This window comes from Rhodamnia argentea, chromosome 1 (genome assembly GCF_020921035.1).
Source record: "Rhodamnia argentea isolate NSW1041297 chromosome 1, ASM2092103v1, whole genome shotgun sequence".
NCBI lineage: Eukaryota > Viridiplantae > Streptophyta > Magnoliopsida > Myrtales > Myrtaceae > Rhodamnia > Rhodamnia argentea.
This window is the reverse complement of record NC_063150.1, coordinates 24,723,114-24,795,047: the sequence shown is the minus strand read 5'-3', so window position 1 is coordinate 24,795,047 and position 71,934 is coordinate 24,723,114. Positions and strand designations below refer to the sequence as shown.

General features: G+C 39.5%; 4 protein-coding genes and 1 pseudogene across 5 annotated transcripts; 2 read left to right on the top strand and 3 right to left on the bottom strand.

Moving 5' to 3' along the window:
• Positions 1 to 38,063: 38,063 nt before the first annotated feature.
• On the bottom strand, positions 38,064 to 40,442 carry LOC115753631 (transcription factor MUTE). The gene is made up of 3 exons (XM_030692332.2): positions 40,167 to 40,442; positions 39,225 to 39,629; positions 38,064 to 38,348 (listed from the first exon to the last, which is right to left on the bottom strand). Exons 1-3 carry the CDS (start codon positions 40,260 to 40,262, stop codon positions 38,256 to 38,258), a joined length of 594 nt encoding a protein of 197 aa, XP_030548192.1. The 5' UTR covers positions 40,263 to 40,442; the 3' UTR covers positions 38,064 to 38,255.
• A 774-nt stretch (positions 40,443 to 41,216) lies between these two features.
• Positions 41,217 to 52,086, bottom strand: LOC115753645 (dual specificity protein phosphatase 1). Of its 2 annotated transcripts, XM_048281784.1 has the most exons (7): positions 44,261 to 44,395; positions 43,280 to 43,382; positions 42,978 to 43,110; positions 42,446 to 42,566; positions 41,554 to 41,704; positions 41,382 to 41,452; positions 41,217 to 41,349 (listed from the first exon to the last, which is right to left on the bottom strand). In XM_048281784.1, the coding sequence occupies exons 2-7, from the start codon at positions 43,319 to 43,321 to the stop codon at positions 41,289 to 41,291; spliced, it is 579 nt and encodes a 192-aa protein (XP_048137741.1). In that variant the 5' UTR covers positions 43,322 to 43,382; positions 44,261 to 44,395; the 3' UTR covers positions 41,217 to 41,288. The 2 variants fall into 2 exon arrangements, with proteins under 2 accessions (XP_048137741.1, XP_048137750.1); XM_048281793.1 differs by lacking the exons at positions 43,280 to 43,382; positions 44,261 to 44,395 and adding exons at positions 50,723 to 50,803; positions 51,947 to 52,086 and having other exon boundaries at positions 41,328 to 41,704.
• Positions 52,087 to 54,599: 2,513 nt separating this feature from the next.
• LOC115753639 (probable aspartic proteinase GIP2) lies at positions 54,600 to 56,244 on the top strand. The gene is made up of 2 exons (XM_030692340.2): positions 54,600 to 55,093; positions 55,230 to 56,244. The coding sequence occupies exons 1-2, from the start codon at positions 54,650 to 54,652 to the stop codon at positions 56,064 to 56,066; spliced, it is 1,281 nt and encodes a 426-aa protein (XP_030548200.2). The 5' UTR covers positions 54,600 to 54,649; the 3' UTR covers positions 56,067 to 56,244.
• A 3,040-nt stretch (positions 56,245 to 59,284) lies between these two features.
• On the top strand, positions 59,285 to 60,826 carry LOC115753637 (annotated as a pseudogene).
• Positions 60,827 to 60,871: 45 nt separating this feature from the next.
• Positions 60,872 to 62,606, bottom strand: LOC115753636 (probable aquaporin NIP7-1). The gene is made up of 6 exons (XM_030692336.2): positions 62,452 to 62,606; positions 62,233 to 62,415; positions 61,808 to 62,032; positions 61,529 to 61,723; positions 61,360 to 61,421; positions 60,872 to 61,255 (listed from the first exon to the last, which is right to left on the bottom strand). Exons 2-6 carry the CDS (start codon positions 62,413 to 62,415, stop codon positions 61,036 to 61,038), a joined length of 885 nt encoding a protein of 294 aa, XP_030548196.1. The 5' UTR covers positions 62,452 to 62,606; the 3' UTR covers positions 60,872 to 61,035.
• Between the last annotated feature and the right edge of the window lie 9,328 nt (positions 62,607 to 71,934).

Below are 71,934 nucleotides of genomic sequence, written 5' to 3'. Positions count from 1 at the left end.
TTTCGACATGAAATCGAGTTCACTATTTGACAATGGGTTTTTGACAGGAACCTAATTAAGTCCACTAAAGTTCGTGACATAGCAAGAAATAGTTGGAAAGGATTTTCGGCATTTGGGGTTCTACAAGAACCGATGTATCGATTGCTCTCATTTCAATGAGAGCTATTCGAGTCCGATTGCCCAATCGTTTATTCGTCTGTGAAACCATTTTCTGCCTGATATCGGTTTTCTCATGAGAGCAAGTGTTGGGCATATACAACATGCACCATACTTTCATAGTTTGAGGTTTTAGAGTGAGTAAATACATACCTTAACGCAAGGATCAAATAATTGTTTCGCCTGCGAGTTGTAGGTACGGGGTTTTTGTATGCTTTAGACTTTAATTGTGATACTAATCTTTGTGTGAGCGGGCACATGTAATATGAACCATGCTTTAGCACACTAAAGTTTTAGGACGAACGGTTATGCACTCGATTTCAACAAAGATAAAAAGACTTGTCGGCTTCAAGGCGTTTCGTCGATAAGGAACATATTCTAAAAGGGAAAAATCGAACACGACAATACGACTCCACTCGATACATTATGTTACCATCATAGAAGGTTCCGCGCTTTGATTGAGCTTATGAATGGAACGAGAAAAAAGCATACACACCTATTAATTACTTGATTGGCATGCTTCTATTAGGGTTTTTCCAAAGCAAGTAACTTCTCCCCTTCTTGGAAGGGATTGTGATGCTTGTTTACCTTCTTAATTGGGCTCCCTCTTTTCCAAGTGGAAGACCCTTTCTCCAGAAGGTCAATATCTTCAAAGACGGTTTGTCCAAAGATGAAATGTGGGTTCAACCTTAGCAACGAACCATTTACTTCGCAAAGCTTGGTTTATGCAGTCCAAAGTCAAAACTAGCTTAATGGCAAGAAAACAAATTTCGGGGTGTTTTTGTTTCGTGCAGAATGAAGAATTCGGATTGCATTTTTCTAAAAGTCATCGCTTGTACCGCTTACGAAAATGAGTGGACGATAAATATGCTCGTTATCCCTGAAAATATTCATATATAAATTATTGTCTAGAATAAAGTCATTTTTTATGGACCAATCATTTCAAATGTTCATTTTTAAGAATTTTTTTTTAAAAGTACTTATTTTTCGCCAAATAAACGAAGCCTTGACCATGCTTTCCATTCTATGCACTGTCCGCAATCTCTCATTCATCTGTCCCACCATTTTAAGTTAGAATTGTCCATCAAACCACGCATGGTTTAAGTCTGTAGTAGGGTCAACAAACGAAAGCGGAAACTCGTGAACTACACCAAGTCTAGTCCAACAATGAGTATCATCGGCCCCCACAAGCAAGCACTATGGATTGTCCTCCCTATCCAACTATCATGACCCAACTCGACTAACCATTTCGTAACATTATAACGATTTTAGGCTCCACTTATTTTACGAAAAATTAAAAATTTGAATAAAATCCGAAAAATGATTAGTTGTATCGCCTTAAATAATTAGTTAATGAAAAGTGTTTCTCTCTAAACATTTTCATGAACAATTAAAATATTTTTCACTCGTTCATTTTTATATACAATACAAACAATTATTTTTAGGGAATTATTCATTTTTGGTGAAACAAATAAAGCCTTTTAAGCTACGTTTGATCATCAGAATATAAGCCGGAATATGATATGATAAATCAAATTCCGTGTTCGATAGTTGTCCAGGATGGGACAAATGGGGGATATAACCAGGATAAAAAAAATCCTAGGAGAGGGGTTAGAATTTTTCAAGAAAGCAGACACGAGGAGAACAGACTTTTTCCCACAGCCACTATCTCTCCTCCATGTTGGACTGTCTCTCCCCCATGTCGGGTCGCCTCTCCTATAGCTGCAACCATCAAATGTGAGCGCTTCTTTGGTGGCACCAGTCTGGGGTCTGCGATCGTAAAGCCGAGTATCTCCTTAATATTGTTTTTCAATCGATTGTTTGGCGTGATATGAGATTGTGCCCCTTGTTCTTTAACCGTTTGAAACTTTTCAACATATGAGAAGGGTCTTGACATGTTATGAAGAACTCGAGATTGATCTTCAATTTTCAAAGTAGCTCAATTGGATGAACTGCATTAGTACATCTTCAAATTGTCGAAAGATGTAGAATAATTATATTGTTCAGCACTTGTGTATTCACTCGACAAGACAGTGAGCAAGGCTTGCGGGTCATTCTCAAAAGATTCGACTCCAAATCAACACTCTCGATTCTACAGGTTTGCTTTGTCGATATTGTGCGCGAATTTAGATGGCACAAATATCCGTTCAATAATAACTCACTTATCAAAACTTATCACCGAATAATTTCTAAAGCATCCTAATGTTTCAAAGAAATAGAGTCGATCTTAGTGGCGCCTTGCCTCTGTTTATTCGACTTTAAATCCGTAGTTCACCGAACCGTAGATAAGATATGACAAAATCTTTGGATTTCTTATCTTCTCCTATCCAGTCCTATCATGATTGGAAATCCAGGCGACCAAACACCATCTTAGTTTTAATTGAATTGCAAGCCGGTAGCATGATTTCTTCTTTTCTTTTTTTTTTTTTTGGTCCCTTTCGTGCCTGTCGGAACACAAGTTTGGAATTCGCAAAAGATTTTACTGTCATTTATTTAGTTAAGCTGTCTTTGTTTGAACGGCTATCTCTCCTCTGCCTAAGGTTGACTAAATAATATTACATGAGAGAGAGAGAGAAATATGGAATTTTCAATATGTTTCGATGTATTTATAAATAGTACAAGAGTCTAGTTAAAGCTTCATTGAATGAATATTAAGATAGACATAATACCAAATATAATCAATTAGAAAAATGCATGATTAAAGGAGACATGTGTATATTCCCGACAGATATGGAGAATCAAGTAAATATCCTAATATCGCTAATATCCTCTCAAAATTAAGGTGACTTCAAAGAAGTCAACTAAAGTCTGAAATCAATGTCAAATAATGTCAAGGAAAACTAGTTTCACTATTTTTCGGAAATACGCAGTAGAAGACGTTAAAATCACTTGGTGAGCTTGTAGCCGTGTGGCGCGTGGCGATGTGTGAGGCAGCGTCCTACGGCTGTTCAACACGAAATTTTGGGCCACAAGTTGTCTGAGGACGATGAGTCTGCTGGTGGTGTGGACTTTTCGAAATAAGCTACAAAAATGTTGAGAATCGGTGGGGACAACAAGCATCCGATGCGGCTATCGTGCATTCGGTTCACATGCCTTACACTTTCGTCATGGTATCGGCTTTCACGTGAGAGCAAGTGTTGGGCATATGCAGCATGCACTGTGGTTTAATAGATAGAGATTTTAGGGTGAATAATTACGCACTTAACGCAAAGATCAAACAGTTGCTTCGCCCACGAGCTGTGGGTGTAGGGTTTTGTATGCTTTAGACTTTCATCGCGATACTAAATTTTGTTGGGGAGACACGAGCAGCAATTCACCACAAACTAAGCCAATTTATCATCAATATCTCCCCCAAAACTAAATCGACTTAACCCAGCAACAAGCAACAATGTATCCAGCAATACAATCTCACAACGAGTGAATATAATACCAGAATGATAGGGAGACAAAGGCAACAACACCACCAAGATTGTACTTTGAAAACCCAAAGTGGAAAAAGCCTTTGTGTGAGAAGGTGTGTCGAGAACATCTAATACGAACCACGCTTTAGCATACTAAAGTTTTAGGATGAGCAGTCATGCACTCGATTTCAATAAAGATAAGCAAACTCGTAGGTGTCAAAGAGTTTTCTTGATAAGTGAAGGGGACTATTGCAGAAAACGTCAAGAGATGCGCAAATTCAAGCGCGAAATAGCGAAGGACGAGAGTAAATAAGAACGCACGAGACACAATATACGTGAAAAATCCAAAATGGGAAAAATCATTAAGAGAGAGATGTTTCACTATCTTCAATAACGAGTACAAACGAACAATCAAAAATCTAACAATAAGAAGTGAAAAATAAAGGGTTTCGGGGCAGAAGAGAAAAGATCAAGATAGAAATAAAAGCATGCGTTACAATATAATATGCAACATATCTTTTTTATAGCCCCATCCTAAAAATCATAAGATAAAGTGTATGGTCTAAAATAACCTTATCTCTAATTTGAACCTTATCTCTAACTTGAACTTTATCTTTAATTTGAAAGTCAAACTTAACAAATCTCTACCTTGACTTCAAATTTCCAGAAGAGTGTTTTACCAAATGCCACAAGACCTCTCTCCCTCACCACCAAGAGTGACCACACTAGGCTACCCACCAAACGACGGAATCGATAACGCAAACCCCTAAGCCTACACGAGTGTACTCGATGTAGAAAACAAGGGATAAACCGCCATCAACACCGCCTTAGTAACTCGGATGGCGAAAATGCTAACCAAGTCCAAACAATGCTTGAACTTGGTCAAAGGAACTGGTTTGGTCAACATATCTACTGGATTATCCGCCATAGGTACTTTCTTCACTGTTCTTGTACCTTTAGCAACCTCATCACGTACAAAGTGATAACAAATATCGATATGTTTCATTTTCTTGTGATACATCGTGTTCTTAGTCAACTAGATCGTACTTTGGCTACCCGTAAAAGATAGCAGAGGCTCCCTCCTGTTTCTCTCCAAATTACGTAACGAAACGCTTCAACCAAAGAGCTTCCTTTGCTACTTCCATTGCTGCCATGTACTTTGCTTCGATGGTAGATAAAGCAACCGTGTCCCGCAAAGTTGCTCTCCAACTAACCGCGAAACCACCAAGCATAAAAACATAACCTGTCAAAGATCTCCTTTTGTCAAGATCACCCGCATAGTCCGAATCAACAAAGTGAACAACTGAATGCCCTATATCACAACATCTATCAAAGACCAAACCAACGTCCGAGGTGCCTCGGATATATCAAAGAATCCATTTCACTGCTTGCCAATGAGCTTTACTCGGATATGCCATATACTTGCACACAACACTAACTGCTAGGGAAATATCTAGAGGAGTGCATACCAAAGCATATATAAGACTAACCACGACACTAGAATATGGAACTTGAGACATCTCATCTTCTTTTTCTTTGGTTTTAGGAGACAAAAAAGCAGAAAGTCTAAAGTGAGACGCCAAAGAAGTGTTTACCGCTTTAGCATTCTTTATGTTGAAACGTTTAAGCACTTTCTTAATATACCCCTTTTGCGAAAGATATAACTTCCTAGCCTATGTATCTTTGCGAATCTCCATACCTAGAATTTTCTTGATAGCTCGAAGATCCTTCATCTCAAATTCCCCGCCAAGTTGCATATTTAACAACCGTATCTCCGACATGTTCTTCTTCGTTGCAATAAACATGTCATCTACATACAATAACAAATAAATAAAAGAACCATCACACAATCTCTTATAGTACACACAACTGTCATGCGCATTTCACGAGTAGCCATAACTTAACATAAAATTATCAAATCTCCGGTACTATTGCCGTGGAGATTGATTGAGACCATACAATCAGCATTTCAACCTGCAAACATAATCTTCTTTACCTTCAAAAAAGAATCCCTCGGGTTGAGACATATAGATTGTCTCTTTAAGCTCGCCATGCAGAAAAGTGATCTTCACATCAAGTTGCTCAAGTTCTAAATCATCATAAAGGGCCACTAATGCGAGTAACACATGTATAGAACTATATTTTACAATTGGAGAGAACAATTCATTGAAGTCTATCCCTTCTTTCTGACTAAAGCCCTTCGCTACCAAACGTGCTTTGAATTTTTCATCTTTAACCCCAGGAATTCTCTTCTTTCTTTTAAAGATCCAATTGCATCCAATAGCTTTTTTTCCCTTAGGCAATTTCACAAGATCCCAAGTTTGGTTCTTACGAAGAGACTCCATCTCTTCATTCTTTGCAACAAGCCGCTTCTTAGATTTAGAATAAATAGTAGCTTAACCGAATATAGAAGGTTCTTCAATACCAAGCTCTTCATCAATCGTAAGAGCATATGCTACCAAATCAATAAAATCATACCTTTGGGAAAGCTTCATTTCCATTTTAGCTCTCCCTGGAGCCAAAGTATGAGGTTATTAAACTTTTTCTCAACCCAAGTCCGAGGTTATTCAACTTTTTCTACTTCATTTTTAATCGAATCTAAGTCTTGTTGCTTACTGTTACTTTCTGATTGAATAAGGACATCTTCAGAGGTTCTCCGTAGACGCTCTACGCTAAACTCCACCTCTTTTGCTACATTCTCTTCCCGAATATCTGTAGACTCAACAACTTTTCTCTAACTAAGCATAGAATTTTCATCAAAAGTAACATCTCTACTGATTATAAACTTTGATGACCGAGGGTCAGAACACCACAATCTATATACCTTAACTCCATCTGCAAAACCAACAAAAATAGCTTTCTTCTCTCTAGGTTCAAACTTACCATCTTTTACATGATAATAAGTAGGATATCCAAATACTTTCAAAACAGAATAATTAGAAGGTTTACCAGACCATACCTTATTTAGAGTCTTACATTCAATTATGATAGAAGGAGAACGATTCACCAAATAACATGCCATGTTCACGGTTTCGGCCAAAAAATCTTTATCAAGTATAACATTAGAAAGCAGGCACCTAGCTCTCTCTAAAAGTATTCGATTCATGCTCTCCGCCACCTTATTTTGTTGAGGTGTATACCTGACTGTTCGATGTCGAACAATCCCCGAATCTTCACATTACTTTTTAAAATCACCTCCGCAAAACTCAAGACCATTGTTTGTTTTGAGACGTTTTATCTTCTTGCTAGTTTGATTTTCAATCAACATCTTTCACTTCTTGAATGTATAAATAATGTCACTTTTACGCTTCAAGAAATAAACCCAGACTTTCCCGGAAAAGTCATCAATAAATGTCAGAAGATAAATTGCACCACCTTTAGATGTAACCTATGCAGGCTCCTACAAATTAGAGTGAATGTAGTCAATTGCGCCCTTCGTCGATTGTGCCCCAAGATTGAAACTAACTCTGCGATATTTCCCGTAAATACAATGCTCACAAAATTCAAGTGAAACTGTGTTCTCCCCAGAGAGTAAACTATGCTTACTCAAGATGGTCATTCTTTTTTTTCGCTCTTGTGGCCTAACGACATATACCACAACCTTAATTTATCAAAATCTGAAGAGAATGATACAATTAAAGAACCCACAACGATACTTCCCTGCAGAACGTAGAGACCATTCTTCTTATTACCTCTCATCACAATCAAGGAGCCCTTTGAAATTTTCAAAACTCCACCTCCACAGGTATACATATATCCAGTGGAATCCCAACTGCTCAAAGAAATAAGGTTCTTCTTCATATCTAAGATATGCCTAATATCGGTCAAAGTTCTTACTACCTTGTTATGACGTTTAATCCGCACCGTACCAATATATACAATATTGCAAACTGCATTGTTGCTTATCAAAACCGAACCACTACCGACTTTCCCATATGTGTGGAACCAATCTCTATCTGGGCACATATGGTATGAACATATTGAATCCAAAATCCATTCATCGTCTACATGATAATCCGAAGAAAAAAAGTAAGAACATTGTCCATATTAGCAGACTCATTATCCTTCACCGGACTAGCTGAATCAGAACTCTCCATTGATTTTTTTCCCTTAGCCTTGAGCAAAGTACACTCGTTTTTATAGTGCCCGAACTTTTGACAATAGTAACACTCAACTTTTCTCTTACCCTGGCTTGATCTAGACTTCGAATGTCCTTTACTATTACCGCATCTATATTGATGATTCGATCTTTACCTAATAACTAAGCCATCGGCTTTATCCGAATACTACTCGCATTCAACTTTGTACACATCTCCGTGGAATTTAGTGAGGTCTTCTCATCGTTAAGAGTTATGGATTCTCTTCCATACAACTTAGAATTTATAAAATTCTCATACGAACTCGATAGCGAGCATAACACAATTAGGATTTGGTCCTCATCATCTAATTTCAAATCTGGATTTTTCATATCCATAACAATTTTGCTAAATTCACCTAGATGTTCTTGGATAGGAGTACCTTCTTGCATCTTTAGCATGTAAAGATACTGCTTCAAGAATAATCTTGTCGTAAGAGATTTCTTCATGTAGATACTTTCTAGTTTTTGCTACAATCTTGAAGCCGTTTCTTCATCGACGACCTCACGAAGTACTTTGTCAGATAATGATAATTGGATGGTGCTATGTGCCTTCTCTTCCATCTCCTCGATCTTTGCAATAGTCATGTCCTCGGGTAATTCTCATCCAAGGCTCTAACCAAACCTTCTCGATGCAACAAAGTCTTTATCTTGATACTCCATAGCCCAAAATTGTTTTGGCCATCGAAGGGTGCCACGTCGAACTTGACATATTCCATCTCGAGCAAAAGATCGAAATTTCTTCGCTATGATACGAATTTGTTGTGGAAAATGCCAAGAGATGTGCAAATTCAACGTACAAGACATGATATACGTGGAAAACCCGAAACGGAAAAAATCACGGAGAGAGAGAGGGGTTTCATTATCTTCAATAACGAGTACAAGCGTATAATCAAAGATATAAAGATCTAACAAGAAGAAGTGAAAAATAAAGGTTTTCGGGGCAGAAGCGAAAAGCTCGGAGCAGAAGTAAAAGCAAGTGTTACAATATAATATGCAACATATCTTTTTATAGCCCCATCCAAAAAACCCCGAAATAAAGTGCATGGTCTAAAATAACCTTATCTCTAATTTGAACCTTATCTCTAACTTGAACATTATCTTTAATTTGAAAGTCAAATTTAACAAGGATGTATTTTCATTACATATGCAGCGGATTACGTGGAAAAATGTGCCCAGGAACATCCTTGAATCACAGATCGTAGAAATATATCACATAACAAACATATATCATTTTCCACGAATGCAGCCTCGAGACATCGTTTATCCGTTTGACGTTTTGGAGAGTAGAAGGGAGAAGCAATGTTTTTGTTTTCTTCCTCGCTGTTCTTCACTGTAGAATGAGCATGTCCAAGAAGAAGAAACCGACGTCTCAAGAAACGAGATTATATCACGTTAGAAACTAGTAACTACCTTTGGCGCTTATCTCCCTTTTTGAAACACAAGTAACCTTATAGAGGTTGTGGATAGAGTTAGCCCACTCTTGGGCGGTTACCCATATCCTATTAACGAGAACCATCAATAAGGAACAGATTTGAAAGTGGCAAAAACAAACACATATATTCGACTCCGGTTGACACATTGCGGTACCATCGCAAAAGGTTCCGCGCTTTGGTTGAGCTTATGAAGCGAACGCCAGAAAACAAACTCGCCAATTAGTTATTCGATCACACTATCAAGAACAAGATTGGCTTAGCTTCTACTAGATATTTTTTTTTTCCAAAAGCAAGTAGCTTCTCCCCTTCTTGGAAGGAATTGTGATGGTTTTTACCTTTTCAATTGGGCTCTCTCTTTTCAAAGTGGAAGACCTTTTCTCGAGACGGTCGACATATTCCAAGATGAAATGTGGGTTCGACCCTTTAGCATCGAACCATTTACTTCGTAATGCTTGGCTTATGCAGTCAAAAAGTCAAAACTAGGTTAATGGTAAGAAAACCAACTTGGTCGTGCTTTCGATTCTTGAGACTGTCTCTAGTCTCTCGATTCCCATCCGCCCCACCATTTCTTGGATTGGTTATGAGCTTGGCTTTGAAGGCAAAACTAGGTTAATGGTAAGAAAACCAAATTAGTTGTTTGAAATCAACTTGGTTTTGAATTCTCAAAAGGTTTGATTGTCATTTCTTTCTTCCTTTTTTTTCGGCAAAAAAATTCACAAAGTCAAACGAAAGGGCTAGCTGTTGTTTGCTAGGTGACGCTGGGGGTCATCATCAACGTTATAGTGCACTTTTGAACCTCGTCGCCTTCGACCCAAAAAAAATAACTACCGCCCCGTATGATTCTCCAAATAGAAACCTTGCCTCCAACCCTTTTCTTTCATCTCTCTTCCCTCTTTAGTTTTTTTTATGCAACAGCGACACTCTTTTGGAATTTCCATGTCATGTCGTGTCGGACACTCTTCGACATGCAACCAATACATGATCGGTGCTCCCGACACGCCAGCGATACGCAAGTCCAGCATCCCGACATATCATTTGCACGCGCACGGGCTCAATTTTAAGTATTTTTAAAAAATTAGGGATCAAAATGCAAATCTATCAAAAATACATATACTTAAATCATAAATTCAACAGCCCCAAAATTAATACCAACTAGCCCCAAAAAAACCTAATCGTAGATCCCTAATAGAAGAAGAAGAAGAAGAAATTCACTACTGATATTTTTATACATACATGATAATTATCATGTATGTATAAAAATATACATTTAATACACAACGTGTCAAAATTCTCTATTTATTAAGAAATCACGTGTCGGCGTGTCGTATCGTTGCTACATAGATTGTTCTTACTTTTCTTCAACCCGAGGCGAAGAGCCTAGCCCCCAACTATGGCGGCGGCGGGGGCTAACGGAAAATGAGGAGGGGAGAAAATGATTTTTTTTATTAATTATTTTTTGGATTGGTTATGAGTTGCCACGCGGCGAAAATCCAACGGCCAATCGAAAGCAATCAAGTTATAGTATGTGATTAAGTATGCAAAGGAACAATGGAAACCACCAATAAATGAGTGACGCCTAGGGGCAGGCCGTTAACGAATGTCGCTCAAGCAACCGCTAGTTCTTGCCCAAATATAAATGGGAAAAATTACCAAAAAAAAGTCTCAAACCTGTTGTAATTGTGTTAATTCAGTCCTAAACCTTTTACAACTATATTAATTCAGTCTATCCGATGAATTTCGGCCAGCCGATGCTAACGTGGACATCGGCCGGCCGACGACCCAATATTTTAATATTTTTTGAATTTTTTCTTTTTCTTTTCTTTTTTTTTTCTTCCCCCGTCCCATCCCCTCCCCACCTCTAGCTGGTTGCTATAATTCGACGACGGGCCGGAGGGGCGGCTAGAGAGGCCGACTCATCCTACCACAGCTGGGGTAGACCTTGCCGTCGACGAGCGAGGTAGCGACGGCGAGGTCGAGCCCCGGCCTAGATATGGGCTTGTGAGGTCGAGTTTCGCCGGACCATGGCGAGGCTTGACTTCGCCGTCATTGCCTCGCTCGACGACGGTAAGGTCGACCGCCCATGGCGGGGCGAGTCGGCCTCTACGGCCACCCCTCTAGCCAATCGCCGAACTATGGCAACCGGCTGAAGGTGGGGAGGGGAAGGGAGGGGATGGAAGAGGGGAAGAAAAAAAAGGGGAAAAGAAAAAAAATTATAAAAAAAATAAAATATTCGGTTGTCGGTCGGCCGATGTCGGTGCTAACCGATCAAAATTCGTCGGATGGACAGAAATGACACAATTATACAAATTTTAGGACTGAATTGGCAAAAAAAAATTAGGACCGAATTGGTACAACCGCAATAGGTTTAAGACTTTTTTGATAATTTTACCGATATAAACGTATAGAGAAAACTTCCCAAACAAGATTTTCTCGGGGAAAATTCAGTAGTTCTTTCTCGTGACATTATAATGCCATGCCGGCTGAAATGAGTGTGTGGGGCCTGCTTGTGATTTTTTTTCTTTTTTTGTCGCTTTTTCGCGAAAGGTGAATGACCGAAAAAACGTTTTTTTTTTAAATTGGGCGATTTTTTATTAAAAAATATTTTATAGATTCAAGAGGAAAAATATTCTTCAGTCGGGCCAATAAATGGTTCGATGGTATTCTCGGATTTATCAATATCTGCCATTATAGATACTGTTGAAATCACGAGTGATTAAGCACTCGATTTTTGATAAGACAAATCTCACTTTCAAATCACACCGTCTACATTTTGAATGGTCTCGACTCGAGGCATCATCATCATCGCACGAGTATTGCGAAAATAAGTCGAATCGAAAAGTTCTGATACTTTGCCGTCAAACCGTTGATGTATGGTTTATACTATTCATCTACAAGAAAGTTCGGATACTTCTCTTAGAATTGAGAGATGTAACGAGAAGTGTAATGTGCTAATTATGGTGAAATCCTCTACTGGACGTAACCCTAGTTTAAAGGTAAATTGGGATAAAACCTTGTATTTAGATTTCTCTTTCTTACTTTTATATTTTATTTTGTCGTAATTGTGCATCAAACCTTAACACAGATATTATCCCTCCTTTCCAAATGTCACGACAATGCCGTTGCCGCCGCCCCGACCGAGGCGACACAGCGCCGTTTAGGTAGGCGTTGTCATCATGATCGATCGATCGTGCTTCATGATGGCCGAATTTGAACAGCGGCGTGTTTTCGTACCATCGGACGATTAAAACAAATCTTTCGCCACTACTGCGCGACATCATCCATTGGACGGCGGGAAGGACTCGATTCCTCTCTGCTCAGTGCTCGCTACCCACACGGGATTACTGTACCCACCTCGGTTGTCGCGATGTCGAATTTACCCAATTGCCCTCCCGTCCCTATTCGTATTTCCCCGGGGAGAATTCCTCCTCCTTCTTTCTCTGTGAATATATTTAAGTTTTTATTAGGGAGCGACTAAATAATGCCAAAAAGATAATTGAGATTAAATTGAAATTTATGCTTTCCCTGTAAAAAAGATTAAGTATCTTTTGGGGTATTTTTTTTCCCTCTCTAAACAATTTACTTTTTGATAGCTATAATACGAATCTAAATCCCACGTCTCAATATTTGTAAAAAAATGCATAAATTAAAGTCCGTAACGCATCAATACAAAATTTACGGGTGTTTAAAGATATGAATTGAGAATGTCGGGTTGCTACATAATTATAATCATGAGATATATTAATGAACAATTTTTTTTTTTTGGTCGAAAATTTTAGCGAACAAGTTGAAAGCTATCAAAATTTAGATATAATAAGACGGATTACGGTCCCCAGTGTAAACTAATCAAGAATGATGCAGTCGACTCCCTGGCAATTTATTTACAATTAACAATAGTTTGGGCTCGTTCCTCTTCTTGTACATGCCAATTTTATAATATGATCATGTTAAGGTCCCACCAATGACATCTTGGAAAAACCTAAAGTAAACAATGCATAAGAGAAGCTTCTTTTTTATTCATTAGGAAACAGGTAAGAAGGGGCAATCACTACTAGCAATCCTCAAACGAGTGCTTTGATTTTGGTTTATCTGTTTGAAGAAAGAGCTTGCTTTTTTTTTCGGGCTCATATGCTGTCCAAGATCGAATGATTTCCTTCCCTGTTGAGAAGGACAACACAAACGCGGTCATTTTTTCAAGAAGGGTCAAGTATGTTGGAGTTCTTTTTTCATAAGAAAAGCCGCGTACAAATAGAATACTATTTATAAAGTCATGTAGGACTTTTGGATGGAATTTGTCGCTGGTGGCTGTTATGCGATCTTTTTTTTTAATTCGATTCCGTATTAAGTGATCCGACGAAAAGTTTTTACATTAAAGTGAGGGTCGTACGAAAATTATGGTACTCGTAGTGTCTTTTTCTCCTACCATTGTATGGTAATAGCGAATAGAATGTAGAAATATTGAGAGTTTCTAGCTAATGTCCCCTCTATCTGGCTCCACATTAATGTGTGTAAGGAATATATAAAATTTTTATTTTTGAGATTATAGACCTATTTATAAGTAGGAATTAAAAGTTTCACTATATATTTTTTTGCCAACGTATTATTGCCGGGGACTGTTCTTGAACAGTGGATTCATAATGGACGCGGCCGTGGGTTATCGCGATGTGCCTTTTTAACGTTCATTTGACACATGGGGAATTATGACCTGAGTGGGAGACTCTTTAATTGACACCATTATAAGGGGCTACGGTACATCCACTTCGATAGGCTCGCACGACTTCTTCTGTTTTCTTTTTTGAAAAAAAATAATACGAATAATCTCTAAATTTTAGCCCAATATGTAATATTAACTTTAAATTTTTAAAACGTTCAAATGTTGTCCCTAAACTTTAAGCCAATGCACAATGTTGTATCTAAACTTTTAATTTGTTCATTGTAGTCCTCGAACTTTTGGTACATGTGTAATTTTTAGTTAATGGACAATATGGAATTATTCAATATTATCCTTGAACTTAAATTAATGTAAAGATAATATTAGATATTTTCATATAGTTTAAAGATTAGATTGAAATTTACAAAAAGTTAAAGGACTCCTTGAACAAATTAGAAGTTCGATATTGCACGTTTGATTAAAGTTTAGATATCACATTGCACAAATTAAAAGCTTATTGGGTCAAAGTTCGGGGACAATCCGTGTCATTATTCCTTTTTTTTTAAAAAAAATCAAGAGATGAAAATTGCGCATGACTTTTACTTTTAGTTCTCTGTTTTATTTTTCTTTATCGACTTGAAATCGGGCTTTCATTTTAAATTTAAAAAAAAAATATAGATGCATCGGAAGATATAATAACTCATCCTTTATAATTTGCTAGTATGTAAAATGACATTGTCATGCCAAACATACTTCTTAATAAGTTGGCCTCTTGGAAATAGGGCTCTCGTCTATGAATTCACCTTTCCATTCTCCGTTTACCACCCGTAGAAAGAAGCTCGCACTCAGGACAACGTATATCTCTGAAGGAAATGCCGGACTTACTAAGTGTGATTTATAAGATTGGTCTTGTGAGTAATAGGGGTGAGCATGGTTCGGGCTAATCCGATTCTTTCGGGAATGGGGATCAATAATCTCGATTCTCGGTTTCAAGGACCGAGGACCGAACCAAAGGTACTTGGAACCGGGACTGTCCAATCCCGATCCGATCATGTTAGGTCTGCCCAAAGTAACAAGTAAGAGTCTAAAATAAGTGAGTTACTCCTATTATCTTATAGCAAGTCATTCTCTCTCGTTTTGTCTCCTAGTCTATAGCAAGTCCTTCTCTCTTTAGTGTCCCACATAGACTAGGAGACATAACGAGAGAGAATGACTTGCTATAAATAATTGGCCCACCCATCCTTTTTGTTAAGTTGAGGTATGGTGATCCTTCTTCTTATCAACATAAATGTGATTTAAACTTAGAAATAAAAAAAGATATTTTGAGGGCTCGGACGTTTATAGAATCAGGAACTAAACAGAAGCCTAAGCCCTAGTAAGTAATGCGTCGGACTTGTCTTGATTTCTTGAATATGGTTCACTTATTTAAAAGGGTTTATTACATTTTAAGGCACCATTTAGTAAATCAACTCTATAAATCATACCTAGTACGTTTAACATTGTTCACATCTCAATGCGTCATCTAATATTTGGAGAGCAATTGACCCTTTACTTTTGCTCTATTTGTTTTGTAAAAAATGATAGATTTGATAAATATTTTCTAAAAATGATCGCTTATATCACTTATAAAAATAAATGAACTATTTTTTCGTCATCTATGAAAATGTTTAGACATGAATTATTATTAATAATGTTATCATTTGTGATTCCCTAATTATTTTGCTTTATACAAGTGATTATTTTTAAATTTCGCGAAACAAATGAAGCCTTAGGGCTATTTAGTAACAATTCTATTCTCAAGAACGATTTATGGGCGGAAATGATTTTTTCTAATTTTGTTCCCAAGAATAGAGAAATAGATTTTTTTTTTTTTTTTGCTTCTTGTTTTTGTTCTAAATCTGTTCCATGGCCACTAGTTTGTTCCTGAAAAAAAAAATTTAACTGAAGCTACTAAATAGATTTTTGTTCTTTTTCTATTTCCGGGAACAAAAGAATAGGAATCAAAGAAATAAGAGCCTTACTAAACAAGCCCTTAATGTCTTTGAAGCTTAAGCCTAAAGACTCCTACCTAGAGAGAGGGATCGTTTAGTTTAACGGCCATAAGATAGAACGAGGTAGAACCTAAGCACGAATTATCCTATTCGAAGAGGTTAACTAGGTGGGTAGCCTTTAAAAGTCCTAGTTGAACCATCGGTCTAGTCTAGTTGAATTCAAATGTGATAATGCCTATATGGCTAATGGGAAAGCGTGTGAGGTTGAGTGAAGCTTAAAACTTTTAACAAGTTGAAAGTCGTTTGATATTATTTGAAAATACATTTGGGTGAACTTCTAAGTCACCAGTAGTCTTATCCAGATAAGAACCTGGTACAAATTATTATACTTCCCCCTTATTCAAGATTGTGCTGGTTTATGAAGGCAAATTAGCTTACAGTCCCTTTGTACGTAATTTTCTTTTGGAGATGGGGGAATGGAGATCGTCCCAAGCACTCGATCCACTTTAGCAGCCGCAACCACAATGCACATTTAAAAAATGAGTAGACGACTTAAGTGCGACTATGGTGCATGCGTCGTCATCGTGGGAAAAGACCGATCGGAGCTAATTTTGTCTCCTTCGAAGAGAAAGAGAGAGGTGATCTTAATCAATCTTAACTACGCCTGTCGCATACTCCTTTGATAAATGAAACCAAAACAAATCGTTAGGAACCTGTCCGAGATGATGCAAATAGCATCCGCAATGCACATGGACCTACCATCAAAGTGGTGCCAAAATTCACCATGTAGTAGCATCAAATCAAACTAGCTGAAGTATCTCCCGGGTTCAACCTCATGAGACTATTTTCACCACGACCCATGTGAGGGGTTCGATCTCCCAAGTCAAAAATGGCGGCAAAATCATGGATGGTGTTTGGTGCAAATTTGAGCACTAAGTTAGGACCCACATGCAAAATTTTGGCATAGTTAGTATGATGGGCTCGCTCTCAGTCCATTCCCCCCCTTGTGATTCACAAGACGGTGGTGGATCTCTCTGGTCACGAGTTGGCCACATCCATTTGACTTCTAACGAAGTGGTTTCCATTATTACATTTTCCCTGAGGAATGGAATTCGACAATCACATGTTGGTGCGCGTCTCCTTCGAAACCCCTGTTTGTACACGTTGGCCCATACCATAATACAATATTTTTTCCTTGTTGTAGTATAGTGTAGAGTGGTTGATGTTGTCCCCATCGTAGCTGTAACAAATGTTTGAACAAAAAAAAAAAAAAAACAGGAAGAGGTCGAAGAGATAATGGAAGCAGATGGGCTGGACTGCGATGTGCACAAGGGGTGTAAGCCTTTTCAGGAACATCCATGTTTATCTCGACCGTCAGCTAAAACGTTTGTATTGTTCTTCCAAGGAGGACATGTCTGGAAGAAGTACGTTCCCGTGAAAACCAAAGATTCGGCAAAAAATTTAAAAATGGGTCCCGCTGCTTGCAGCTGCTTCATTTAGTTTGTGCATGTTTGGATTTGCTCTTGCTCCAATGGTTGGATGAAGACTAGATCCACACTACGGTTCTTATACCACTCTCGGGAAAAATTCGTTGCCGATTATGTGCGATTTTTGCGCGTAATGCCTGGGTTACGAAGTTAATCGAGACGAATGGTTGTTAGAACTCTCGAGTGTGGTCACTAAAGAGTATTCAAGAGCATGCTTGTTAGGTCAGCGCAGAAAGGTCCTTTTGGAGTTTTTTAGTGGTAAGATACTCAAGTGGTCACATTTTCTTGCCGAGCTTTGTCAAAAAGTTGGTTCCAGAGCAGCAAGCGTCTAACGTGTGGAAATAGGCGAGCAAGTTTCCTTCAGATAGATTGCATCGATCGTCTATGATTGAATCTCCCTTTCATGAAGGTTTTGGCCTCAACTTTAGAGGGAGATGATGTCGATTGTAACTTGACGGCTACCATAGCGATTTCGGTTTAACTAGTGACCCGTGAAGATATTTCGAGTGGATAAGAGGCGTTTTCCATGATTCTAGTAGGAGAAAGTGTTTACTTATGGCAAATTGCCAGATAGGTGCGGTGTAATATCACGTCATTCGCATTAAATACATTCCGACCCATATCAATGTGATCCTTGGAAAATATCATTTGTGCCAATTCGGTATATTCAGCCAATTTTAATTGGAAATCGCTAACATGGTGCTGCTGGTGCTAACGTGGCGGTTTTTAATAATTGTTTTTGAAATAATACTTTTTCTTGTCTTTTTCTTTTCTTTGGTAGTGCTGGCAGAAGGTCATCGGCCACTAGGCAAGGGCATGCAAGCCCTCAACCGGCGGCCTCCTATCGGCCCTACAAAAACAAAAAAAAATAATACATAAAAAAATTATTCAAAAATAAACAAAAAATAGAATATTAAAAATACATCAAAATATTATTAACAATTGTCATGTCACGCCGACAGCGCCACATTAGCAATTTTAGATCAAAATGGACATAAATACAAAAGGTTTAGGACTCAATTGAAAAAAATAATTTGATTTATGACTGAATTGACATAACCGCAATATGTTTAGGACTTTTTTAATAATTTTTTCCTTTTTTTTTTTTGCAGGAAAAATATTTTTTTCTCTTTTTTTATTTGGAGAAAATTTTCTTTAATAATTCATCTAATTGGTGGGTTATAAGTAATGAACATCACAAGCATACTAAGCTAACTAAAGTTCATCGAGGATGGCATTCACGTTTGTAGTTTGATATGACTCCTTTTGTTTTGCCCTTTGAAAGAAGTCAATAGCCAACATCACGTATGTTAGAACAATGCAATCGAAGTATGATATCTTCACAAGGAAAATTTAAGTCTGAGTTTGTTCATATATCCAGTTGAACTCACTTTTACTTAATTATTAGTTCTAACATCAATTATCCGATACGAGACTTCTCTAACATAACTCACACATATATCTTAACAATTTCTACTCATATCTCCATTGCCTACCTTCATCCCTGGTCACTTTCATCTAGACCGAACCATGGAGGCTGTTATTGGGATCGCGTTGCTACACCACAACGCCCATCGCCCAAAAATCGTATTGGTCATTAGATTCTTTCAATAAAATAATCAACAAACAACGAAATAAATTGGCTCTCACCAATTTATTATTATTTATTGGGAGTGCAACATTAAGTTTAATTCCTTCATCCAAGGAGATCGTCAAGAGGGAATCCAATTCATAGTCCGTCTACATATCCAGTTAAACCCATATTTACTCAAAAACTTAAAAGCAAATAAGTTATAAATTAACTATGATATACTAACTACTCCACATCACATCAATCATTCGATGTTGTGCTTCTTTGTATGAGTCATATGTGTATCTTAACAACGTAAATCATTTTTGTTGGTTTAACCCGCGCCGTTCGGTCTTTAGACAATTATACGATTTCGAACTTATGAAGGAATGGAAAATAATTTACCCGGACTATAGAAGATGTCCAATCTTCCTCGACGATAAGGGTGCGCATGAAATCACTTCTGTCCAAGAAATCAACTTCTGATCAGAAATTGATTTCTCTGCTTCTCCCCAAAAGTAGAAGTTGATTTTTCTACTTCTGCTCCAGATTGACTTCTGATCAGAAAAATTCGTTTGGTAACGGTTGAAAATTTCTATTTTTGAAACATTATTAACAAAATTTTCGTCGGCGATGGTCGACGGCGGTGGTGGTTGGCGGCGGCGGCGATGGTTGGCGGTCGCGGTGGTCGACGGCTGCGGCGGCAGTTAGTGCCGTCGGCGGCGGGGGGTCGGTGGTTGTCGGCGCCGGCGGTGGTCGGCGGCGGGGATGGTCGGCGGCCGCGGCGATGGTCGGCGATTGGCGGCGGCGGTGGTTGGTGGTCGGTGGCGGTGGGTAGCCGGCGGGGGCGGCGATAGGGCGGTGGTTGGAAGCCGACGACGGCGGTGGAGGTCTCGGCCGTGGTGGGCGGTTGGCGGCGGTGGGTGGTGGGGGTCACGGCAGTGGTGGGCGGCCGGCGATGGGCGGCGGTGGTGGGTGGGCAATGGCCGGCGAAGGCGAGTGTGGTCCAAGAAGTGATTCTGGAGCCGAGAAGTTAAAATTTTTTACTTCTCAAAATTGACCGAAAATCTTGTCAGAAGTAAAAAATCTTGTCAGAAGTGAAAAATCCTACCGGAAGTCAATTTTTTTACCAAACGTATTTATACTTCGATCGGGTTTTTATCAAACACATTTCTTTGGCAGATGGACTTCCGGCAAAGAAATGAGAAAGCAGAAGTGATTTCATGCGCACCCTAAACTGCAATACTTGATTTTTCACTCTCTTTCGAGATCCATTGACAAGCTGCTTTTTAGTAAGCTTGACAGATGGGACAGGTGCTACAGAATGATTGCTTCGAGCAGTCGCAAAGTCGTGTTTTCTAAGCTCCCCAAAGTTGGAGATTTTTTCAACAAAAGCTGTCGATTATAAGCTGTCCATTCCATGACTTTTCAGACAATAGCGAATAAAAAAATATATTGCAGATTCATGCATATTCACGTTCACGTGCCCTTGGGTTCCGCGATGGAGACCCATGCAAAATATGATTAGTAGTTTTAGTACAGCTTTCATTAAAGATAATCACAAAAAGAGGGGCTTAATATCCCTAAAAAAATCTCTAGCTTTAACTATTATTCCAATTATATCTTTTATCAAATAAAAACCCATCAAATTTAGATGCTTTTTCAATTTTATCATAAACTATTTTTTATCTCATAAAAAATCATCAACTTTAAGTCCAGTACCAATTCCACTCTGTACTTTTTTTGTCTCATAAAAAATTTCAACTTTAGGTCCAGTTTCAATTTTATTCTAATTATTTTTGTCTTATAAAAGATCACTAACTTTTACTTGAGCCTCAAATTCGCCTTCATTAATTCTCAATCAAAATTGCATTTAGTGATTTTTCGCTCGGTCTGTAACCTTTTGTGTTTAGGAATGTTTCATCTCTCATGATCAAAGAGCTTACGCTCGGGACACTCAAGTAGCTCGCGTTGTGAGTTTTTCATTTCTCAGTTGTCAATAAGAAATTTTGGACAGAAAGTTAACGGACAAATTTGCGACTTAAGTAAAAAGTTGTGTTTTGTTATGGGACTATAAAAAATTTTAAGGTAAAATTGAGGTTGGACGATAAAATTGGGGCAAGGCTCCAAAGTTGATGGGTTTTTTATGGGACAAAAAAAAAATTAGGATAGAATTGAAACTTGATTTAAAATTTGAAATTTTTTATGAGATAAAAGGTAGAATTGAAATAAAAGCTAAAGTTGAAGAGTTTTTACACTAATAAGCTAAAAGGAGGACCTTGAAAACCCTTGTCAAGAATGGAATCAATCAGCATCACCTAAAGCCACTGTACATTTGCAGGTGTTTCTTCACCCCTTTGTCCTTTGCTTAAAACGAAAGTTTGAAGGGCCCTTAGACGTAATTGATCGCTATCAGCTTTAAAGAACCCAAGATTTGACAAACGAAGCAGCAGAGGGATTGGCTGGCTTTGCTGTTCTTGTCGTCTGTCTTTGAATCTTTTTTCCGTGAATCTTTCTCCCTTTTTTTCTTTCTGATACGTTGTCTGTGGTTCATTCCCCGCCTGTGGATTTTGAACAGGAAAGGGATTTGCAGATGCATGTTTGCTTTTCATGATTGCTTTTTAACAGGAGGCAAGCGACATCTTGATTCTTGAACATTGCAGCAAGCGACCTTTGGTTTGAACAAGCTCTGAAGCACAATCTCGTGCATCTTCTTTTCGTGGTTTTCGAGCGAAAGTGCAAAGCATTTCTTGCAACTTAGCTAAGTTATAACAAGTCTCTGACCCCAAAAAAAAATAAAAAAAGAGTTACAACAAGTCCATTAATTTGCTTTAAAACATAAAAACTTTCATTTTACCCTACCGATTAACACTTGGACTTTAGAGGTACATTGCAAAACCGCCCTTAACTCATATCATGTTACAATGGCTAATTGATCCCGAACCACTTTAGATATTTATTTCTTTCTTAACAAGTCCAACGCTAGTGACATTTTAAAGGTAAGAGATAGTGACATAGATAGTCCCAAAATTTTGATTTAATATTTAATGTAATCCCTAAACTATATGAGATATCCTATGTTATCCTTCTATTGTTTCAAGTGCATAGATAATATTGAACATTTTCATGTGGTCTAGAGATTAAATTGAATATGCAAAAAAAATTTAGAGATTACATTGAACAAATTAAAAGTTCATGGACGACAAGGCACATTGAACTAAAATTCAAGGATTACATTGAACAAATTAAAAGTTTAAGAACAGCATCGCATATTGGGCCAAAGTGCAAGAATTATTTGTGTCGTTTTCCCCGAAGATAATATGCATCTTTCGTGCAATTTTTATTCGAAAATGTCTTGTTTAAATAAGAGGGTCATTCTCGGTTAATAGAAGAATTCAAGGGGTGGCTCTTAAATGCCAATGAGAAACTAGTCGTGTATCGGCCTATGGCCTTGATAAACCATGTGCACGCCCATGCTCGCCAAGGCCACATGAGTCAATGACCAACTTGGGGGCAGGCTCGAGGAGAGCCATTCAATTACGAAGTTTGGCCTGACCCGATTAGGCACGAGCTGAATCGATTGATGGGCGGTCTAAGAGTAACAAGTTAGTCGTGATCCGAGGGTCCGATTATCTTGAGCACGCCCAATGATCAACGCTACTAGCCAAATTTGGGGTAGAACCTCGACATCGCACTAAAGTGATCGATCGATTCCCCTTTATGGCTAAGTCAAGATGGGTAGCTTCAGTGGCCATTGTGATCCGTTAATGGCTAACATAGAGCCATAGATGGTCCTCGACAACCACTTTGGTGTGCGGCCGCCTGCCCTAGCCTTGTCTCCCCCCTCTTTTTACTTTAGTAGTTAGGCATATACACACAGTAAAAGCATAGTTAAGTGATTTCTTATCTTATCTTAAACTCCGTTTGTTTCACAGAAAATAAATAATTTGAAAATCATTTTCCTAAAAACGAAAGCTTGAGTCATTTATAAAAATAAATCAAAAATATTTCCACCGTTCACAAAAATATTTAGACGTGAATTGTTATTGATAATAAAAATATTTTTTATTGATTAATTATTTTAAGCGATATACACGATCTTTTTAGGAAAATATTTTTTAAATAATTTATTTTTCGAGAAAGAAATGAAGCTTTAATGATTTCTTTTTCCTTAATTTCCTCGGTTATGTTTTTCTTAATGTCTTGAATGAGTCATGTAATCGGAAATTACAATTTGTCCTCCCACAAGTCAAATATTTTCCTCAGCATGTTGTTCATTATTCATATCGTGCTCCTACCTAAATTTATATTTATCTCAATCGCTCCGTGATTTCTTAGTTCATTATCATCTAAGCTTTGCTCTCAGTAAACATATTTATCGATATCATTGTCCTTGCAACACTTTCTAAAACCTCACCGAATTCTGGCACATATCACTCATTCAATGGTAACTGGGCATTTGCCCCAAATTGTCCTCAATCCTCGAGTCTCAATTTCCACGTAAGCTTCGCTTAAAACCTAAAACCAAAAAAGAAGCCAAAGCCGGTGACGAATACTATACATTTCATTAAGAAACAAGATTCACTTTCAATCTATTAAACAACGGATTCTCATTGTTTCCTACTTATCGTCGCGCACAGTCATAGAATCATAGATTATACTTCCTAATTGGTGAGTTGGTTCCTGACTCGGAACCCATACTCGACTCATTTCGTACCGATGATTGGCCTAAGTTTTTTAAAGATACTTGATAAGATAACAAAGGCACAGTCCTCGCCACTCACATCACTATGGCCTGATCTGAATAACTCATTTTCAATTGAACATAGTATACCAATCTTATTTTTCATTTTTGCTAGAAAATACAGAATTCTAAATGAAGACGAAATCTTTCTGGAAATCAAGTATAATGTGGGTAGAGAGAGAGAGAGAGAGAGAGAGAGAGAGAGAGAGAGAGAGAGAGTTAATGGGAGTGGTTGTGGATTGGGTAAGGGGGTCTATATGAGGGGCGCCGGTGGGGTTAGGAGTTAGGGCTAATTAGGGGAGAGTCACGAGATTGGAAGACCACGACATAATTGGAAGATGGAAATCCTATTGGAAAATTTGGACATTTGCACAGGTTTTTGCTAATGAAAGAGACGGGTTGATTTGATGGAACCACCGCGGCTCCAGTGGGTTCGGTAGGGTTTCAACTATATAAGTTGTTTGGTTCCTACAAACTCTCTTCATGTGATCGCTTCCGGTCATGACCCACATGAGCTTGCTTCCAAAATTCCTTTCTCTTTCAGTCTTGCCATAAAAATTCGGTGAGGCTGCTGTTGACTGTTCTAAAAATTTCAGGTGATAAGTCAAAACATGATTTTAATATTTAAGTATTTTAATACTCCCACTCATGTGTAAGTTGAATTGTGTTCTGAGACTAAATCATGAAGATATATATTAAGGGTGACAAATAAGGTGCCGAGAAGGATTTGAACTTAGAATTTCCTGCTCGTACCATGTAATTTTATTTAGACCATTACTAACAGCTTGCAATAGCTAAAATCGATTTATGAACGTGTGGTTGAACATTTAAATATTTTAACGTTCTCTACTCTCGAGGGATTGGTCGGTAGTGATAGGCACAATTTTGGATTTGCGTTTAATCAAGTTGAACATGGACGAGCTTCATTTTATTCTAGAAAACACGTGATGGATTGCTTACAAAAATGAATGCGCGGTAAATTGTTGTCGATAATGAAAACATTTTTAATTGACTAATTATTTCATGAAATACAAGATATCGTTTTTAGAAAAATGTTCTCGAAATCATTTATTAATGGAGCCTAATATAGAATATTTTAGCATTCTTCACTCTCTTGTGATTGGAATGGAGCCACGGACGAATTTTGGAATTATGCTAATCAAATCAAACTTCGATGAGCTTCATCTAGCTAGTCTAAATTCTTCGAAAAGTGAAAAAAAAAAAAAATACTAGTCACTGTAATCTTGATTCTTCATATGATGTTGGCTCAAATACGCACTTTGACATATCATCCAACGCCGGCCAAGCAAGTCCTATGCCGCCGCATCAGTTCGACGGAGCATACCCCGCGTGAGCGTGCACGGCACCGAAGGGAAATCGCCGGTGAGCCGGTGAAGGGAGTTAAAGCCCTCCACTCAGCTAAGACAAGTTGGTTGGTAAAAATTACACCAAAGAAGAAGAAGGAGAAGAAGAAGAAGTTCATAAATCATGATCGCAAAAGTGACGATTTAAAAAAAGGGACTTTAAGTCCCCCACTAATTGATGTGTAGGTTCACTTGCCTTTCGTTCTCATCCAATTGACTTCCTATCTCGTATGTACCTTATTAGGAAGCATGTTGTTGGCGAGACCTTGTTAAAGAATGCGCAACCAAATACCACTAAAAGTTAAGTTAATCAATTCCAACGATTGCCAAAATAAAAAAATGAATATCACATACAAGCATATTTCAACCCTCCTTTTCAAGTGGAGGACCCAGGAAACACAACATGTGCACGTGAGTGAAATTTGGCTTTTAGTCGCGGCGGAATGCAGTGAAATTCAATTTTTCTACAGCTAATGGAAAGTCCGCAGAGAAAATCCGAATAGTTTAGTTCTAATTTACGCAGGATCGACCTTTTGGAGTTCCTCTTGGGGCCACTGTACTTGGCTTTAATTGCATGGCGTGGGTCACTATACTTTTCAATTTGGCAATCGGAGAACAACATTAAAAGTGCCAAAGTTTGTGTACGGCACTCACTTTACAGCTAAATCGGAGAAACGATCACTTAAGTATCAAATTGGATAAATTCCGGCGAAACTGATTATGTGACGTGTATTATTAATTTTGAAATATCACGTGGAAATTCTTTTCCAAAAATCAGTTCATGTGGCAAATTTTTTATAAAAATCGATCCACGTGGACTCCACTTCGCAAATTTTTTTTTATAAAAATCAATCCGCATGGCAATTTTTTTTTAATCAGTCCACGTGGCAACTTTTTTTTCAAAAAAAAAAAATTTACTCCACGGTGGAGTTTAAAACTTAAAAATAAGTTAATTTTTTAAAAAATTTAAATTAAAAAATAAGCTAAAAAACTAAAAAAAAAGTTTAAAAAAATGAAAATGAGAGGGTTGCAACGGTGAGGGTGGGGATGGCCTATGACCCCTGCGACCACTGGCGAGGGCCTGCAAACCCTCGCCCAGATAACGCCTTGGCCGTTTGCTTCGACTTCTTGTGTTAATTTCGAGATGGGTCTTCACATCGTGGGGCACATAGAGAGGTTGAATGGCAAAGAACTGACGTATCTGGAGTTCCAACCGTGGGGCGGCACAAAGAGAGGTTGAACGGCAACAAGTCGAGCTCGACTCCATTTTCACCCGCGCATTTCGTCGAGCGGGTGGCGGGTGATCGGGATTGCTTAGTTTCTCTCACTATTAATGCATTGGGGATACGGGTTTAGGGCTCCGGGGATGCGGAAGACCATTGCCAGCGACGGCCCTCGAGTAGACCTGGGCAAGGGCCGGCGATGGTGGGGCGGTGGCAAGGGATGTGCAAGTTCTTGCCACCGTAACCCTCTCAATTTCATTTTTTTTTTACTCTTTTTTTTTTTAGTTTTTTAGCCTTTCTTATTTTTTTATATATTTTTTTATTTTTTTACTTTAGCTTTTTTTTATTACTAACTCAGATCCTCTAGCGAGCCACGGAGGATTAGGTTATTAATAAAAAAAATTATCATGTAAGATTTCCAACAAAGCTCACTAGAGTTAATACTCAAATAAATAGTTTAAAAAAAATTGACACTTAAGCGATTAAAAAAAAATTGGCACCAAAGTGAGAATCGTACACAAACTTTGACATTTCTGATGTGCTTTTGCCGTTTGACAGCATAGTTAGTCGTAGAACGGCCAAATTGCACCGATTACAGAAGAAATTAAAGTTTAATGCATCTAACGATCAAAATCCAAGTTCAGTCATCTAACTACAACAAAATGGCTACATCAAAGTATAGTTTTCTCCAACAAAAATCTATCCTCGAAAGGTAAACCTAACTTTTTTATGGACCCAAAGGAAGATACGATTTTTTTTTCTGAATGCATCGTGAAAGATGTGTTAATATAAACTATACACACACATAATTGGCACTAGCAATTAAATAACAAGAGGAACTCATCATTTCTTTTTTGCTTTTAAGCATTTTCTACACATTTCTATGTCCTTGTGCCTATCCGATATGCGTTGAATGATCAATGTGAGTGTCCGCGCCACCGATAAAGAGAGCAAATAATTGATCTTTATCACCCGATTATTTTAACACGAGTTAGATGATTAGCATGATCCCCATTATGTATGCTTGGGAAGCTGAATTGTCGTATCAAGCACGCTAGATTGAGATAATTAAGAAAGTTTTTCGAGTTCACATGCTTAGATTAGGGTTCGTCATGAAGGTCCGAATCTTCTTTAACTTTCTTATATTGGTTATTATTGATGTTTTCTAATGTCCATAATTCAAATAATAACTTCATCAAAAAAACTACATTTCAATCGAATCCTGCATGGCCGCATTAATCGGTATTGTATCATCGGGTTCAATTTCAAGCATCCCGATCTTGCCCTCGAGAGATGGAAAAATCGCTATTTGTTAGGAGCGCGCAATGTAAGCCCATACCTTTATCTCGGGAGATCGCAAAGAGATAGCTCAAGTCCAAGCATGTCAACATATTCAATGGGATCCACCTCAATCAACATGTTAAACTAATGATTATGAGCCAGCTTATATATATATATTAAGGGTGTAACTTGCACATGCATCTCAATAACCATCACCTCACATGCGAGCTCAATATAATATTTGCTTCCTCTTAATTCAAGTACCTTTCCGCACCAACATGTTTCAAGCTGAAATTCCAAGGTCCTCCTTCACCGGATCAAACCAACATGTTGTTACACCGCAACGCACACTTTCACCCCAAGTCTTTTTCTCTAAACCGAACCATGAAATCTAAGATTTTTTATATTCATCAAATAACAACACATATTGGGAGTGTGCCAACAAGAAACCATCATTTGTTATACCATTTATTGAAATACGCATAACGTAAGCACGATACCTTCACCATGAGAGATTGTTAAGAGAGAACTCAAATCCAAACTCTTCAGCATATCCAGTTGAACCCATGTTCGTTCAAAAGCTTAAGTCAATGAGTTATGAACAAACTATGATAATTCACTGTTCCAAACCATGCTAGTTATTGGATGTGGGGCTATTCTATCACAAATGACATTTGCATCTCAAGAATCTTCCCCTCAAGTGTGAAGTCGGTGTTAAATTTTCTCCCCCTTCCCCTTCGTTAAACCAAACCATAAAGGTAGCCAGTTGGACTGCATTGCTACATCACAATGCCAACTTTCACTCCATGTCTCTTCTCTAGATTGAACCATGAAGGCTACTCGAAAATCACGTAGGTCAGAAGATTCATTCCTTGAAATATCCAACAAATACCGATACACATAGAGATATTCACCAAATATCAATACACATTAGAAGTAGGTCGTCAATCAACCATTGACTCTGGTATCATTTGTTGGGATACACGCAGCGTAAGCTTAATACTTTTACTCGAGGATATTCCCAAGAGGCAAATTCGAGCCCATCAACATATTCGGTTAAACCCACATTCATTCAAAAATTTAAATCAATGAGTTACGGGCCAAATTATGATATATGAACCACTCTACGCCACATCAATTGTTTAATGTTTAATACAACTTACACGTGCATATCAATATATCTAATTCTTAAACCCATCTTTGGTTCCCGTCTCTCACGACACCGCCGCCATTAATTCATAGAAACCGAACTATCTCTGTTTAGCTTGAGCCACAAAGACTTGATTAATCTTTGTTTAACCAAAATAAGTTCGCAAATCATACAGAGTACCTCAAATGTATTCTCGATCCGGTCTTGGATTTCACAAGTGTAACCTAAGGTTCCGAAAGCAAAGGATACGAAGAACAGCAATATTTATAGTAAAACTAGTGGAAGACACCGTATAAGATTCCGTGCGAGCTGTCGGAAGACAAGTGAGCATTTCATTGAACTTTGTTCCCCGGAGGAAAACGTCTCATAAATCGCCTCGAAATTAAATGATATTTAAGCATGGAATGAGAGAAAGTCAAGGCGGGGAATTCTACGTTCAAAGCTCCGAGACCAAGGCGTGCGTTTCATTAGCAGTAAAATCACATGGTGTGGGGTTCGGCCACGCTGGCCACCGGCTATCACCGGTTCCCGATGCTCTGCAGTGTTGACTGTTGAGGCATTGGGTTGGCTTCGCTCCGCCTGCCTGACCCCCGGTCGCCGGTCTGCACGAGAAGTCTTTTTATCACTTTTCAATGCTTTTACTCTTGTTCCATGCGCAAATGATAATTAATATATATATATATATATATTTTGTACGACATGGCACATTTATTCATAGTCCTGTCAAAAATATAAAATGAACGAAGATGATGCGCGACCCAAAATGGCACGCGATGTACGACTTGCATGCATAATCTAATAATCAAGATAAAATCGTTTATAGAATCTTTCTAATAAGTTCACCATATCGCATCCCAATGTGTCATTTCGCAGATAATTTGATTGAAGATTACAAAAAAGAAGAAGACAAGTATGGCGGCTTTTCCAATTTCCATGGGTTACCCAATAAATGAAGAATTATTAGAGGTGGGTATAGTTCCAGGATAGAATTGGAACTTAAGAATCAACTGATGAAAACATGGTAAGTTCCAAGTTTCGGGATATACATGGTGTGTCACATATTCCAAGAATAGGGAAATCAATTTCGACAAGTAAATTTCAAGTTTCGGGAGGTGGAACCTTGAACCCGAAAAAAGTTTTTGTATTTTTTTTTCTATGTCTTGTTATCTCATGACGTCCGATAATAAGTATGCAATATAAAACCTAGTATGAGCTTCAATTTCCAACGATATCTATAACTGAGAATTTACTTTGCTAATATTTCATGTTTTTTTTTTTTTATAACCGAGGTGTCCGCGCGGCCGGTGAGTTATGGCTCAAACCGGCGGTGGAGCACGACTATTCCTCGGGAGGGGCTAGCGCAGCATCCCACCGCCACGACCCCCCGCTTAAATCACCGACGCCTACGAGTTTCGAACCCAGGACCTCTCGTGAAAGGAACCGGGCTCAAACCATCGCGGCCACCGATGGGTGGGTTAATATTTCATGTTTTTCGTGTCTCTACAATTGACTTTATGGTTAGTTGATTGTAGCAACAAATAGTGATCATTATAAATACATGTAGAACTTGAGTAGATCCTAGAATTGACCTTGAAACCCGTGACAGGGTAAGTTCCAGAGTATATTGGGTAGGTTTCAAATTTTTATAAAAAAATAGGAACTAGTTCCGCCGAGGAGGTTCCAAAATGTTGAAGTAATGTGAAACCACTCACTCATACCTATATCGAGAAGAGAGCTAACGAAATTATTGAAAAAAGTTAGAAGATCCGACAATTTGTACTCAAATCCAAGTAACTACTTATCTGGCGCAACGGACCTAGCCAATCATAGGAGACCTACTCGGCGAACTTGCACCATTACGAACATTCATCGATCAGGCCGTGCTGAACGGGACCAAAACATGTCCGTGCCGATTCGACATGACGGACAGGTTCGTTCCACCTTCGAGTACTACTCGTGGACAGGTTACCACATGAATTATTGCAATGAGAGTACAACAACAATTTGTTTTCATGATTCCTTTCTTTTTGAACAGGAGGGAAATTTGTCAGTCTAAATTTCGACACGGCGTCGTACAGCATTGGACACAAGTCACTGTGGAAAACGACGGTCCGAATTCGCCGTACGTGTAGGAATATTATTAAGATTCTATACGGCTGATTTTAGCTTTTCAGGCAATAGTCTTTCTAAAAGATTTCTTTGCCGTCGCAATGCAACCGGACAAAGCCCACGACCGTGACAACACATTGCAAATAATTCACTCCATAATGGCATCAAGCCCCTCTTTCAATTTCTCCATGCAAGGACACACAGTTTTTTTCGCTCGCAGGGCTAATATATTTAGGGTTAATATCAGCAAAAATCTTAAATTAGTACATATATGATAAATTTATCCTAAATTATTTTTTGTACTATAAAAATTTTAAACTGATACATTTGTGATAAATTTACCCCAAATTAACTTTTGAACATCAAAAACCTCAAATTGATGCATTTGTAATAAATTTATCCTCGGATAGTGTTTGTTAAACCGGGTTAATACTACTAATAACCCTAAACTAGTACACTTGAGACAAATAGAGGGAAAAAATTCCAAACTGGTGAACCCATTAATTACCACGCATCATCCAACTCAGCAATTTCATGGTAAAATTTAACGAAAAATAACGGGAGGTGAATTTGTCACAAGCATACTAGTAAGGGATTTTTTGTGGTAAAAAAATTAGTTTGGGGCGATTTATTACAAATATACAAGTTTGGAGTTTTTCGTGGTTAAAAGATTAATTTTGGGTAAATTTATCACAAGTGTACCGGTTTGAGATTTTTTGTGGTTAAAAATTTAGTTTGGATAAATTTGTCACAAATATATCGGTTTAGGATTTTTCGTGGTATTAACCTATATATTTATGTAGGGCGAGCTTTCTCGTCATAAATAAATCTTTTTCGCCCTTTTATGGAAACTACTTGCTCATTAAAAAAAAAAGGTTTAGTTACTGTTGCGCGTCGGAATCTTTCGACATGGCTTTTTTGGTTATGGGTTCTAGACCCAAAATGACTATAGCCCAAAAAGGGTTACTCACGAGAGAATCTTTTATCGAACTTAATCCGTTCGTTTTCCGAAAAGGAGTTCGGGTCGAGTTTTAGACATAGAGTATCAAATGCAGCAGATTGACACAAAAGACGCGTTACAAACATATTTTCAACAACTTCGACGGCCCAATATGTGCAATAGTAGCAATATGTAACAAATTTCGACACGACCACGAAATTAAATCGACATGATCGGGAGATGATGTAGGACACAATGCTGGAATTTAATCAACAGCACTGGACGGGGGATTGTAGGACACAATATCGGAATTGAATCGACGGTATCGGACAAGATGGGTGAAGGGTACAATACCGGAATTTAATCGACTGCATCGAACCTAGTGAGTAGATGTCGGAATCTAATCGACGACACCTAATTCTGGATATGATACTCACCGGAATTGAATTGACGACGGGGATCTAAAAACTATAGCTAGGCTAGGCTAAAGGCTAAGAGCTAGTTGAAAATTCAAGTGTTTTGGGTTTGTTTTGTGTGTGTGTATCTTGCTACTGCGAGGTATTTATAGGCGAGCTCTTTGGTAACGGCCGAGCGGTTTCTTCCTTTGGCCCTACGCTTTACTCTTTTCCATAAGCCACGTGAATGACGGTTTCCCGGTCTTTGCGCCTTTTCTTTTTACCTCGTGGGGATTACCGCCAACCGCTTCGATCGTGGCCCCCTTCCGCGCGCTTTTCTTGCTCTGGAAGGAAGTGGCGCCTGAATTTACCTCTACACGTGGCACCTTTTTAATTGGCACATACCATACTTCAATGTTCCTTCCTGTAGCTGATTATCGCTCCCTCACGTACTTGTCACGAGTTTTTCTTGGATTATTTTAAGTGTCAACGGTTACATGAAATCCATATGTATTTCATAAATTAGATGATAGTTCCGAAAGATAAAACGAGGAAACCATCAGATTACTACGATGCAAAGATACCCAAGATATTTTATATATCATCAAAATAGAGCTTAACGAATTGGAAGATGAAATTTTGAAACTTCCCATAGGACGGACTTTCCTCGTACTCAAAATTTTAAAGGCAAGGTTGAGTAGACAACGTAATAATTATAATGCGATTCCCATGATTTTGTACCGTACAAATCGTACTAGTCTTTGGCCAGAAAATTAATGTTCTTCTATGGAAATAAAGCTCCATTTAAAAAAAAATAAGTTTTACATTCTTGAAACACCCTACTAATTTTGAAGATTAGATAAAGCGAAGACCCACTGTTGGAACAGGCCTCAAAAGGCAAACTTACAAAGATGCTTCGTCGTTATAAGGACATGCATGTGGCATAGTGAGGTACTGTACTTCAGAAAGATAGTTACATCGATCGAGTCTATTAATTTTATTTTTTTCACTGTTACTTCTATTGTTCGCGAAGATGGCTGTCGTCACCACGTCGAAGGCGATTTTGGACGGAGGAGAAGTGCCCTTCCTAGGAAACAATGGGGACACCGACTGCGACGAGTAACAGAGTTTACGATAATTATGGCATACATCGCGGGTGAAAGAAAGCTTTTTAGGAAGCGGTCTTCTTTACCATTGAATTGATGGTTAGAGAGAGAGAGAGAATGAGTAATTATAGTTCTCGGATCGTGGATGAATATGACATTGATGTTTGATAAACTCTTATGCTCTAGTTTTTCCTCGTAACATCCGTTAAGGAAAATTAATTTGTCTAGTAAATATGCTGGCCCTCGAACCCACTGAGTCCTTTAGTTCCATTATCCTCGGCCCATTATCCCTCTATGGTCTGACACAGCGAAAGGGCCAAGACCCAAGTGCATAGTAAACAAATAGTTTGGTTTTCAAGAGAAATACATGCTAAATTGCACCTAAAAGAAGGGCAACCTCCATGAGAAATCTTAATTATTTCGGTTAATCCAACGCAATAGCTAATAGAAGATCGTCCAGTTATTTATCAACAACAATAATCATATTAATTATTTAGGTTGTAATGGAATTGCTTTCCTTCCTCCCTTTAGGGTTTCTGTAAATCATTGTACCATTGAAACCTAACCCAAGATTAGTGAATTAATTTAGCAACTTTCTAGACATTAGGAACATGTAAAAATCAACTAAGAGGAGATGGGCATGGTTTTGTTTTATTCACTACTGAAGGTAGCCATGGACTCGCAAATGGGTCCTTCAAGAGTGAGCTTTCATTAAAAGGGCTAAAGCTAAAATAAATCTAGACAGTAAAATGCGTACATGAACACACGAGTAATGAGCCATCTCTCTGTAAATCCCATACTGCTTTGAATCCTTTTTTCTGTTCCATCGCGATCCTAACTTAAGCATCGGAGGGTTCCAACGAAGTCCGACGCGAACGCCATTGCTAATGACTTTCTAGAGCATTCGAACATATGCAAATCCAACAAGAGGACTGGGGATAATAATTTGCACGGCACGCGAAGAAGCAACCATAACTTTTGATCCAGGAAGAGTTACGAGCCCCATAATGCCCATATGGGAATCGCGTTCCGGGCACTATGCTTGGCCAAATGGGATTGCAATCCTTTCGGATCTCAAGAAACATCATTAGACATGTCTCGAGGCACTTTTCCATTTGTAACTCAATTTTTTTGGGTTGCTTTCTTAATTACTTAAGGATATTTCTTCTGGATTTCCACTATCATCGGGTTAGCAGGGCGTTGATTTGATTTTTTCTATGCACCGGACATCTTTTCGTCATGTTTTACAGAATACAGAAAAGGGATTTCACTCTATTGTTACGCCTCTGAGCATGCATTACTAAGTGCGTGCTTGAGGATCGATGAGTTCGTGTTTATCTATCGCTTGCTGTGTCAAGGTCACCGCATGGGGACTTCCTTTCTTCGTGGCATTCGAGTTCAAGGCCTTCGAGATCCGGCACCGGCAATGTGGAGGACCCATCAAACTTGGGCATCAACCAAAAAACACTACAAAACAATCAAAATGATCATATTTCATCTACTATGCAAGATCAGTAGAAGATCCTCCTGAGTGCACATAATCTATGTTAAAAGAAAATTTTTTGTGGGGAACTCCTTTTCCTAGCCCTGAAAGTGCGGACTTTGGTGTGGCATTGTCAGGACAAAGTTGGGGGGCTTTAAGGAACAGACAAGGCAAACATGCTGGATGTGTCACTCTAGTTTTATTTCAAAGTGAGAGGAATCTAACTTAAACAGTTGTTTCCATAGTCCCGAAAATTTGGCTGTCATCGCTAAAATTCATGAACAAGTTTGGCAGGATGTCTTTGTTTGGGACTCTTGTGCCTCTTGAACAGCTCCAGTTACTATTCCTCTATGCTCTGCAGGAGCTAAAGTAGGGTATGGATAAGAGATAAGGAAGGGGAAAACGATCTGATTTTCCGTCAGAAGAATTTTATTGGAGATCTGCAGGAAAGAAAAAGCTTTTCATCTTGGCCCTCCTCCAGGATCAGTCATTTCCAACAGTGGGGAAGAAAATGATGCGTTAGGGTCTCATTTCTTGATGAAAAACCTTGTTTCACGCACGTTAAACATCAATCTTTTCTTCTTTTACCCAATCTCTTTCGAGGTGACCTAATTCGATCTCGACGCTGAGAAGAATTCACAATCCATCCAATACCATGAGGATTCTCCTAAATCGCACAAGATTCCAAGGAAGTTTTTCATCTTGGCCCTCCAGAATCAGTCTTTTCCAACAGTGGGAAGAAAATGATGTGTTAGGGTTTCATTTCTTTATGAAACTTTCCCCCTTGATTTCTTCTTGATTTCCTTGACAAAAAGTGAAAAAACCAGTTTTCTCATATGTTAAACATCAATCTTTTCTTCTTTCACTTGCTCTCTTTCGCGGTGACCTAATTGTTGAGAAAATAAATAGATAGGAGTAAACTCGCAAGCGTACACGCACAAAGTGCACAGAGAGGAACATCTCAATTTTTCGTGTATCAAAGAGCTAAACTTAGTGTATAGATAGACATTACAAATATATAGTGTCTCAGCATCGACCCTAAGAATTACTACATATTGAAGTAGCTAGCAAAGAAATAACTTGACTAAAAATTGGAGTAACATAAATTACTACTCAAAGATGTACTCAGAAGAATGTTATAGCCATTCTAAAGCCGCGTTACGCCAATTCTTGTCCCAGCTCCACTTGTTGATTTCTATTTGTTCGAACGCTCTATAAAGTATTTAACAAACGTGTACACATCAAGTTCAAATCATTAAACTAGACTGAATCAAGTTGAAATTGTGGGTTTGGATCATCTTGAGGAGCTACTGCCGATCGAGTCATCCATCTCAGAGTCATCAACATCTTTGGTCCCAAAAGATTCAGAGCAAAGATGTTGATGACTCTGAGATGGACGAATGTTTGCTCTGAATCTTTTGGGACCACAGATGTTGATGACTCTGAGATGGACGATCGGATTGGCAGCAGGGTCTGTGGGCCGACAACACGGCCTGTTTAGAGAGGATCTCAAGCAACACAAGCGTTGTGCGCTCACATGAAGCAAAACAACATTGCATGCTGCTTTTCACATGCGAGAACAGAGATCAAAATGTTGACGAACCAAAGAGTTCACCATTGAGAGCCTTGCGGACTGCTTGGACCGGTAGCCATTTAGCTGGGATCCTTTCTACGGTGCTAGGAGCTTGGATGCCCCTTGCAATTTTTTTTTGTTTAGTACATACATGATTTTGAAAATTAAACTGATTTAGAAAAGAATTTCCCCCAAACTTTGTTGGAACATTAAAATGAAAAAGATGCATATGAATTGAAATTGTGTATACATGATTCAAATATATTCATGGATTATTGGATAATAAGTTGAACAAAATTTCAAAATGAAACTTAGATTTGTTCGGATCACACTAAATCAATTAATTCGGCTTGGTTTGGTTCATTTAAAATTCTCATTTGTTTCCGCTCAAAATCAATTTTTTTTTTGCTCAAATCGATTTAGTGTGGTTTGATTCTGTCTAGTAACCAAAGTCCAAAACTAAATTCTGCTTAGTCTTAGGCTCTATTTGTTTCATAGAAAACGAACAATCCAAAAAAATGTTTTCTTAAATATAATCGTCTATATAACTTGAAATAATTAGACGTTAGAAAATGTTTTCATTATTGACAACAAGTTATGTCTAAATATTTTCGTGAAACATGAAAATGTTGTTCGTTCATTCATTTTTGTTAGCGATACAAGCGATTATGTTCACTTTTACACTTCCAAACAAGCAAAAGTTATCAGTACTCTTTTCACTAAATTAATTCTAGATGTTTGACTATTATCTTTCCTCTCCTTCAACTTCACTTTCATTTGCATTAAATTTATCGTAAACCGCTTAAGTTGAGGAGCCAAAGCGAGGCATTTAGGCACAAAGGGCTTTGACGCTGAACAAGCAAAAGCTTGCATTATTATGATAGCTTTGGTGTTCTTGGGAATCCCTCTGCACTCATTAAGTACAAAACAAAATCAAATTTCATGTTTCATTTGGTCTCGCGGAAAAGCAAACTTTCATCCTTGAGCATAAATAACTAAAGGATTCAATTTTCTGGATTTCGATCCTGGGCCGAATGATATTTCCAGTCTTGGAATATCTGATCATACAGAACACCTCTCGGTTGCTCATTAAGTTCTGGCATAAACATGTGATCTTTCTTTTATGAGTAAGGAAAGTTATGGAAGAACACGAGCTCTATGAAAAAAATAATAATGTGCGGACTATTCTTTCGATACGCCCAATCCCCAGGATCTTTTGTTGCACGTGCTAAAGCTGAATAAACAATCGAAATCTTAACGAGGATGTCAATTCGATTGCATATTGTATGGAAGTCACGTCCCAACAGAAGAATTCATAAAACCAGCATGATCCCATCGATCTTGTCAGTAATGTTCATACAAATGGTATCTATTTAGCTGCGACTACAGGTAATTTATTTCACTTTGGTTTGTCAGATCGTTAGAGACTTAACTCGATATTCTAGCTTAGTGTATATTTGATCTATATTGACTTTGATTTGTTAGATCACATCTTTAGATTCAACCCAGTTTTGAAAGACTATGTGAACTCTAATACAGTAAGTACTTTCCCAGTTTTATCTCCATCGGCATAATGTTATTCTAACTTCTATCAATAATCCATTCGATGTTTCTTGCTGACCTACTAGTTAAAACCTTAACAAATATTCAAGGTCCAATCTCACATGCTTGACATTTCAGGCACTGTGATCGATCCTAAGTAGCAATGCGATGTGGACAAACAATTGGATTCCGCATCGAGAATATAAGGTTTTTGCTCGGGCATTTGTGTGGAACAAACATATCAGTAGCAAGATCGAGTGACCTATGTAGAGTTCATGTAGATCTATAAGGATAGGGCAAATTTTTTTGGTCGAAAGGATGGAGCAAATGACAAGCCCTGAAGATCATATGTGAGAACAATGCAAATTAAAGAGCTCAGCAGATTAGACAAAACTTAACTTGAGTAATATATTTAAGGTAACCCGAATTATTTCAAGAGGGAACATTTAAATCCTCCTCCTTTTTTATGAGATGATTAGGTTTTCTAAACGCAAGGCCATATCGAATTCCTATGAAAGAACTTACGCTTCTGCAATACACAAGGGATTCAAAGAGAAGCTTCGTTGAACTTCCAGAGCTAGTTCCTCCAAGCTTAGGCGACATTCAAGCCCTATCTGCAATAGAATCACAAATTTTCAATTAATAATGAAATCATACAAATGAAACAATCTTACAAAATTCCTTTCATTGAGGACTTCAACGCAAAGGACATTGGGTTTGCGTTGTTCATATCGATGCTTGACGCATATTGCAGATTAAGTTCAATGTGCCACCGAGATTCGTTTTTTGTGTCGATCTTAGTATCTTCAAGGTGTCTAATATGTGCAGGTCCAATGTCGCACTAAACTGTTACGTAAAAGAAATTACAGTAATGCGAACAAGAAAAATCAAGTTTATTCTATCTAGTGCGTGTTACTGTGTACATGGATCGCTGTACACATTCGCCATAATCCAAGATCTATAACTAAGAATAGAAGCATGAATGAGCTTATGCACTAGCAAAAGTTTTCCCATGCACGGTTCTTGCTCTAGGGTTGATCACGCATATCACAATGAATTTGCTTCGGTGCCCTTGAAGTCTTCCCTTATACCAAATGAATTCGTTTTGCCATAGATAGTTCACAAGGTCCATCTGCGAATGATAAGAAGTTCAAACTTCTTGATAGAAAGCAGTAGCCGCTAACTATGTTTTGGCATGTGAGTTCGAACAAATTCGCCCCAGTGGTAATGGCAAGACCGTGAAGCTCGAGACGTGAATTGAAATCCTACATCCTCATGTATATAAACTCAGGTTAACTCGCGTAGAATTCTCGAATCCATTCGACAATTCATATATGTAGTTAGGAAAGACGTAGTGTATCATAGTGCTTCTACATCTAGAATGATAATACCTTCTATTATCCAAGAACCTTGAAACTTCAGTGATGTAACCGAATCTCTTTCAGCACCGAGAATCGAGATGACAATAGAGAAACCACAACTTTTAGTACCTTAACGACGAAGGAGTACAGAACCGTGTCTTCCATGCTGCTGATGTTGAGATGAATAATCTGAAATGAGAGTTTCTCAAGGACGCTAATTATTTTCAAGATTTGGCCCGGTATCTTCCGAGCGATTACCTTCAGCAGCACATTCGGCCCCGAGATCTTCGCCTCGACATCGGCAGCTGAGGAGTTGCAGCACACTCCTAATTCCTTATTAGCAGCGGTGCTCTCGAAACTGAAGGGACTATCGGGGGCCGGCGGCGGCGTGTTGATCAGCTGGAGCTGTCTTGGGCTAGGGCTAGGGCTAGGGCTTAGACTCTTCCTCCTCTTGTTTGACTCCAAGGATTGTAAGACTTGTTGCAGTTCCTTGATGAATTCTATTACGCCGCCTATGATGGACGCTTGATCCCCCTATAAAAATTAATTCCATTTGATTTCGATCATAATTTCTACAAATCTAAGGTCTATTGCACAATAGGGTTTTATATATAGGAATCGAGCTACTTAATCGTATGATCAATTTGAGCTCAATTACTTCTTTACTCGAACTTGATTCAGCAGTTATCTTATGCTTGCCCGATTTGTTGAGTAAATGAACAAAATCGAGATTTGACTTGCTAATACTTACACTCAATCAAAATTAAGAAAGTTCCAATGTCAATTGATTGGCAGAGTTTGAATTATAAAGACGATTCCGTGCCTATATCTGAAGTACCAACGCTCATCTACACATTTTTAATTGCAGCTCGAGAGTTCTCGGTGAGCTCAACTTGAAATTCCGATATAACTCATGCACGGCTTAAGATCAAGCAAATTGATATCAAGCCTAGAGTCGAGTTCGAGCAACGTGTACTGCAACATCGACACTGTACTATGATCTCATTTACAGTCCACACGCATGGGACGGGAGGGAGAGAGAGAGAGAGAGAGAGAGAGAGAGGGTTTTACTCGTTTGATGTAGAAGCATGGGGTTAAGGAACGCAAGACCTTGAGATGTTCATTCATCTGCCTTCTCCTGTTTCTCTCCACAGCTATGTGAGACATGACTTTGTCTGTCTGTTTCCTTCTTGATGGTGGTCTTCTTCAATTTCAGTTTTTGGGCAATCTATCAGCGCACCGACTCAAAAAAAGGAAAGAAGCTCTCAACTATTTATAAGCTGAAAACTTTGACGACGAGAAGGAGCTGACTCAGTACACTGTTATTACTGCTATTTACTCCTACTTGTGGTCTCATTCAATGCCATATGCTGCACTCCCGTGAAGTTACTTTTACTCTTCCTCTCTCTCTTTCTCTAGGTTCTTGGTATGCAATATTACACCTCTCACGTTGAATATCTTGGGGTCAATTACGTTCCACACGCGTGATGATGGATCAAAAAGGAGCATAACATAGCGATAGTTCTCTGGTTGTTTCATCTTTTCCATGCACATGCATTATATTTACACACTCTCTCTCTCTCTCTCTCTCTCTCTCTCTCAATAACATTGCCTTCACTCATGCCTCTCTCGCTTAGCTCTTCGTAGCTGTCCATCTCCATCGTCATAGCCAGTCCTATAGCTCGCTTTGGTATTTATGAGACGAGTCGCAGGAACATGTTTGTGAAGACGAGGCACTTGATTTCAGGATAATGTTTGTTTACTATCACATTCTGTTGGTGGTTTCTCTTCAACAAGACTTCATAAATCTCTTCTTTTGCTGAATGACCACAGGAGTATCCTTACTCTTGCAAGAACGGTTCCGCCTGGACTCATATTATGAAGTGTTCTCATCATCCCAACTGATTAATGAAGATACCAAATAGGAGTTCATCTCTGGTACTATCATCACTGTCTAGCAAATTGACATAAAAGGAAGTGTTGTTGATTCCCTAAACATGCTTCGGAATATGCTTAATGTCAGATTTTGTCATGGGTTACTCGTGTTTTCGAGTATTGCACAATATTTACAATGACTTACTCCTCCCATATGAAATTGGTAAGATTAAATGCTTCAGTATCTTGTCCGTTGTCTCTATGCAGTTCTAGCACATCTATTCTCCTTACGATCCACTATTTTTGCAGAATTTCTCTTCATTCACAGTTCATCTTCCGGCAATAGTTTGCTTCAGATAGGTGCAGTAGAGTTACAAGATAGATTTTAGAAAAAAAAAATTACCATCCACCGAGGACACTTGACAAGTATCTGAGGAAGTCCAAAAGAAGGGCTTCCTATTCAATCTAAAATAACCAAAAAGAATCCATGAAGGTAAGCGACATCCACTGCAAATGAATTTCCAACATTTCTCGAGTTTTAACTATTTAAAGGGCTAATTCGATATCAGGCTGAAATGGTTGTGGCATTGTTTAGAGAACTTTCGAATTCTTGCAGTTGTACCATGAAGCCACTGTTAGGAGCTGCCTGAGGCCTTCTGGTCTTTATATGTTCCAGAGCTTGAGACAAGCGCATTCCCCGCCGCTTCATGAGATAAGCTGCAACCACCGTCACACTGCCAAAAGAAAAAAGAACTGTTATTGAAGAACAGCTATGCAAAAGAAAGTTATGGAAAAAGAAAGTTGTCACTAATAATTGCAAACTTCCTCTTGACAATACTTAAACCACTGGGTTCAAATGCCACAGCATTTCAAAATACCTCGACGTGACAGGGGACTAAGGAATTTGCATCTGCATATTTATACATTGCCAAAGAACTTCAAGTTATTCGAAAAAAGTTTCAGCTAAAAACCAATATCTGTACCACCAAGTTTCTTCTTCTTTCATCTATATTTTTTTGAAAAAGTAACTGAACTCCAAGTTGCATTAACCTAACATATCTTCCTTGCAGAGAGTCAGAAGGAACAAACAAATGTTTTACCGAACAAAACGGAACGAGCTGTGACGATTGCTAGAGATGAACTTCAGCAGTCAAATGGTTGTTAGATCAATTGGAAGGATACTGGTCATGGTGCATTAAAAAATTACGTTTCCAATCTCTCCAAGAACCGGGCCTTGTTCTTAAAACCCATTTGAAGCATAATCTACTCACCCCAAAGCACTTATCAACCTAGAGTTGGGCAAACTCAGTACAGTTCATACCTAGTTGGCCAAAGTGAAAAATGTATGAGTACCTAGAACTCAGTGAGATTGGAGTACCTAACGAGAACAGTCTAAGATCAAGTATCAATGAGATAACTTATAACTTAGTAAATCAAATTGTTCATTCAAATGCAAGATAGAGCTAGAAAACAACCTTCTGGAAACTCCCTTATAACAGTGGACCAGTATGCTGCCTCCCTGTCTTCTAGCTTCATCAATGAAACTGATACACTCCTCGAAGTGCTGTTGAATGTGCGTGTCCTCAGAGTCCTTGACTTCAAAGAAAAACACATAATAGTATCCAGTCTCAAGGCTCGATATGGCCTAACACAGTGACAAGGACTAGAGACTCTTCGATTTAGGCAGGCAGCAGAGCTTAACAATGTGACACTGAGGACTAAAAAACTGAACTGGCATGAAAGAACACGAAGATGACAAACTGGAAGCATACTAGATACCAAGAAAAGGTTGCATATATGGAGCTTACATAGATAGATTGAAATTTATTGACAGTATCGTCGGAGCACAAAATTATTTGAAAGATTATAAGAATCACTGAGATGTCACAGATAAAGGAAAAGTGTAAAGAGATCCACACAACGAGCATGTTCTCACCAATATGAAAGGACTTAAGGACTTGGTTCAGGAAAGGAAGATGTTATTTTCACATTGAGATAGAGAGGTACCATTAATTTCTTTATAGACAAAATCATTGGGAAATGCTGGGGCTAAGTTAGCCACCGTCAAGATGTGGGTGACATTTAAGCTCTTCAGCCCGTCCTTATTACTCGCACCTCTGTTAGAACCCAAAAAGAGACCCTGAGAAATGAAAGGGAACGGTTCAGAAATCAGCAGGTCCTAGGTTTCATTTCCTATTTATAAAACTGAAAAGAAAATACTATAACCTCTATAGCGGTTGCGACATTGTGTGGATTAAGCATGACAAGATTAGTCTCCCTAGTATGTTTGACTCGGTAAGATAAGTTACCTCTTCGATTTGGCACACTCTGCAGCCATCAAACAGATCCATTGTCGTGTAGGATAATTCTCTGCACTACTCTCTCTTCACCCTTCAAAATAGCACAAAATGGCTTGGGGATGAATGTTTGTTCAGCAACCCACAAATTTCACTAGTGAAATTCCATAATGAAGAGAGACATTATGAATAACTATTTGGAAATCACAAAGGAATCGGCCATCTCTCACCTGCCATAAGAAATTTACCGAACCATTTATTTTACGAGAACTTTTTTCGAAAACAAATAGTGATTGAGATGCAGAAGAAACTCTTAGTTCATGCAAATTCGCCACAAAATTCAATCTGAGTTCATGCCAACCATTCTACTGTTTCATGTAACATCAACAGAGAGTTTCTATCTACTCTACAGAGATAAAAAAAAGTGACATCTTTTGGAAATGAATGTGGAGGTGGACGCCATTAGTAATCAAATTCATCTTCTCCTTCTTCTTCACTAGTAGCATTCTCGCAAAGTCCATTTATCACATGACTAATTCAGCACTCAACCCGAAAAAAAAAACAAAAAATTCTGTGTGACTGCCTAAAATACTTCCCTTTGACAGTACTTGATAAGTTTTGCTGAAGTAATCACGAATCAACCGAATTGAACAACCATAAAACCCAATGACCAGCTCACCAAAAAGAACCATCTTCTATGTCCAAGCACATAAGGAAGGATAAGGGGTGAAAAGATACTTCTTTTTTTTCATAGGTGTTCGTTCCGGGAAGATGGTCAGCGGCATTTAAGTTGAATAACATTGGGAACAAAAGCGGGAAGCGATCCCTGCAAATACATAAGCATCGTCGACAACATACGTACGCGCTTTTGATGGCATATTCACATTTATCGGTGTCAGATACGCCATGAATTTGCTGCGAGATGACATGAAACCCTGGAGTACCCAGGATTCACGGAGGAGTAATGAGCCGAATTCAGGAATTGGGCCTTACCGGCGAACGCTGAGATGGAGTCTCCGTGACGGATGATTGATTATGGCGGTTCACTTGTCTCTCGTTGACCTTCTACGCTTGAGAGAGGAAAGGGAGAGAGAGAGAGAGAGAGAGAGATTGGGTGGAAGTATGCACTTATAAACAAAAAAGAGAAAACGAATACTCCTTTGTTTGTTTCGCCCATAGTGACATGGACCATAAATGGTCTGCATTCGATTTAAAAAATAAATTTAAATGGACCATAAATAGATTATTTAATTAATTTTAAATGAGTTACCTTACTATTTTAAATGAATCATAATAAACATTTCAATTTTTAATTTTTAATTATTTTGATAAAAAAAAATTTCTTTCTTTCTTTTTTTTTTTAGGAAATCCGACGAGGTTCATGCACCCTTGCTCGCCTTTGGCGAGGGCCCGACCCTTGATCGGAAGCCCTCACTTAGTGGCTAGCAAGGGTTGCTCGCCCTCGCTTGCTGTTGGCAAGGGTGTGACGGTCCTCTCTGATCTTAGAAGAAGAAAAAGAAAAAAGAATATAGTTATTATTTTGTTATGTTTTGATTTTTTTTTTATTTTACAAAAATCGTCCACCGTGTTTTAGCATTATAATTTTTCAGGAAATTTATAAGAAACAAGTTTTCCTAAATTAGATTAAATATAGAAGTTGTTTAGCAATATGGGTCGGGTCAAATATGGATCGAGAAATTTGCATTGGAATAAATGGGTCATAAACCGATTATATGAGTCAATTTGGATCGGACAATTTATGACCCAACCCACCCGTTTGACATGTCTAATTGAAAGCAAAATGTCAAAAGCTTTTTGATGTTTAATTTTGTTCATATATAAAAAAAATGGTTGTCTAAAATATTATTGCCATATGAAGTATACATTTTATGGGTTTTAGACTCCGTTTGTTTTAATAAAAACGAATTTTGTGAAAAGTATTTTCCTAAAAATAATTACTTGTATCGCTTGCAAAAATAAATCAACAAAAACTATTTTCATTGTCCACAAAAATGTTTAGATATGAATTGTTATTGTTAATGAAAATATTTTTCACTAATTAATTGTTGTGAGTGATACAAGCGGTCATTTTTAGGAAAATCATTTTCAAATCATTTGATTTCCGAGAAACAAATGGAGACTTTGTTAACAAGATAAACAGACAGAAAAGAGAAGCCAAAACAAATAGGAAAAGCGAATTTATAGAAAATTAATCTCACAAATGCTTATAAAAATTAAAATGAGAATGGTACTTCATTATAAAAAGAAAAGGCAATATGAGAGTGGGTAAGTAGATTGAAGCTCTATATAATCGTGCATATGAGAAAGGAGTTTGGTGAAACAATTTTTTTTTTTAAATGGAGAAATCATTTTCCTCATAGGGGTGAGCGGTTCCAAGTTCCGAATAAGTTCCACCTGGAACCCGGAACCTATCCGCTAGTACGAGTTCCTCATTTTTCGGAATTTAGAACATACCCTATGTACTATGGAACTTGGAACTTGAAACTTGGAACTTATCCTATCACGGGTTTCGTAGTCCGATTCCAGGGTATCCGAGAACCTGCAATTTTACTAAGAACATTTAAGAAAAGCAGCTCCAACATCCACATAATCATTTTTAATTACATGGAGTGATTAGCAGTTGATAAAAAAAAAGCTAGTGCATTACGAAAGTGCAAGATTGTAAATTATAAACATGAGACTAAAAAAATTCAAAGTATTTGTAATATACCAGCATGCCACTTGTATAATACCTTTTTGAAATTATCTCGGATCTCTTCCCTATTTGAGTACAGCACAATCGAGCTCAAGTTTTCAATTTTTTTTAGCTTGCTCTTGTAAACTTCTCTCATGTTCAGCTTAGGCTTTCTTTTCCTCCACCAACTCCAGAGCAATTTGCTCCCTCTCCGATTCGGTTTGTTAAAGAAGTTTGAGTGATTTCAAGATCACATTCCCAATTTCTATGACACATATACAACATAAGTAGCAACATTTCCAATTTTTATGACACATATAAAAAGTGCCGGTTCCTGTTCCGATTCCGGTTCGGTTCCATAAAGAACCGGGAACCGGAACCGGACCGGCGATTCCTCAAAATGCGGAACCAAGAATCGGACCCTATTTCACTAAAACTTGGAACCGGATCAGAACCACGGGTTCGATTATCCGATTCCTGATTCCATCGTAGAACCATGCTCACCCCTAATTTTCAACATGTAAGATTTCTTTTATCATAAAGTAGTTTCCTTTGACTATCCACTTTCAGTGAACCAAATAAATGAAAGTGTGAAAAATCTTTTCATTTAATTGTTTTTCATAAAATAAACATAACTTAAGTCAAAATCATAATTTATCTCACTTTTTTTTTTTTTTCCATTTTAGCCTCACATAGATAATTAGATATCACTCTAATAGTGTAATGGCGCTTAGCTTTGACCTTTGTGGTAGAATTGGCCAAAGAGAAAAGGAAAGAATTGTCAGAAGAAAGAAGTTAATTTTCCACTTTTCAAAACGAATCTCCCCTTGATGAAATTTTTTTAGTTGTCCTTACAATGTAATAACCAACTTCATCCTTGCACTATATGTGCGAAAATCTAAAATGCCTCCATCTATATAATTAGAAAGATGGATAGAACAAGGTTAGTCAAGTATTTAGTATAAAAACTAAAGCTCTACTTAGTTTCCTAGTACGATAAAATCCCAAAATTCACTTTTCACAACTTTCCCATCCATCTATTTTTGATGAAGTTATTCAATTTTTCTATCGACTTCCTTACAACAATACTTAGCAGTTATAAATTTCACAACAAACGTCATCGTGAGGAAAAGTACCAAAAAAATTCATATACCTTTCAATTGAATCGGTTGATATCAATTTAGTCCATCCAAGCCAATTTAGGTCAGAAATTGTTGACGTGGATGCTAGCTATCCTACGTGGCACAAGCGAAGGCGACGTGGGCATTTTTTAATTTTTAATTTTATTTTCTTCTTTCCATTTTCAATCTTATCGGTGGCCGGCAACACAGGCCATGGCCGGTAGTGCGAGCACCGACAAAACCCCCCTCACCAGATTTGGCAAGGCTGACCCTCAAGCAATCCTCACTTGATTTAGGGAGGGAGGCCTTACTAACACTCACCCTCACCTAGCCGAGGCTAGCCCTCATCGGCCAAGGCTAGTGGTTGGCAATCGGTGGTTGGCGACCAACCGCCGACGGGAAGAGGAGGGAAAGAAAAAGAAAAAGAAAATAAAATAATATTACTAAAAATTATTTTAAAAAAATGTCCATCTCAAGACCGGCCGTGTCACCTAGGGACCGCCGGCATCCACATCAACAATTTTTTGGCTTAAATTGGCCAGATTTACTAAATTGGTACCAATATGAAAAGGCTTATGAGTAAATTTGTCCCATTGAAAAGGTTTAAGATTGAACTAATATCAATACAACAAATTTATGACTACTTTCATATTTTCCCGTCGCCGTGGTTGACAGTTGACAACATGATTATATACGTTGCTAATGTTCCACCGATAAGTTGACTCCAAGATCACAATGAACTCTTCAACCGTTAAAAGAGATATTTCTTGAGTAGGAGAATGCTTACTCTTAACTTTTTCTTTTTCCTTCAATTGCAAAGGAGCAGCTCAAAATTAGACCACGACTCCACCAAATCTGAGTCACCCTTGAATCGGGTCGTGTGGTCTATCTTCCAAATTACTAATAATCTTACAAAGAAGGTTCGAATCTTGAAATAGTTTTGTCTTTCCACGTATATATGCGGACAATTTCCTCATACTGTAGCGATAATCCGTTTCCGTTTAGTAATAACTTGATAATAAGCAAAATTGAACAAAATCTTTGTGAATATTATCTTCTACTTTTTTTTTTTCATACACGCAACGTGGGTGCACTTTTGTTGGCAGTACTAGAAAGGAACCTTATTATTGATTATAAAGATTATGTGTTAGTACAATGAATTGTATTGATTAGAAAGAAACAAGGAGAGGAGAAAAAATAACTAATTTTTTTTTTTGGATGAAATGAGAAAATACTGTTATTCACCAAGAAAACTTTGAGGCATAACACTTTTTATTCACTCAATTTGATAATATAAGCTTGGTTTGTTTTATGTATTTTTCATAATTATATACTTAAACTAAAGACATAAGTTTTTGGGAATCGGAGAAATGCATTCAAGACAATAGTGAAACTAACATCCTTGATTCTACTCCAAATTTTAGAACTTCTTTTGCTTTTCCTAACAGAGCCCTACCTTAAGAATGGCAACTGGGCCGTGCCGGCCCTCTTCGGCCCAAGCCCGTTAGCTATAAACGATTCAGGTTTTTTTTTTTGGTTTTCTTCATGCAGTTCTAGCACATATATTCTCCTTACTATCAAGTATTTTTCACATAACTGTTCTTCACACACAGATGGCTTGCTTCAGACAGGAGCAGTAGAGTTACAACTCCAAAATTTACAAGTCCAGAACAGAGGAGGCTTGACAAGCATCTGCTAAAGTCTAAAAGGGGTTCTTATTCAATCCAAAATAAGCTGAAAGAATTCATGAAGTAAGGGATATCCATTGGAAATGAATTTTTGAACATTTTTGAAGCAAACCATGTGAAGGGGCTGACTTGAATTCAGCCTCGAATGGCTGTGGCATTGGCTAGAGAACTTTCGAAATCCTGAAGTTGTACAATGAATCCCCTGTTAGGAGCTGCCTGTGGCCTTCGGGTCTTTACGTGTTCTAGAGCTTGAGACAAGCACATTCTGCGCTGCTTCATTAGATAAGCTGTGACCACTGTCACACTGCTCAAAAAGGGAAAACAACCGTGTATCAGGAACAATCATGCCAAAATGGAAAAAGGAAAAAGGAAAAAGGAAAAAGAAGTTGTCACTAATCATTACAAACTTGCTCTCGACAAAGGTTAAACCGCGCCGCTAAAATGCCATAGCATTTACCACTTCAAATTCCATCTTTCCCCCCTCTCTGCAGTTGGAATGTCGACGCAGCCCATCCAACGAGAAATAGTTTGACGTGACAGGGGAAATATTGATACTGCATCTGTATATGTATAGGCATTGCAGAAAAACTTCTAGCTAGTCATAAGTATCAGCTAAAAATTAATGTCTTTACCCACCGAGTTTCTTCTTCCTCTTTCATTTGAGTTTTTTTTTTTTTTAACTAAACACCAAAGTTGCATTAACCTAAACTATCTTCTCCGCATAGAGCCAGCAGGAACATACAAACGTTTTATCGAAGAATACTGAATGAGCTCTAATGGTTGCTAGACATGAACCTTGGCAGTCAAATGGTGAAAAGATCAATTTGAAGGAGACTGATCATGGTGCATTTGGTCATGATGCATTAAAAGGATACTTTTCCAATCCCTCTAAGAACCAGGCCTTGTTTCTAAAACCCATTTGAAGCATAATCTACTGTCCCAAATCACTTCCCAACCTAGAGTTGCACAAACACAGCAGGGTTCATAGTCGGCCAAAATAAAAGAAGAGGTATAGGAACCTAGAACTCCAGTGAGATCGAAGTACCAAAATGAGAACAGTCTAAGAACAAGTATCAGCGAATAACTTATAACTTAGTAATCAAATTGTTCATATAAATGCAGGATGGAGCAAGAAAATGACCTTCTGGAAACTCCTCATAAACAGTGGACCAGTATGCTGCCTCCCTGTTTTCTAGCTTCATCAATGAAATTGATACACTCCTCAAAGTGCTGTCCAATGTGTGTGTCCTCAGAATCCTCGACTTCAAAGGAAAGCACATAATAGTATCCAGTCTTAAGGCTCAATATGACTTAACACAGTTACAAGTAATAGTGACGCTTTGATTTAGACAGGCAGCAGAACTTAACAATGTGACATTAGGACAAAAACATTGAACTGTCATGAAAGAACACAAAGATGACAAAGTGGAAGCGTATTAGAGCAATATCATGGAGAGATTGCAAATATAGAGCATATACAGATGGATTGACAACTATTAACAGTACCTTTGAAGCACAAACTTGTTTGAAAGAGGATAGAAGGAAAAGAATAAAAGATCCACACAATGAGCACGTTCCGACCAATATGAAAGGACTTAAGGACTTGGTTCAGGAAAGGATGATGCTATTTTGGCATCAAGATAGAGAGGTACCATCAACAACTTTATAGACCAAATCATTGGGAAATGCTGGGGCTAAGTTAGCCACCGTTAAGATGTGGGTGACATTTGAGCTCTTAAGCCTGTCCTTATTGCTTGCATCTCCATAAGAACCCAGAAAGAGACCCTGAGAAATGAAAGGTAATGATTTAGAAATCAAGAGGACTAGGTTTCAATCCCCATCAAGAAAAACAGAAAGAAAATACTATAAGCTCAACTTTATAGCCGTTGCAACATTGGGTGAATTAAGCGTGACAAGATCAAAGTACATTTAACTAATTCAGACAACTTACCTCTTCGATTTGGCACATTCTGCGGCCATTACACAGATCCGTTATGGTAACAAAAATTCTCTCCATTACTCTCTCTTCCCCCTATAAATAGCATGAAATGGCTTATAATGAAAAGGGGCAATATGAATAAACATTTGGCAGTTATAAAGGAAACAGCCATCTCTTACCTGCTGCAAGAGACTTACCAAACCATTTACACACACGCTTTTCTATCGTTACTTCTTCAAGAACTTTTTTGAGAATAAGAAGCCTTGAGATGGACAAAAATCTGCTTAAGTTAACTAAGGTCGTCAAGATTTGTGCAAATTTGGCACAAAATTGCATTAGACTTCATGCCAACTGTTCTACTGTACTGAGTAACAATAATAGAGAGAGTTTCTGTCTACTTTACAGAGCTAAAAAACTACATCTTTTACAGCTGAATCTGGAGGGGACTACCATCACTCATCAATTTCATCTTCTCCTTCTTCGTCACTAGTAGCATTCTTCCTGATTTCGTTTACCATGCGACTAATTCAGCAATCAACCCAAAGCATTTTCTTTAGACACACCCTATCCACTGATGATCTATAACACTACTCAAAGCCCCAAAGGGTTAGCCATGTTGGTTCACACTCCACACCAGACTGCGGCCCAATAATTACCTACTTGCCGTGGGACAGGAGCTACCGAAACCCGACAGACTTCGTGGGATGCTCTAAGGGAATCGGCACAAGAAAAAGAATACCAGCGCAGTCCTTAAAAATCACATTGCAATGAAGACCTCACCGAGACTCCATTGTATGTTTCCTTCCACAAAACATGTAAATTGTACTGAAGTAATTATCCATCTACCGAATTAAACAAACCATAAAACCCGATGATCAGCTCACGAAGAAGAACCATCATCTCTGTTCAAGTAGAAAAGGAGGATAAGGGGTGAAAAGAAAAAATACTTTTTGGCGCGTATTCCACAAAGATGGTCAGAGGCATTTGAGGTTGAATAACAATGGGAACTGCCTATGTAAGCATTTCCACACAGAAATCAAATGGGTCATCGACAGACCTTCGAAATAAGGCACGAACAGAAGCAGGAAGCGATCACTGCCAGCATATAAGCATCATCGACAACATACACACACTTTCCGGCGTCAGATACGCCGTGAATTTGGTGTGAGACGACACGAAGCCCAGGACTGTTCAGTGTTTACAAGTAGAAAGCAGGCGTAGGAATTGGGTTCTTACCGGCGAACACTGAGATGGGAGTCTGCAAAAAAGATGACCGTCGGGTTTACTTGTCTCGCGGGGACCTTCTACACTTGAGAGAGAGAGAGAGATATTTCTGATTGGAAGGAAGAGGGCTCTTAAAAACAAAGAAGAGAAAAGAAATACATAAAGCCTAGAGTTTTCAACATCACTTTAGTAGTTGACCCCGAGAATATACTTAAGTATGATCCCTTTTGGTTGGTTAACCAGTTACCAAGTATTTGGTTCGGCAATTATGCAAACACATTTCACTATCTGACATTACAGAAACGAAATTCGTCAAACATCTTAGAAAGCTCGAAACTTTACACTACCCCATCAAAGATACCAAGAAGTCCGCAACAAATTTTTCGGGAAATGTAAAAATGGCCAACAATTTAAGGAATCTTGCGCGGCTCGCGGTGCAGGCGCGGGTAAATCCCTGCTCAACACTGGTTGGAGACGAAAGCATAAAAAATGGAGAGTCCATGGCTATCCAGAGTGCCCATTTGGCCAAACGGCGCGCCGCCTGATCAGCCGGGCGACGCCGTCCAACTCCACGACATGTCAAGACTATAGAAAAGCAAATTACTTTCGATAGAAGCGATCCGGGGAGCCATTTGTAGTGTTTGTAACTTTAACTGGCGATAGAGATTCGCTCTGAAAGATGTCTTGACCCCAAATCGAATGCTTTTTGCCTATGCAAGAATTTCCTTGCGGTCCTTCCGTAAGTGCCTGATAAACTGTCCACAGAGTCCCGAGCAATGATTGCTACTGTGGCTTGATGGCTCCTAAAAGTTGTATCCGTACTGAGCTTGATCCAATGATCTGCTGGCGGAGCCCACTTCCCTCTCGCATTGGAAGGATGATGACAACCAACTCATTTCTGATGCACTTGGGGCTCGCGAATTCGGAATGGGCTGAAATTAGTGAACTCAGAATGGGCTAAAATTTGGTCGGTTGCATGGAAATGGGCCGCTAATCAAAACTCACCGCTATGCCGTGACGAATGGCCTTTTTTAGCGTTTCGGAGTCGTTTTTTAGCGTTTTTTAGCGTTTTTTTTGTAGTTTTAGTGGCGTTTTCATAATTTTATGTTCCTTAATGTAATTAGGGTTAACACCATATAAAAGGGTGTTTTATGGTTTCAAAGATTTCAGATTTTTTGATATTATTCTATTGATTTGATAAGCGTATCCGAGAGAACAGATTCTTCCTCGTTATCAATTCCAATTCTCCTGTTTAGCCGATTTCCGTTTGCGTTACGGCATCAATTTCCTTCTGAGGGAAATCGTTAGACCCCGCAAGAGTAGCTGCATTATCCATTTGCTTCTGTGCAAGATTCGCCTTGCTCCTCAAAAACCACGACCCATAATGGCAGTTCTTGACCCGAACTCGTTAGTTGAGGTTGAGGGAGATCGGATTTGGTGACCCATCAAGAAGGTTTGAAGAAAATTCATGGGATTTTGCTATTGTAATCTCTAAGCATCGAACTCCCTGTGTTAGTTGATTTCAGACAACCGAGTTACAGGGCAGAGATTAAGTTCGTGCATACTCGTTTCATCTGCACCATGGCACAAAGGGCATTGCATTCTCACCATTTCATCTACTCTATATGTTCTTTATAAACAGATGCATGACTTTCTTTTTCGGAAAAATGGAGGTGCTTGAGTATCTGCAGAGATCTTAACGTGGAATTTGATTTGAGAGCGTCAAGCGCCTAAAAGAGTCTGATGACTTGCGTGTGAAACTCTTCTTCATTGAAGACTACATTTGCCGCATTAGTTAGATGTCCGATCGACACAAAATTCTATTTAACTCTGAGTTTATTAGTAATTGAAGTGTTAATGAATTTGACGGGTCAACATGAGATAACATTTCTACGACGATAATTTCATATGGCCCACGATTGCGAATCAGTTTTATGATTGACTGGTTGTAAACCTCCATATTTGCAAACCATCAATCAAATTCTGCTGTAAAAAAAGAGAGAGAGAGAGAGAAAGAAAGAACTACATCATCTAATCTCTGCAGATTTTAGCAAAAGCCTCCTCTTTTAGTTGATTTCTTGGGGACGTACGATGTGTGGATGGTTAAATTACAGAGGAAGAGGGACGTGGCGTAGTTGAGAAAACCAAACTGCGATCGTGGTTAATCACATATAACTCCGGATTTTGCTTAATCGGAGTACATAAGATCGATAGTTTATGCTTGCGATGGTTTACAGCGTCTACTCCATGAATGAAACCCTATCTCTCATTTACGAGGATGTGTCATTTTCGATTCAGTTAACGTCAACTTCGGTACTGGCACGTCACCATTTATGAAGCGGCATGCATCGGCATCTTCTGCTCTGTCAAGAAGCCCGAGTGAGCTGTGATCCCTGAAAGTCTGCTGGTCTGAACAAAAACTCATTTAACTCACTGGCATTGGAGAGAGAGAGAGAGGGAGAGGGAGGATATGCACACTCTTTGAAGATTATCCCAACCAAAGCTACATGCATGGAATTCAATTCAGGGGAGGCTGCAGAAGTCAAACTGTCTATTTCCGAGTCTGCAACGTCGTCTTTATCGAGACGGGGTTTGACTGCAGTTGGAGAAGAGTAATGCTATTATGTCTGAAGTATACAAAACTTCGGTTCCTTGGTCCAAAAGTTGCTCCTCTGCAAGCTTTCTCAAGCCCCATCACCATCTTCAGCATCAACAATGGTGGCTTCTCGCTGCCTCCTCCTCCTCGCCTCGATCGCCTCCTTCCTCTCTCTCTCATCCTCCCAAATCACACCTGCTGCCCCTCCTTCCTCTGTCATCTTCCCCGTCGCCAAAGACGAGGCATCCCGCCAGTACTACACCACCATCGCCCTCGGCACGCCGCCTTCTCCCGTGAAGGCCGTGCTCGACCTCTCGGGCTCATACTCATGGTTCGACTGCGGCGCCGCCCGCTATGACCCTTCGTCGTCCTCGTCCCACCGCCGCATCGTCTGCAGCTCCGCCAGATGCAGGGCCGCCCGCGGCGGCGGCTGCTTTAACGACACTTGCGGCGTGTACGTGCACAACCCACTGACGGAGGTCGTCATCGGCGCCGGGCTCGGCGAGGACGCGGTGGTGGTGCACCACACCGATGGGATCAAGTACACGTCGAGAGGCGTAGTTGTAAGTGCGATTCTTTTTCACAAGGCTATGAGGAATGAGCCGCAAGAAGTGCATTTGATATTTGCAAAGTAGAGATGAAAAGGGTAAAATGGACAATCTCAACGGTGCACTAATCGCCGTCTTCCATTTTCCGCAGCAACTTCCATTCTCTTGCGTGCCTTCGGAGTTCACGCGCGGCACCTCCAGAGCCGGCAATGGCGTGATCGCCCTTTCCATTGCTCCGACCTCGCTCGCTACGAAGCTCTCGGCCGACCTCAACCTCCCCCACAAGCTCGCTCTCTGCCTCCCGTCTTCTTCTTCCTCCTCCGGCCACGGCGACTTCTATGTCGGCGGCGGCCCATACTTCAGGCCTCCGATCAAGCAGGACCTCTCGAAGTCGCTTCTTGTCACTCAGCTGCTCATCGATCCCGTCAGCCGACCGCCCTCTCACGGCTCCGCATCTCCGTCCGACCAGTACTTCGTTGACGTGACCGCCATCAAGGTCAATTTTTCTCCGGTCAATTTCAACGCATCGTTGTTATCGATTGACGAGGACGGAAGAGGCGGGACCAAAATCAGTACTCTGACTCCGTACACGGTCCTCCACTCGGACATCTATAGAGCTCTGGTTGGGGAGTTTTCGAGGCAGGCGGCGGAGAAGAAGATCAGGAGAGCAGAGCCGATCGCGCCGTTCGGGGCGTGCTTCGACCTGAGGAGCGTAAGGAGCAGGATGGCGGGGCCGGACGTGCCGGTGATAGTGCTGGTGCTCCAGGGCGACGCGCAGTGGAGGATCGACGGGGCGAATTCGATGGTGAGGGTGAGCCAGGAGGCGATGTGCCTGGGTTTCGTGGAGGGAGGGACGAGTCCGATGACAGCGATCGTGATCGGGGCGCACCAGATGGAGGACAATCTGGTGGAGTTCGACATGGCTGCGATAGCGTTAAGGTTCAGCAACTCGCTCCTGCTTCGCAACACCAGTTGCTCCCATTCTTGAGGTTGAGGATGGATGTTGCTTCATTTCCATGTTAGTTTTCTTGTCTTCATGCTAGTTTGTCCGATGATTCTCAGTCTGGTCAATGTACTGTTTGATCACGAATGTCTGTCTGACTTTGTAGTTTGTTGCAATTTATGGACTAAGCACGGATGAAGATAAACTGTGTGGGAGTGTATGACGAAAATAGAAGTTTTTCTCTTCTATCTTCCTGAAAGAATACAAAGATCAGAGGAAAAAACTATCAAAGCTATTCTGGATTATGCGCTATCTTAGGTTAGGAATATGGTGGATCCTCAAATAAAGACATTATACCATATAAATTAAGCAACTAATAAGCCCTTCAACTTCTTCGATTAGCCTTAATTGACAACTCACGCCAATACTCCTCAACTTGGTGCATAGATATCACTGATGCCTATCTTGTCTAGTAAGTTGTCAAAGATCTTGCTAGAGGCGGCTTTCGTGAGAATATCCGCCACTTGATCTTCAGATTTAACAAATGGGAATCAAACTACATTGGCATCAAGGTTTTGTTTGACGAAATGTCGATTTACCTCGATGTGTTTAGTACGGTCATGCTGGGTTGGAGTATGAAAAATATCAATGGCTGCCTTATTGTCACAAAATAAGCTCATCCCAAAATTAGGAGAAAACTGAAATGGCGAAGGGCATTTCACTTCTCCTTCCTAAACAATGCAGGTAAACCATTGTTTATAACCCATTTGAGCTTTAGCATTTGGGGAATTCTTACCCCGATCAAGAACCACCCTACACTAGGGCAGAATTGAGGTAAAATAGACATTACAAGATGAGAAAAATGAATAAAACTTTCTTGCCCTCACTTGCATCAATTTTGGAGTGTCTTTATTGTAGAACTCAAACATGAATTTATGTGTCTTAAAGCGACAAAGACAATTTCTTTCTCTATCATACACAACTTTATCCTTGTATAGCCCAATTAAGCCTGCAAATTCGTTTCTAAAACCCAATTGGTGATCATCCCCAAATGGAGGCAAGACAAATGAGTTACCACATTAGAATACCATGGTCTAGAATGTCTATTTAAGATCAAGACCATGCGATGGTCTGAAAGTGCTGAAATGTTCAAAAGCAAATGGAGCCGCAAAAGTAAGCGTTTGGCTGATCCATGAATAAATTGCAAGCGAATGTGTTGCAAAAAAAAAAAAAAAAAAAAAAATCCGAAGGCCCAACTGTTAAAAAAGAGCGAAGGATGTGGCCAAACGCCTAAGTCCGCAAATATCATATCTAGTGGAGTTGCCAAGCGGTCGCAACCTTCTAAGAAGAGGTAATTCACCAAAGGGAAAGCTAAAGGATTACTAAATCCAAAAATTTAGTACTGACTCTCCCAAGCACATTCCAACTGCAACTTTTTTCAAGTTTTAATTTAATCAATTTAAATACGCAAATTAGTTTATTCAGAAGTCGCCACTAATCTATTGTGGATCGATTAGAAATCCAAGTGAATGTGAGAGAATATTGTATTTTTGTGAACTAGAGATTCGACAATACGGGACTTTTATTTTTTTGGTCGGACACAACACATGGACTTAATAACGCGAGATTAATATAACTCTTTCAATATATTTTCTCTTTATTTATAAAATATTTTGCAAGCAATCTTGATCAATTTTAAGCCTAAATCTCTCACTTGTAGTGGTGATCATGCGGGTGAGTAATTAATAATGCAACACTCAATAATCAAAGCAATAAGTAAATTGCTAAGAATAAGGTACTAATCCGAATACCTCGAGCAAGCAAAAGCCCAAATAATTACAATAATTGTTCTGGAAGATGTCAATTAAAAATCCATGCATAGCCTAAATATAACTTCTAAATGATTATGTAATTCTAACCAATCCTTTTTGTGGTATTTTTATTGTTTTAGAAAACTAAATTATATGCTATTTTAATCTAAATTTAATATGCGTGCATTATTAAATTAGACATGTGACATAACCTAACTTTAATGTCAGGCAAAATTCTGAACTAATCTAACATGACATGCACTTAGTCTATGGCATTGAATTGATGACCTAGAAATTATGACGTGGCAATTCGATGACAAGGCAATGGATGCAACTAGTTTTATGTGATATATGTAAGTTATTTTTGTGATAATCTTTTAAAGTTAAAGTAGTAAACTACCTAGAATATGCAATTACCTAATTTAAACTAGGAAATAATTTTAGGTTAAATACTCTAAATTAAGCAATTTCCTATTTACTATATAGCTCCTAAATATGCAATTTTAATGCAATCTATATATATTTTTTTTTTATATTTTTCAGAATGTGAAAATTTAATGACATGCAATTTATAAGCCCACAAGAAAAAAAAGCAATCGTGTAACGGCGTGGGCCCACCACTCGAAAATATTGTCCACTTTAGACACACAATCCTCACGGTTTTATTCTTTCGAGGGCCGCCCATACAACCTTCGAAAAATGCGTCTTGCAAATTCAAGGGGGACCAATGCCTTATAAGGCAACCCAAGGTCTACTCCTTAGGCCATGTGGGACAAAGGATGTCACATACTTTTTCCCTCAGTGGCACAGCATCCCTGCTGTACTCTCAACGGCATCAACGTGCGCCCACCGTGGCCCACATGTTGTTGGGAGTCGGCTCTGATATCAACCGTAACGGCCTGGGCCCACCACTAGCAAAATATTGTTCGCTTTGGACACACAGTCCTCACGAGTATGTGACATCCCTTGTCCAACATGGCTTAGGGAGTAGACCTTGGGTTGCCTTATAAGGCCTTGGTCCCCCTTGAACTTGCAAAACACGTTTTCCGGGGTTGTATGGGCAGCTTTCGGAGGAACAAAATCGTGAGGACTGTGTGTCCAAAGCGGACAATATCTTGCGAGTGGTAGGCCCAAGCCGTTACAAATTGGATCCGATCTTATGTCTTGAAGATTGAAACCTCGATTATGTGCATGACTCTAATAGGAAATTTCCTATTTAAGAATCACCTAAAATCTTATAAAAAAAAATCATGGTAGAATCACAATTTAGGTAATAAGATGTTCAAATTGACTTTGGTTTTAGATGTTATCTAAATTGGAAGATTGTTTTCCCAACTGTAACCGACGGCGAGGATACTATGTCTGAAGTATATAAAACTTCACTTCCTTAATCCAAAGATCCTCCTCTTCAAGGTTTCTCAAGCCCATCATCTTCATCTTCAGTGTTCAACAATGGCGACTTCTCGTTGCCTCTTCCTCCTCGCCTCGATCATCTCCTTCATCTCTCTCTCATCCTCCCAAACCCGACCTCCTGCTCCTTCCTCTCTCACTTCCCCGTTGCGAAAGACGAAGCATCTCGCCAATACTACACCACCATCGCGGTCTGCACGCCACCTTCTCCCGTGAAGGCGGTGCTCGACCTCTCGGGCTCGTACTTGTGGTTTGACTGCGGCACCGCCCGCTACAGCATGTCGCCGTCCTCATCCCACCGCCGCATCCTCTGCAGCTCCGCCAGGTGCGGGGCTGCCCAGGGTGGAGGCTGCTTCAATGACACATGCAGCGCATTCGTGCTCAACCCGCTGACGGAGGTTGTCATCGGTGCTGGGTTCGGCGAGGATGCGGTGGTGGTGCAACACACCGATGGGATCAATTACACGTCGAGAGGAGTGATTGTAAGTGTGACTTTTTTTAGAAAAACTTTGAGGAATGAGCGCAAGAGGTGCATTTGATATTTGTAAAGTAGAAATGAAAAAAAGAAAACCGAAAATCTTGACGGTGCACTAATCGACGTCTTCCATTTTCCGCACCAATTTCCTTTCTCTTGCTTGCCTCAGAAGTTCACGCGCGGCGTCTCCAGAGCCCGAAATGGCGTGATCGCGCTTTCCATTGCTCCGACTTCGCTTGCTACGAAGCTCTCGGCTGACCTCAACCTCCCCCACACGCTCGCTCTCTGCCTCCCGTCTTCTTCTTCCTCCTCCGGCCACCGTGACTTCTATGTCGGTGGCGGCTCATACTTCCGGCCTTCGATCAAGCAGGACCTCTCGAAGTCGCTCCACGTCACTCATCTGCTCATCGATCCCGTCCGCCGAGCGCCCTCTTACGGCTCCGAATTTCCGTCCGATCAGTACTTCGTTGACGTGACCGCCATCAAGGTCAGTTTTGCTCCTGTCAATTTCAACGCATCGCTGTTAGCGATTGACAAGAACGGAAGAGGCGGGACCAAAATCAGTACTCTGACCCCCTACACGGTCCTCCACTCGGCCATCTACAGAGCTCTGGTTGGGGATTTTTCCAGGCAGGCGGCACAGAAGAAGATCAGGAGAGCGGAGCCGATCACGCCATTCAGGGTGTGCTTCGACGCAAGGAGCATAAGGAGTGGGTTGGTGGGGCCGGACGTGCCGGCGATCGTGCTGGTGGTCGGGGGCAACGCGCAGTGGAGGTTCGAAGGGGCAAATTCGATGGTGAGGATGAGCGAGGAGGTGATGTGCCTGGGGTTCATGGAGGGAGGGACGAGTCCGAGGACCGCAATCGTGATCGGCGCGCACCAGATGGAGGACAATCTGGTGGAGTTTGACGCAGCTTCGATGACGTTCGGGTTCAGCAACTCCCTCCTGCTTCGCAACACCAGTTGCTCCCATTCTTGAGGTTGAGGATGGATGTTGCTGCATTTCCATGTCAATTTTATTTTGTCCATGCTAGTTTGTCCCCGTGATTCTCGCTCGTGTCAATGTCGAGTGTCTGTTTGACTTTGTACTTTGTTGCCATGTATGGACTATGCATGGATGAAGATAAAATGCGCGGGAATGCAGATAGATAACCTCGTCCAGCATAATTACGGTTGAATTGTAACTGTATCTACTCTTATAGCACCCGACAGGCAACGGATATAACTGAATGTCCTTTATTCGGACAACCCTTAACCTAGTTTATAACTAATTTACAATTACGGTGTCCGCTGTATCCTCCTCCTCTCCACTGATCCATCAAAGGGCTTCCTGAGAGTAGATCAGCAAACTGGCATTGGGAGAAGACGCAGCAGAGCTGGAAACCTGGCCTTGAAGGCGAAGAAGGCGATACACAAAACCGCCCACGATGGACCCTGTAACCGGGGCAGTGATGTATATCCAGATGGACTCGAAATCCCAACTGACAATCGCAGGTCCTAACGATCTTGCAGGGTTCATTGATGCTCCCGATACCGGCCTGTGAATTAAACGAACATAGCTCAGAATGTCCGACTGAAGAGCTTTAGAAAGAAAAGTTTATCCTGATGAGAATTGTTGGTGGGAACAAGTGTTCGTGCTCACCCCGCGATCACTACGGCGAGTCCAATGCCTGTTCCCATGACAAATCCGGATAGCTGGCCCACCTGCAAAGGTTTCGATGTAATGACAAATTTATCACATCCTCGGACATAGGCTATTGTTTCCAGCATATCTGTACAACGGGCATCAAAGTGCAAAATTTCTGTCTTACGGATCGATGATTGTAAGTCAATCCTGCGATCAGGAAGACCATGATGAATGTCGCCAAGAATTCCACCCAGAAGGCGGAAGCGGGGCCTCCAAGAGGCCGTGTGATCATGAGACTCGATTCGACGCCGTAGACCAATGCTCCGACATAAGTCGCTAATACCGAACCTGTCATCTGAGCAATTATGTAGAGTGGAACCTGCCAAAAAGAGAGAGAAGTCAAGAGCTGTCCCAGGTACTTCGATCTGGTGACGGCGATCAGATAGTTAGTGAGGTTACATACTCTGGACCATGGGAAGTGACCGTAGATGGCAAAGGCGATCGTTATGGCTGGATTAATATGAGCATCAGAGATGGGCCCTAGAGAAAATATAACGACGACTATGGTCATCCCAGCCGTGGCGGCGTACCCCATTAGGCCGACTTCACCTTTTAGCAGCTGTGTGATCGATACTATGGCCGATATGCAGTACATCAGGATAAAAGTTCCCACAGCCTCCGCTAGAACCTGCAGATGAATGGAACAGAGACATCCACTGAGCTATCTTACAAAAGCGCGATATCGAAGCTACTCGAGCTTCTGTACTTTCATAGTTAGCTTTCGCAACGAGTCTTTATTTCCGGGTAGATGTTTGCATTTCCTCAGCTGTATGTTTGAAGCTTTTTTAGGAGAATCAGCGAAAATTTAGGTCAGAACTTCCAGCTCACCATGCGAGCAGTGTTAAGCGTCGTCCCTTGAGGAGAACGACCGAGGATGAAGTCCTTAAGCGTCGAACAATCTCTACTCCTCGGTAGCACGTTGCGGCCGCTCTCTTGATCCTCCATCGAGGGACTGCTCGCGGGCGATGCTGCTTCTTCGGGGAACCGGTTCATATTCAAGCCTGTTGTCATGTTATCCACAACCCACCCAAAATCCAAGACCCACAACCCGACCAGGTCTAACACTCTTTTAAGGATGTCTCACACAAATATGGCCGAACCAGAGTCAGTGGAAGATATAGCAGCAGAGGATTAGGTTAATCGGAGACGGGGCCTATAGAGCCGTGTCGTTTCACTTGATTTCGCACCTAATCACAAAAGTTCGAGTCCCGGAGGCAAGTGTAGAGAAAGGCCCAAGCCGCTTCGGTTCGGCGCCATTCGCATGTTGCTCCCAGGAGTAGGAGCAAGAATGAACTTGTGCTGCTCAACTGTCCCTCTTGAGAAGTTGAACCGATTCGAATCCTACAAATCTTGATCCTGCGTTGACTTCCCGTTTCTCTCTTTTCAGTATGAAACAGGGATATATACTTATACATACGTATACATATATACGTATGTATAAGTATATATGTATATACTTCGGAGGAGTTATAAATTAGGGATATAATAAGCTATCTAAAATCAATTTTCGACATCTTACAATCTACGATTCTCGAGTGTGAGTGATAGGCTTTCTTTGAATGTGCGGAGTTAAGTACTTGCTAATCGATTGACATGGCCCAATTGCGTTCGACAAATAGGCGGTGAAGTGGATCCAGACTACGTCTAATCGAATTTTTGTCATAAACAGGTCGATTTATTCTCAATTTTTTTTTTTTTTGGATTGACCCTTTTAAACTAATGGGACTTACTAGAACACTTAGATTCAATAATGCACACTGCTTAACGTGAAATTTGGTAGAACTATTGTTAACTATTCCAAATTAAGCTTTTAGATTAGTTGACAGCAGTCCCACCTAATCTCACATAGTATTAGAACCGATGGTTGATTGGTGCTCAACGACCAATTTGTTTCAATGTTTGGTAAAGATCTCAAGGAGAGAAGGGCTCTTGTGATCAATGCGTTTTTTCGGTGGCCATTGTGGTGTAGCAACGCGATCTCAATGACAAACTTCATAGGTCGGTGCAGAGAAAGAGAATAGAGATGAAGGTGAAGATTCAAGTTAACATATGTTAGTGCCTGGGTATTGATGGAATATCAAGTTGAGATATGATTATGCAGAAGGATATAGAGTAAACCTAACACTGAGCTCATACGTGATGAGAAGATTGTTAAGATACACATAGGCGTTATGTTAAAAGTCATATATTGGATAGTTGGTATGCTTAGAGCAATTCATAAATTTAAATTTCCCATGAAGGTGCATCTAATTGAAAAGTTGACCCCAATTCAACATGTAGCAATCAGTTAGTGGACTAGAGTCTGGCTTACGTGGCTTTCTCAACGACCAGAGCACTTCTAAATCTCCATTTATTTCGTAAAAATTAACTCCCAGAAAAATATTTTTCAGATTTTTTTGGCTTATTTCTCGAAAAATAAGTTAGTCAAGGAAAATATTTTCCACCTATGGAAAAACCGCCTTCAAAAGTGGGGAAAATGTTTTTTTCTTTATAAAAAAAAATATTTTCTCTCATCTTTCTTCCCCACACTCCATCACATTCCTTTTCTAAAAAAATCGATTTTTTTATATTTTAATATTTTGTAATATTTTTTACCTTTTGTTTTTTCTTTTTTCTTCCTCTTCTTCTTATGGCGATCGCCGACCACGGCGACAGCCGAGAATCGGCCACAAGTGAGCTACAAACCTCGCCAACTTCGGGCAAGGGTCCACCTCACTAGCTCCGATGAGGTTGAGCTCACTTAAGGCTCTTGCCTCGCCCGTGGCCGTGAGTCGGTCCTCATATCGGCTAGCAACTGTTAGAGGTAGAAAGAAAAGAATAGAAAAGAAAAGAAAAAAATATAAGAAATTTATAAGAAAAGAAAAGGATTATTAAAAAGTTCAAATATTTTTTCAATGAGACAAATTATCCACATTGGTGCCGGCGGTACCATATAAGACAGTCGGGTCCACGACGTCATTTTTCAACTAAATGACGACTTAAGAAGAAAATCAAATCAAATTATCCATACCAAACAGTGGAAAATAGTTTCCGGGTCATTTTCGGGTTTTAGACAAACACAGGAAAATATCGTCATTTTACTGAAAAATGACTTTTTGATTATTATTTAAAATTGCCACATTTATTGCAAAAGAAACGGAGCCTAATTTATCTTTGGTTTTCTTTCTAAGTCCTCGACCCCACCATAGGTCTGTCACGTTCAATAAAATTATGGAAAGATTTCAAATAGGGATCCGAAGTGCTTTCATTATTTAAAAAAAGAGTCCCACTAAGGGCATTCTTGTCATTTACTTTTTTGACTTTTTTCCTTTGTTGTAGCCGATAAGGGTTGCCTCGCCCCTCGTCGATCCCGACTAGGCAACCCTAGCCCAGATTTGGCAAGGGCCGGCCTTGCCGGCGGTCATCGAGGACAACCCTTACCTTGCCTAGGTGAGGACAACCCGCCCAGCCCTCGCCGGTGATCGACATGGCCGGCCACCAACAAAAAGGAAGAGAAAAAAAAGAAAAAACAAAGAAACAAAGGAAAAAATAATTAAAAAATAAATGACGAAAATATCATTGGTCATGCCTTTTTTTCGAAACAATAATGGTACTATAGGTAATTATTTGAAGTAAGGTTTACTTCAAGCCCTTAGTTGAAAAAATAATGATGCTTTCACGTTATTTAGAATTTTTCTTAAAATTATATGTTAGACCGTATGGACCGTTCATTCAATTCAAAATTTGAGATTAGACCTAACTGAAAATATCTCCGGTGCAATAATTAACAGGACAAAACTTCTCATGCCAATGTTGACTGATGGTGAGGGTATAAAGCCATTGCTTTCACAAAGGCCATCTTTTCATTGCTTGGCCTCGTCAGAAACGACACAAACCAGAGCCTTTACTCTGTTGTCAATAAATCACCTGGATCAAAAGATCATCACAAACAAAAAGTTGATTATATGACTTAGGGCAGAGCAAATTGGATCAACCGAATCGGAAATCGCCCGAATCGGATCCATGGTCCGGTTTCCGGCCTCGGAGGGCGACGATCTGATTCTTGGTCCTTAAAATTGAAATCGGGAACCGATCGAGGGCGGCGGTCCAATTCCCAGCAATTGGAACCGAGAATTGGACCCGTTTGGACCGGATCGAGACTTTAATTTTTCTCATGCCTCGTCCTCTTTCCCTCGAACCGACTAATTTTCTAACTTGAATTTTACTTTTTATTATGAGTATTTCTTTAACAGGAAAAGTGTCAAAAAAGTCATAAACCTATTGCATTAGTATTAATTCAGTCATAAACTTTTTTTAGCGCTAATTCGGTCATGAACTTTTTGCATTAGTATCAATTTATTTCCAAACCTTTTATTGGTGTCAATTAAAAATATTAAAATAATATTAAAAATGTCAACGTCGGCGCCAGCGCCAGCCGTGCCACGAAGGACAATCGATGTCCACATTTGCGATTTTTGGCTAAAATTAGCCTGATTGACTCAATTGACATAAATATAGAAGATTTATGATTAAATTGGTACAAATACAAAATGTTTAGGACTAAATTGACACCAATAAAATGTTTAGAGCTGAATTAGCATCAATGCAAAAGGCTTAAGACTGAATTGGCATAAAAAAAGTTTAAGACGGAGGCTTGGCGGTGGCCGGGGCCGGGACCGGGGAGAGAGAGGAGGCTAAGATGAGGCCGAAGAGGAAGAGAGGAATGAAAGGTGGTGACGACATTGTTGGAGGGGGTGGATGAGGAGAGGAGCGAGCGGCATGTGAGCTTTTAAAATCATCTCGCGCTCGCTTGCTGGAGCAGGGGGCTATATCTCGACTGACGTGCAAGGCTATATACATTGACTACGATCATGTGATTAGCAAGGTCAATTATAAGATATGACCATTTTTCCATCGCCCAAAACCGCGAGCTGTTGAGCACGTTCACATTTTCCCCAGAAAGATTAACGTGCAATGCACATAACCGAATGTGATTAATTACCCTTGTTTTGTGTGAGGAACATGATGTTTATCATCAATTTTGGCTAATGACTGTGGTGTGACTCATGCTTCTCATCGACAGAAAAGCACGACGGTCCGGAGGGTCGCTCCCGAATCGCCGGATGCTTTTTATAATTTGAACTCATATTTAATTGATAGTTTGAACGTAAGTCCATGAAAATATAATGCTTATATATATAATTACACATAGTTTTTGTCGCGACCTGAAATTTAGGCTAGCAGATTATCGGGTTAATTAAATTAACTAACCTAATTCAGACTCTCTCAAGTCCTACCGAATCGCAACTTAGGTTTATTCATAAAAAATTTAATCGAAGCCGCCATTAATCATTTACGAAAGGTTGATTAGAAACCTTAACAAAATAGTGGGAGAACTATTTTATTTCTGCAAACCAAAGAAAGTGAGTACGGGGACTTGGTTACGCTAATTGAAAAAAATTAGCGCCCTTTCGATACCAATTTCATGAAAAATCCTTTCCGATTGATCGATGTGATTTTGATGATTAATTTGAAAAATGTGACACGAAGACCATATATTAAGCGCCCAAAGGATGATTTTTTTGGTATTTTCAGTAATAAAAGAAAACACTCAAGTGCAATCAAAAATCTGAACAAAAATAAACAAAAATGCCTATAATATACCTTTTAATTTTCAATTTTTCTGAAAAATCCTCTCATTCCCAAATATCTAGGCTAGAGCGAGATTTTATCCTCTACATCCTCGAGGATTCGAGCCAGTATACGGATATATGTATAGAAAAACAACATCCCTTTTGCCGAAGGGCGGAATACGAATTTCTATACTAAATCACCATCTCATTCCACGAAATCGTGGCTAAGGCGTGTAATTTATTTTTTCCGACGGATTTAGGCACATAGGGGAGCATATATTATGGGCATGTTTATTTAAAATTGTGCAAATTTTATAACAACCAAAACAAACAAGCACGACAAAAATAAAATAAAAATGAGTCAATTTATTTTGGATTTTTGAAAATGTGAAAGGGGTAACCAAAAATATGAGATTGGAGATCTACCTTTCCTCATCCAAAAATTCAATCCAATTTTAATTTGAGAAATTATCTTTAAGGATTGGAAAATTTATTTTAGATAATTCTCAAAAGTAAACATTCAATTAAACACCAATCTTATCTCCAACAATCCAAATTATCATAAAAGTTCATAAGAGATAAGATAGCAATCCTAAATTCAATCAAACAAATTGCATGTTAAAGATAAACATTCGGAGCCAAAAATTATCCACAATGGACTTGATATCATCCAATTCAAATATTCTAAAAGTATAAATAAAGTTTAGGTCAATAAACCTCATCCATCGCATAGAGATAATATCAAACAATCAAGGATAATGTCATTTAACCAATAATGGATAAAGTTCGAAGCATGGATCATCCATAAGCAATTCAGCCAAGAGAAGTATATTCTGAAAATTCCAGATTTGATGTGCAAAAATTCTGATTTAATTTGATCTCAAAAAAACATTTGGACCAATTTTAATTTGAGAAGAGATTCAATCAATCCATGAGCAATTCAACTTAATTCATCAAATCTCAAGATCAAGTTAAATTATTCAGCAAATAACCAGAACTTTATGGCACGAAGGTCAATCTTTGGTTCTTGCAAAGTTTGGTAGAAAGGACTAAATTTTCACTCCAATTACAAATCAAATTCGTTCATCAACACCATAGAACATATACACATGTTTTCCAAGTAAAACAATGCGTGAATTGCAATCGAGAGTGAAAAACAAAAGTACCTTTTCCAAGCAAATTCTAGCAGTGCGCGACCTAGCAATTTCGTTCGAAAACGCGCCTTTTCGATCGAATTTAAGCTCTAAACTTTCAAGGGATCTTAACACTACATAGCAATGAAGTTAGTGACTTTTTTCAAATAAAAAACAAGGTTGAATCAACCTCGAATGGGGCTGAACAGAAGCGAAACAATGGCTGGTCGGCAGAACAGAGCGGCAGATTCAGCAGTGACTTTGCAGGCTTGGACGGGAAGTTCCAGGTGTCGGATCGACGCGCCATCAGCAGCTGGTGATAGATCGTCAAATGCTGAATGTCGTGGTATCTAGAACAAGTCGATTGGAGCACGGACGGCGACGTACGGTCAATTGGCGCGAAACTGCTCCAGGTTGCCGACGGGATGGTACTTCAGCTATCACCTCTCAATCTCATGAATTTTCTCTAATTTTTTTTAATGAGACTCACAAAATGCCAACCCCTGAGCTTGTGACAAAGGCATGTTTATATAGAGCTCGGCCCTAAGAATCCTAACAGGAGTAGGACTCTTTAAAAACCGTCGGATCACTAATCCTAGCTAGAGTAGGATTTGATAATAGCCCTCGGATTTAGAGGAGTCCTAATCCATTAAAACTCTCTGTTATTTCCAGCATAATGATAGAGTTTTAATCTCTTAGATCACCTCTTAAGATAGGACTTTTTAATCGAATGAAAATTACGAATCCAATCTGAAATGTGAGAGTCCAATCTCACTAGAACTCTACCAATTTTCGTCCAAATGGATGAGGAGGATGAAATGGCCGTCTTCTCAATGTCTCATGGGCTCCTTTTGTGATTCCGGACCTAATTGGACCTTAACTAATCAAATGGGTAATTAACTAAGGCCATTTTACAATTATAAGAGCTAAAATGGGGCTGATTTGAGCTTGAATTAGGTCTAAACTAATATAGAACTTTGGCACTCTCATATCCATAACCCATCCGACTTTTGTAGTCCAAATCATGGGCTCGTCTCATATTCTCGGGCTTAATTAAGGCTTGAATGAACAAAATTGAGCTTGAAAATAAGTTCACTTAGCTCACAAAAGTTTGGCGCACGCTCCTAATGTCCTAGTCGAAAATTTCAAACTAAGTCCGGTCCAATTGCTTGTCAAACTAAGCTCAACCGACTTACCTCTGGCTCTAAATGTAATGATTGACAAAAAATAAATATGCAATGCATAAGAAATTATTTTTGCGACAAGTATGATTAATTCTCATTTTATGCTTAAATGAACAAATTCCTAAAAATCAAAATTTAGGTGTCAACAGTTTTTCGCTTGTAATTGTATGATGTAACAGAGAACTGCGATGTGCTAATTACGGTGAAATCCTCTACTAAATGTAGCCCTAGTTTAAGGTTGAACCAAGATAAACTTTGTGTCTTGATTTCTCTTTCTCGATTTTACGCTCTATTTCGTTATTGTTGTGCACCGAGTTCTAATAATTACATGGGTATCAGTAGATCTTGAGCATGGAGTTGCACCTTCTAAATCCATGAACTCCATCCTTCTCTTGTCCTACTTTTTACCTTGAGATCTGTCCGCGCCGTCTTTAATACCATCGACTGTTCGAAGCTAAGGTTTCGGATTTCCAGAGGCTCGACGTGTCGCGCCTCTTTTGCCCGTTTCTTCGAGGCTTTCAGTCGCTCGAGCTGCTGCGCAACAGTCTGTTCATCTTTCAGTTGCTTGATGCCGCCGTCGTTGGATGCTCAAACCCGTCTAGGACGGCACTCGCGGAAGGGTGTCCCACGGCGAAAGGCTTGCCGCTAGGAGGGGAGAGAATAATGCCCATCTCTCAGCAGCACGATTTGCTGAAACATGTTGTTGGGCGTTTTGAGTCAAGGGAACTTTTTGGTCATACGATACGTTTTCCAGGCATGATCGTCCTGCACGGGGATTGGGTCGCACGTGACTTCTCCATCGTCCAAGACATTGGCAGTTGGCTTGTAAGCGTTGGAGAAGACGATCATCGAGACAGCTCGATGGGGTTGGACCATGAGATCTCTTTGAGGTCGTTATGAAAGACTGGCCTCGTACTCGTACCCGCCCCATCATGGTCCAATGCCTCTAGGTTTGACCAAGGAGTTAGCATGTTTGCTCTTTTCGGCCCATATCTGCAGCCAATCTGAAACCCGCTTCCATTTATTTTTGGGTTATGTTCATCAAAAATCCTAAAACCTATCACCAACGTGCAATTAAATTCTAAAATTTATAAAATATGCAATAGAGTCCTAAATATCAAATTAGTGTAATTGAGTCATTCCATTAACTCCGTCTAATTTGGCTAACTGAAAATACTGACGTGCTTGTTTATAATATTTTATGTCTTATAATATTTTATGTCTTCTACATGGACAAAGCGACGTCGTTTTGGCCCAGATCTGGACGAGGGTCGTCGGCCCATGGCCAAGGCCCGAGCACCCCCGCCGACCACTTCTCCACCATCGTCGGCCCTTCCCCGGTGATGGTGGGACGATAGCGGCAAAAGCCACAAAGCGACATCATTTAAGCCTCGTAAAAGAAAGGAAATATTTTTAAAAAGCCACTTCAACATTTTCCATTAGTTAAATTTGGACGGAGTTAGCGAAATAACTCAATTGTACCAATTTGACAAGTTTTATAACTCGATTTTTTTTTTGTAAGTTTTAAGACTCAATTGCACGAAGTTTTAGGACTTTTATGGAACAAATGCCTTTATTTTTTGCATTTACCGTAACTCAATCTATGCATAAACACAATTACTCCTGAATTCATCCGTTAGCCCCTGGAAAAGAGCATTGAATCTGTTGGTGCAATACAATGGCCTAAGTAGGACACCAAGAGTAGAGACCGGCACGACCAGAACGCACGAACAGGTCGTCTTCCTCGACCGAGGTTCCCGCGAGGTAGATGCAGCCGAATCACACATGTTTTCGTGTCTCCCCGCGGATATATACTGTCATGGTTACAACATCTCTCTGCTTCTGCGTATACTTTCGGTGAATTTGTCAATCTCTGGATCGAGAAGGCAATGGAATGATCGGGGGGACTAGACGCTAGACCTGAATGGTGCAAGCATTTGGATGTAGAAAACATCCCAAAATGGACAAATTTTTATCTTGTGTCCAGGAATTGGTCATGCCGTTGGATGTTAGTTGCGAGAATTTATTGCTCCAGGATGTTTGACCTTCGGTTCCCAACTGCTTTTCAGATCTTTCATGTGCTCCTTTTTTACCTTAAAAGTAAACTAATGAGAAAGACAATCTGAGTACTAAATTGACCGACTTCTATGCTTCATCTTGTCTTGTTAAACGATCAGGGCCAAAAAAGAGGGTGAGATTACGGGATTCTCGACTATGGATCACGCCCCGTCAAGCCCGTCTCCACGCACATCGGCGCCCACCCGAGCCTAATGGAAACTCTTCGATACACGAACCTTCGACTTCCGGCTCCCGGCATAGGAGCTCTGCTATCGACCAATCACGTCCCATAGCGCCGCCCCGTTTCAAGGAGCGGATTTCGCAGGTTGCGTGGCGGACTAGCTCGGATATGTTCGACGGACTCTCGCTTGTCAATTCCTCTCTTGTGCCTTGCCTTTGGGTTGATGGATTTGCTTGAAATTTCAGACCTACGGATCACCAGAGACTCAAAGTGGAGTTGTCCGTGGCCATGATCGAGGATGGTGGTGGACCGAAAGAGGGGACGTGCTTTATATGTGGCATGTGAACCGATCGTGTCGATGG

Bases quoted from the DNA above. Each gene is read 5' to 3' on its own strand.
- LOC115753631 (XM_030692332.2), bottom strand. From the start codon at position 40,262: ATGTCTCACATAGCTGTGGAGAGAAACAGGAGAAGGCAGATGAATGAA. The intron at 39,630-40,166 runs GTAAAACCCTCT...TAATTTTTATAG, and splicing joins CATGCTTCTACATCAAACGA to GGGGATCAAGCGTCCATCAT. The intron at 38,349-39,224 runs GTACTAAAAGTT...ATTCTATTGCAG, and splicing joins TGTACTCCTTCGTCGTTAAG to ATAGGGCTTGAATGTCGCCT.
- LOC115753645 (XM_048281784.1), bottom strand. From the start codon at position 43,321: ATGGATCTGTTTGATGGCTGCAGAGTGTGCCAAATCGAAGAG. The intron at 42,567-42,977 runs GTACCTCTCTAT...TTTTCTTTGAAG, and splicing joins TGTCTATAAAGAAATTAATG to TCAAGGACTCTGAGGACACG. The intron at 41,350-41,381 runs GGTGGATGGTAA...TTCTAAAATCTA, and splicing joins GATACTTGTCAAGTGTCCTC to TCTTGTAACTCTACTGCACC.
- LOC115753639 (XM_030692340.2), top strand. From the start codon at position 54,650: ATGGTGGCTTCTCGCTGCCTCCTCCTCCTCGCCTCGATCGCCTCCTTC. The intron at 55,094-55,229 runs GTAAGTGCGATT...CATTTTCCGCAG, and splicing joins ACACGTCGAGAGGCGTAGTT to CAACTTCCATTCTCTTGCGT.
- LOC115753636 (XM_030692336.2), bottom strand. From the start codon at position 62,415: ATGACAACAGGCTTGAATATGAACCGGTTCCCCGAAGAAGCAGCATCG. The intron at 62,033-62,232 runs GTGAGCTGGAAG...ATTCATCTGCAG, and splicing joins CGCTTAACACTGCTCGCATG to GTTCTAGCGGAGGCTGTGGG. The intron at 61,422-61,528 runs GTAAGACAGAAA...AAACCTTTGCAG, and splicing joins TGACTTACAATCATCGATCC to GTGGGCCAGCTATCCGGATT.